Source organism: Amphiura filiformis, chromosome 16 (genome assembly GCF_039555335.1).
Source record: "Amphiura filiformis chromosome 16, Afil_fr2py, whole genome shotgun sequence".
Taxonomy (NCBI): Eukaryota; Metazoa; Echinodermata; class Ophiuroidea; order Amphilepidida; family Amphiuridae; genus Amphiura; species Amphiura filiformis.
Window position 1 is genome coordinate 2,589,586 of NC_092643.1, and position 60,948 is coordinate 2,650,533.

Sequence of the window (60,948 nt, forward strand, 5' to 3'; positions counted from 1 at the left end):
ATAATAATTAAATGAATATAAAAATGTCAGGAAACAACCCAAAAGTTCGATAAACGAAAGTCCTTTCGTTAGGGAGGGAGGGGGTCAAAAAGTCCGATTACGTTTGTAAAGAAGTAGTTAAAATATCAGTCAAAGTTGATCTTTTTTTAAGGATTTTAAATATATAATTGTAAATTTGGTATTGGTATTTTACAGTGATTGCTTCAAAATTATTTCAAATAAATATAGAGTGCAGCACTGACAATCTGCAACTTGTAAGTTCATTTTTAAAGCAGCTGTACCGTACTTTGATTCTTTTTTATTTGAAAATCGAGCAAGTCCTAATTGTTTATGTAGAAAAATATTTTTAAATAAAATAGAATGATTATTTCTTAAACGTGATCAAATATGCTAGCAATGTCGCACCCCTCCACAACCCATCGACCGTAGCGACGACCCTGTGTCCAATGAATACGGGTTGGAATTTTCGATATTTGACACTTACGTTAGAGGGGCGGGGGAGGGGGTTAGCCTTCTAACGAAAGGACTTTCGTTTATAGGGCTTCATCGAACTTTTGGGTTGTTCCCTAAAACTGAATTGTGTGATAGTAGGCTACGATGGGAGTTCATAACAAAAAATGAGCTTCTTCATATCCCTGTTTATACTTTCCTGCATGGTCAAGAAAGTCCAAAATTTCACTTTTTCAAAATCACCCTCCCCCCCGCAAAAAAAAATCATTTCTACACCACTGAAGAGGTTGCATGTTTTCTGTAATAATTTAACTTTCCTGATACAAATATTAGTTCTTCCGCTTGTTTTTGAGATTTTTTATTTAGCCAAGCCTATATGGTTACGAGAGGGGGAGGTGATATCATCATCATCATCATCGTCATCGTCATTGTCATCATCATCATCATCATCATCATCATCTTCATCATCGTGATGATACAAGTGCTATAGAAGTATAAACAAAAATGTTAGCATTGCGACATAATCAAGAATCCAGACATACAATAATTAGACACTTTTTCTCAATTTCTTTCAATTCCTTGACCAGGGACCCAGCTCCAAACCACCCCCCCCCCCACACACACACACACACCCGCCGATACACCCCAGCTTGTGTGAACCATAAATCTTTAAATCTATGAGCGAACACTTTATATTTATTTTAAAAAAATGCGTCTTGTCATCCTGTTTTTTTAATTATTGCATCAAATTTAAATCAAAGTCTGGGCCTATATGAAGCTGCAAACGTTTTGCTCCCTCTCCGATATACTCAGTGCACGGTTTGGTTTTGTCTCGGTCCCAGCCGGTTTGTGCTCCTTCGTCACTAAACATCATCGTCAGAAGAAAATCTTCTGATTGAGAATTGCTGTCAATCAGTGCCGGGCTTCAATGCATGCAACGGTTGAGTGACAGCTATGCGGTTACATAAATCCAGATAACGTACTTGAGTACGCGTTGTGAGTCGCTGACATGAAAGGCGATATCAGACGATTGGCGCCTCAGTGGCCAATGAGCACGTATATTTTGCATTTGCGGTATCTACAAACAGTGAGGGGCCTACGCTGCTTAGTGTCACTTACACAAGTAACGTCCTATAGCCAATTGAAAACAGTTTTATTTGGAAATATTTGGAAGTTCATTTACCAATCAGCGGCCAGTCTTAAAGTTTATGGACATCTCACACCATTAATGGTGCATCACTGTAGCATGTAGGGGCTTTATCCGTCTTCCATAGGCTGAGATACAGCTACTTTTCCGTAATTTTAAACATTTTTTTTTTCAAATTTGACGTTTTGACCTCCTTAATGACCTTTGACCCCAATACAAAAAAAACCCCATATACACCGCGAAAATGCATTGTTACAGTTTAAATAAAAAAATCTACTATGCTTAGTTATGGAGATAAAATTCTTGAAGTTATTTAGCTTAAAACCGGAAATGACGTCTAAATGACCTTTGACCAAAAAATAAAAATACCGTGCATACATCGGGTAACACTAATGCATATAAGAAGTTTATGTCACTCTGGTCTGGTTACGTTTTGAGATTTAAAAAAAATGAACATATTTTATGATTTTTGGTTTTTGACCGGAAGCGACCCCTTAATGACCTTTGACCCCACAACTGTAGACACCCCAAAGACCCTGGTTGGTAGCAATGGATGTGTGCTAATGACAACACTCTGCAATGTAATTTGTTAAAACAGTGATTTTTTGAATATTTTGAGCTTTCAGACCGGAAATGACCCCCTTAATGACCTTTGATCCCTTATCTGTGAACACCCTATAGACACCGACCAAAGTCAAGTCACATGACCTAAGCATGTCACCATCACATGTTATTTGTGGAAGAAGATGCATTTTAGAGTAAAATCGCATTTTGCCATTGTGAGCAGGTCAAAGGTCAAATGGAGTTCAATGTCATGTCACATGTGGGGACATGGTCAGTGGTGTTCGTGACCAAGTATGGTCAAAATCGGTCAAAGCATAACAGAGCTAGGGCGAAACGTGGCAAGTCACGCATGTGTTGCCAGAAAGAAGCAGAAGAAAGATCCGATAGCATCACAAGACCTAGCCGGTGTCCCGGCTAGGTAAGAAGAAGAACTAGATCTGGTTACAGATCTGGACCTAGCCAGGGCCGGAAATGCCAGTCTTAAAGTTTATGGACATCTCACACCATTAATGGTGCATCGCTGTAGCATGTAGGGGCTTTATCCGTCTTCCATAGGCTGAGATACAGCTACTTTTCCGTAATTTTAAACATTTTTTTTTGCAAATTTGACGTTTTGACCTCCTTAGTGACCTTTGACCCCAATATAAAAAAACCCTCATATACACCACGAAAATGCATTGTTACAGTTTAAATTAAAAAAATCTACTATGCTTAGTTATGGAGATAAAAATTCTTGAAGTTATTTAGCTTAAAACCGGAAATGACGTCTAAATGACCTTTGACCAAAAAATAAAAATACCGTGCATACATCGGGTAACACTAATGCATATATGAAGTTTATATCACTCTGGTCTGGTTATGTTTTGAGATAAAAAAAAATGAACATATTTGATGATTTTTGGTTTTTGACCGGAAGCGACCCCTTAATGACCTTTGACCCCGAAACTGTACACACCCCAAAGACCCTGGTTGGTAGCAATGCATGTGTGCTAATGACAACACTCTGCTATGTAATTTGTAAAAACAGTGATTTTTTGAATATTTTTAGCTTTTAGACCGGAAATGACCCCCTTTATGACCGTTGACCCAAATTCTGTGAATAATTTATAGGCACTGGATATAGCCGATGCATATGTGTAAGTGACATCAACGTACTATGTAATTTGTGGCAGAAGAAGCATTTTGAAGATATTTGGTTTTATACCGGAAATGACCCCTTAATGACCTTTGACCCCAAATTTGTGAATATCCTATAGACACTGGATATAGCCGATGCATATGTGCAAGTGACGTCATTGTAGGATGTAACATGTAGGAGAAGAAGCATTTTGAAATTTGTTGCCAGAAGAAAGAAGAAAGAACTAGATCTGGTTACAGATCTGGACCTAGCTGGGCCGGAAATGCCAGTCTTAACTTAAAGTTTGACCTTTGACCGGCTATTATGAACATCTCACACCATTAATGGTGCTTCACTGTAGCATGTAGGGGCTTTATCCGTCTTCCATAAGCTGAGATACAGCTACTGTTCCGTAATATTAAACTTTTGTTTTGCAAATTTGACGTTTTGACCTCATTAATGACCTTTGACCCCAATATAAAAAAAACCTCATACACACCGCGAAAATGCATTGTTACAGTTTAAATAAAAAAAATCTACTATGCTTAGTTATGGAGATACAAATTCTTGAAGTTATTTAGCTTAAAACCGGAAATGACGTCTAAATGACCTTTGACCAAAAAAAATAAAAATACCGTGCATACATTGGGTAACACTAATGCATATATGAAGTTTATGTTACTCTGGTCTGTTTACATTTTGAGATAAAACATTTTTGAACATTTTTGATAATTTTGGTTTTTGCCCGGAAGTAACCCCTTAATGACCTTTGACCCCAAAACTGTAGGCATCCTACAGACATTGGCTAGTAGCAATGCATGTGTGCTAATGGCGACTCTCTGCTATGTAATTTGTAAAGACAGTGATTTTTTGAATATTTTTACAAATTTTTCAGACTTTAACCGGAAATGACCCCTTAATGACCTTTGACCTCAATTTTTTTAAATAGGTTTTAAGCACTGGCACATGTTGATTCATATGCATGAGTCACATGATCATTGCATGTAATTTGTGGAAGGAGTAGCATTTTTTGTGAAATCAACATTTTTGGCCACAAGGTCAAGGTCAAAGGTCACAGTCAGGTCAAAGTTAAATGTAAGGTTTGGCCTAGTCCAGTGGTCATTTGGCTCAAGTATGGTTGAAATCTGTCAAAGCATAAGAGAGCTAGGGCGAAACGTGGCAAGTCACGCACGTGTTGCCAGAAGAAAGAAGAAGAAAGATCCGATAGCATCACAAGACCTAGCCGGTGTCCCGGCTAGGTAAGAAAGATCCGATAGCATCACAAGACCTAGCCGGTGTCCCGGCTAGGTAAAGATCCGATAGCATCACAAGACCTAGCCGGTGTCCCGGCTAGGTAAAAACAAAACCGTGCAGACACTTGCCCACTTGCCCATCACCATCTCCGAGAAAAATAGGTAGAGAAGCGACACTCTGTACAAACTGCCTACCATGCTATACCGCAGTTGAAGACATCTAATACAGCAGAGTGAGCAGACAGTACATGTACAATGTGATTCTCTCATTTATAATTAGGATTACGTCATTGCCAGAGCTTTGTTTTGTGAGCGGTACAAAGCGTATAAGTCCGCCCACCACTGTCAATCATTCTAATGAACAAATAAACAAGCTCTGGCAATGACGTAATCCTAATTATAAATGAGAAAATCACATTGTACATGTACTGTCTGCTGTACTAGAAGCTACTACTAGATGTCTTCCAACAAGTGCCGGAGTGTCGCGGTCCTGACCATCTGCCCTGCTCCTTGCTGCCTCTTGCTGCCAGGGCCTGCTTGCTGCCAAACTTTATAAATGTCGCCCTCGCCTTTTTGCTCTGTCTCTGTCTCGATCTCACGGTCATTTGTTTACTCGGAGCTCGGAGCTCAGCTGCGTGCAAAATCAGGCTTGCTGTGCAGTGTGAGTGACTGTATGTACTGACCCGGTCAAGTTCAAGTTTACTTAAAACCGAAGACTTGTCTCATCCTTTGTGATCATCGGTAAGTTGACCAGCAGCATAATAATGTAGTGTTGATAATTGAATACATCCTATGTATCACGCCAGCACGGAATGTACTGCTTCTTGACACTGATGTCTGGATGTGATGCATGGCATGGCTGTTGAATTTTGCTCATCATGTATTAAAAATTCCACATAATTAAAACTATAGAACCAGGACTGGGGGTATTTGTGTTTTGCTGAAATACATCCGAAACCAGTTACTTGGCAAAACTTGCGCACTAGACATGCTCATGTGCTCAGCTCATGGCACGACGTATCGACTGCGTATACTAGACTAGTAAAAGCGAGTGACGCAATGCGTTATTTACAATATCAAATATATGTGATTGTTTTTCATTTCCGTGTACTTACCTGTACTGTAGTCCTAGGCAAGGACCCGAATACCCCAATTTTTGCCCATAACTGTCAGACCGCGCTATTGCACGTGGTGGTATGGGGTTCGAGTCATGGTTCTCTGATTTTAATTCTGTGGTACTGCCAGCTTTGACTTTGACTGCATGGATACTGGCCAACGTTCCCTGCAGGAATCACACGGTCTGGAAGTGTGCGCCTGATGATATGCTTAGTTAGCCAGCTGTAGACATGTCCCAGGGGGGCCACTGGTCATTGACCAGGGGGTATCATGCGTGGCCAAAGATTCAAGTAAAAAGGGTCTTTTTTCATGATCAGGCACTGTACTTAAGTATCGTGAATAGGGTATCTAAAACAAGGAAATTTGAGAAAAAGGGTATACCTTGTACAATAAATCAGTGTTTAGGGTACTTTGAGAAAAATGTAGTATTGTAATAAAGGTTAAAAGTTATGAATTTTTGAATTTGTATTTTCCCAGTTATCATAAAGGGTTTTAGAGTCAAAATATGACTGATTTACTTGCTTCTAATGGGGGCAAAAATAATGTCAATACTTATTTAGGGTATGAAATTGCACTTGTCATACTTGTTTAGGGGTGCATTTTCAGACCTCATAAATACTTGTTTAGGGTGCTATTTGAAACTTTGTGGCCACGCATGATACCCCCTTGTCAATGACCAGTGGCCCCCCCGGGAGACATGTATACCGTAATCTGAGACAGAATTTTGTTTGACCTGTGACCTGATTCACAGCCTCATCCTCTTTCCAATTTTAACCCTAAATAAAGAAGCTGCTGCCTTCAGGAGATTTTTCATACTGCAGGCTTTATAAAGTCTAACGCCGGGTCGGTGTCACGTTGGGCGTAAAACTGGGGTGTGAAAATATCATGTGCCAGTCCAAAGGAATGTGAAAAGGAATCGTACACGAGAAGAAAACACAGGATGAAATAGTTTGAGCGAGATTGAGAAAGAGGATTTATTTCAGCATATATTTGTAAAATTAATAAACATTTTTCAAGAATGAAGGAAAAAGCACAAAATCCCAAAAGTACCTAAGAGCTCAAAAAAACATGACCCTTTACTCCAATTTTATATGCATTTGATACACTCTTCACATACCCGGTACCCTTTTTATGTGAATCTTTGGAAGCGCCTGACACCCCCCCCTTGCCATTATAGTGCCCCCCGGGCAATGTATTAATTGGCCTGCTAATTGCGCTAATTATTCCTGAAAATGTTCTCATATTTTTACATGCATTCATATTAGGTGACAATGTTATCCTTTTTTGAGGATTCAGGAGGGCTAATTCTTTGGCATTTTGTACATTATTACAATAGCTCCTGTGTCACATCAACATTTAGATTCATTTAAATCTTTAATCACAACAAAGGAAAGTATTTTCTCCACCTATTTTAAATTTTTGCCATTTTTGATTTTTTTAGCTCACAAGGAAGATGCTAGCTGTTCAATAGAAGTAGGTATGTCACAGTGGCTGCACAATAATTCTGCTACACTGTGCATGCAAGCATAACAGTGAATTGAAAAGGGCGCGCTTCAAATTTGGCCAATTTTAGAAAACATCCATGTCGATAAATGAATTTCTTCATATGCTTCATTTATCCAAATTGTTTGAATTTTTAATATATGGTGTGTGAAGCCTTCCCGAGGCTACCATCGGGTCCCCCCAAATTAAAAATTGTTTTGTTTAAGAACTACTGCCTGTTTTTATGGATTTTTGAAGATCGCTCATAAATCAATAAATATAGGCCTATTGAAGTAAAGGGACCTACCGCCATTTAGCTGAAATACTAATCTTTCTTAGCATGTAAATTATTTCCGTAGACAACGAATGAAGCACTTCCCTAAAACTAGTTGAAGCAAAACATTAATCAATGATATTTTTAGGGAGTAATTTTCCAAACCACAATAGCTCTAAGCCATTGTGTGTGTCCAAGGCCATACTAATTTTGTATAAGCGGTACAGTAAAATAGCTGTTCCATTTACCGATTGTCCTCCCATGTTAATCGTGATGACAAAATGTTAATTTAAGGTCTCATTGCAACTGAATTTTTATTTTTACTTTTCGGACTTGGCTTTGAGTAATGGTAACACATATCATGTTTACAGTAAAAATGAAAATTATATTCCAGACACCGTCAAAATGTCAAACTTTTATTTTTTGTATTGTTTTTAAATAATTAACCGCAGTTCATTTATTCAACCTCATAAAGGATCATTCTTAAAAAATTTATGATGAATGAACAGACGTTCATTAAATATTGAAAAAAAAACACCAAAATTACTCATGCCTAATTTGCATAATAATACATAATTAACTGTAATTACCTAATTTGCATAATTAATTACTTTTTGTGTATTTTTTGTTATCAATTGAAAGAACTTTGTATACGGTACATATGTGTGCAAAAAAAACCGCACCTTTATATCATGTACGGTTTTCTATTGGCATCAATTTTGCATATTAATTAGCTGAACTTAGTCATTTTTTGAGAGTTAATTTGTCTGCAGATTAGCCGAAATTGCTAAAATAGTATATTTGGTTAATTTATTATAATTATTCAATGATAGATTTTTTAAATTTTGTTTTCTATAACGAAGTCAGGAAAGATAGGCATTTAACATGTGATATTTAAATTAACGCTGCTTTTTCAAGCAAGCGTCCAAATAAACCTTCAAAATCTCGAAATGTGCCGATTTTGTCATTACAGCCATTTGTGGCAGGATTTCATTCCATCTATGAGCATCTTTAAATTGACACTACATCACAATGCATTGACCGATTTCAATTCTGTTTTTGATTTTGATGCTTTAATAAAGCTCAATAATGTAGGAACATTCAATAACGTGTTTCTGCTGCGATTATTTTTGAGGTGATATACCTAATAGAAGCAAAAGTAATTAAAACGTACAACTTTATCCAACTTTGAAAAAAAAAAAAAAAATCTGACCCGGGTAGGCCAAGGACGGGCTCGGGCAGGAACTTTGTTCCCTGAAATTGGTGGGTGCCTTACTAGAAAAATCAAGAAAATACAAAAAGTATAATTTTAAAAAGTAACACAAAGTTTAAAAAAATGAGCTTGATATATTAGCAGCAAAATAAACCTAAAACTTTTTTTTATACAACTGCTATTCAGGTTTGGCATGATATTTAAATCACGATTTAAATCAAATGATTTAAATCAAATTTTTAGGGGTACTACACCCTTCGATGAATTTATGTCTATTTTGCATTTTTCAAAACTAATAACACAGTGGTAACAAAAGTTATGTGTATTATAGGGGCAAGGAATCCAATTACTACATTGTACACTGGAATTTCACTGACCCAAGACAAGCGGTTTGTTATTTATGATAAGAAATAGGTACCGCTAGGATGTACCTCGTTTCCTATCATATATACTGAACCGCTTGTCTTGAGTCACTGAAAATTCAGTGTAGTAATTGGATTCCTTGCCCCAATAATATAGGCCTACATAACTTTTATTACCAGTGTGTTATTACATGTATGTTTTGAGAAAAATGCAAAAATAGTCACAAATTTACCACAGGGGTGTAGTACCCCCTTAAGTTAATTTCTTTCTTGAATTGACTGTTTTACTTCATTTGTAATACTTCTACACCTTTTGGATACAGTTAAATATCTTGATGATGTCATTTTATCTATTGCTAAGAAATCATTTTCAAGGGGCAGAATCCAACAGGTTTCTTCCCATGATGTTACTTTTCCTTTGAAATTTACACATCTGAAAACGCATTTTGATTTTTTTTGTAAATACCTGATAGGATTGTGCATACATGTAGCATTCCACTGGTCTCTTTTGACTTTATCATGGGGTATAGTAGTTCTTGGAATAAAAAAAATCAATTTAAATAATAAAAAAATCCGATTTAAATCAAATAAATCAATTTTTTCAAATGATTTTTTTTTTAAATCGCCAACCCTGCCGCTATTTATTATTATAGGAGAGAAAACTAAACTAAAACAAAAGTTCGCAAAATGACAAAAACCCGTGTCTATTCATTGGGATTTTGAACTGACATAAAAGTGTGTACCGGTAAGTCAAAAGCGTCTTTTTTGGAAAAAATTAAATTTAAACTTGGTAAGTAAGGTTTTCTCAAACACATGCAATGCATTAAAATATGTGTGACATTCACATTGTAGTTGATAAAGCCATGTTAGCTCTGTCTTATCACTAATATGAGTATACAATTTACAGCAAAATTCTTTTTCGGTCGAATCTGATATACATTGTAGGATGATTAATTTATGTCTTATTTTGGTGAAGAAGGTTTTTATAACAGCAGATTCAGGAATCAGATTCCTTCAATAATTTCTTTTAAATACTTCCTTTAAATACATGAAAAAGTCATAAGGATAATCTCTCCTGTCACTCTTGTGGATTTTGACTTATTTGACTTACATTAAATGAGGCACTTGTCTGCTCCTATGTGTCTCTTTATACATATAAAAACATCTCCAACTCCAAGTCACATGTTAGTTTAGGAATGTCCTCTCATTGTTGCAGGATGTGACAAACAGCTAGCCAACAATCATACTGAATTCTATAGTGTATTGTCCCTTCAACAATAGGAGTTTTGGTTGAATGGTTGAATAAAAATCTGTGTGACCATCATTACAAAAGAGTAGAATTTACTACTTATCATAGACATGATAGAACTGGCTAGTCTCCTTTAGAGCCGATTATATCTGTTGGTCGTAACACTTGTCGTTCGTAACAGACTATGCAGTCTGAGCCCGAAACTACGAATTGGATTGCGATGAGAAAGTCTAAACTCCGATGCAGAAAGTCCACATTAGACCCCAAAGTTTATTTCTGAAAATAAAAGATCAGATTACCATAAAAACGAAACAGTAATCTTTGGCGAGGTCTAATGTAATTTTTACATAGAATTTTCATCATCTTTTCAGCCTTCATTTTCACTAAATTGAAAAAAAAGGCCTATATAATTAAAATAAAATACTTCTAAAGCAGAAAAGTTGTACCGCGATTGAGTATTACAAATCGTTATATGATGTGTATAGTTATATTCATATTCTTTTATACATAGGATGCTTCAGTTTTTTTTTACACAAAAAATATTTTATTGAAACCCTTCCACTCCGCTATTTCAAAAAGGTAACCATGCTTCCTTAGCATGTGCAATAAATTAGCATTAAAATTAATCTTATTCTAAAGGCATTTTAGAAACACTTGGATTTGGGCGGATGCTGCTGTGCTGAGACACCAAATCTAAATAAAGTGAGGTCAAAAAAAAAAATATGTTTGCTTCCTGTAGCAGGTCAAAAAGTCAAATGAGAAATGCATTTTTTCATTTTTATTTTTTAAATCCATGTGAAAATGTTTACTCCAGTAGTGTTTTGTATTATATTTTGTCATTTTTCCAGTTAGGTTTATTTTTCTTTGCAAAGTGAACAAAAAAATTTTCTAAGGTGCAAAATAAGTTGTCAAAAACGTAATGCTCGCGCTAAAGGAAACAAGCTTGTTTTTTTTTTTGGCCTGATAGATGGAGAATATTGTTCTGTGTACTTTGATACCTCATTAGGCATGATGAGAGTTCATACTGATATTTTGCTAGATACATATTTGAATAACAAAAGGTAGTTTCAAAAGTGACAAATTTGGATATTTCATCCTTGGAGGTGATTTCCGCTGCCTATTGTTACAGGTTTAATCCTGTGTGACAGATGAACGCTCACTCCACTGTGTTCACTATCTATGCGCTTCCAGGGAAAAGTTAATATAAATTTTTGCCACTTTTGAAAAGCTCTCTTCAAATTGCTATTTATTTGGTGAAATAATATATTATGCAGAACAAAATTTACTTTATTTTGTAATTTAGCTTGTTTTTTGTATGTTTTTTTATCCTTGAGCACTGGAAAATGAAAGCCCCTCCATAGATAAATAAAAGGTAATAATTCCATGATCTGAAAGCTACTTAATATTATTACATGTATTATGTAGGCCTACATTGTTGGCCCATACTTGTGAAGATTATTTCAAAGAATGAATAGGCCAAAAATATCGCAATTATATCAAGGCTGCTACTATTAGTATTATATATGATGTCCAGGTGTCCTTCCCTATAATCAGCCTTCAAGGTTTCAAAAATAAACCATTGTACTGTGAACACTAGTGAAAGTAATCCTTAATGATTTTCTCTTATTTAGTCCATTGGTTTCAGACATATCACGCTCCAGTGCAGATCATGGATAAACTCATGGATAGGTAGGGGTGTGCTACCGAGAATTTGAAAATGGACCCATCAATATACTATCTTTCAAGAAATTTGGACCCATTGATATACCAAAAGTCAATTTTACATTTTCAGACCAATTTTACAGAAAATTGTCTTAGTTTTTACAAATTTCCCCCTCAATTTTGGCCAGAAATGCTACCCATGTTTGCGGCACCCCGGGACCCAAGTCACCATCACTTAACCAATTTTCCATGGAAAGCCGCAAAGTTTAAACAAATTGGCACAGTTTTTACCAAATTTAAATTGGGTATAATTATAAAGTGGCAAAATGTGGCTATTTGGCTGGAAATTTTGTAAAATAATTCATCAGTATACAAAATTGACCTAGAAAAGGGGTCATCGATAAACCAAATGTTTCTCGGTATGGTCATTTGTAAGGAGCACCTCAATGGGGAGGCAAAACTATATAGTGCAGACTGCAAAGTGACAAAAATAAATGTGACACGATCAAGGGAAATGAGTCGGATGTCGCTAATATTGATTTTGAGATATTGGCAAAGAAAGTGTTAATTTTTAAAAAAATTGTTTTCAGCTATTTATATTTTGATGTAACTTTGCAAAGAAAGATCTTATCAACATGGGGTTTTCAGCTTCTGAAAGCTCTAAATGTCCTCTTAAGAACCGTATGTAAAACGCATTTTCGACCAGGGTCGACATGCGACTCATTCCCCTTGATCATGTCACAAATGCATTACCCCGATCCATTGACGTAGTACGCCCTTGCCCGAACAGGTTTGCCAAATAAGTTGAACTTGAAATCTACCAAGTCCCATAGAAAACTGTAATACAAATGTTCTGATTTATTTGCTTTAATGGATTCACAACAACTGGAATCTCGTTTGTCAGGGAATGGAATGGAATCTAATGCAAAAAACATTTTTTGACAGAACTTTTGTCCATGAAAATTGATTCTCCTCACTAAGGGGGTACTACACCCCTGACCAATTATTTGCCTATTTTTGCATTTTTATTTTTCTCAAAAATTATTGCGCATTGGTGACAAGTAAGATATGTATATTATAGCGGCAAGAACTACAACTACTGCACTGAAAATTCAGCAACTCAAGGCAAGTAGTTATTGATTTATTGATCAAATATTGGGTTTCCCTCATTTTTGACTGTAACTCCACAACTGTTGTCTGTGCTGAAATAAAATTTCCAGTGCAGTAGTTGTAGTGCTTGCCCCTATAATATACATATCTTACTTGAAACCAATGCACTATAATTTGTGAGTCAAATGCAAAAATAGGCACAAAATTGGCCAGGGGTGTAGTACCCCCTTAAGGTTATACCAGGTAATGTTGGTCGAAGCAGCCAAAAAAATATAGATTTCATTATCTGAATCAATATATTATTGAAAATTAACACTTTGGTGTTTTTCAAAAGTTCATTCTACAAACCATATACTTTGAAAACTTACTTAATTTATTGTTGTTAATGAGTTATGTACGTTTTACAAAAGTGTTGTTGTTTCAACCCTCTTTACAACATAACTCAAGAACTACAGGACCTACAAAAGTATATCTGTGATATTTGAATTCTTCTACATGCTCGCTATGAATTGAGCAATGCAATTTTTGGTAAAGCTCACTACCATTTGCAAGATGCTGTGAACTGCTTTTTTTTCTGCTGCTTCGACCAACAATACATCGTATACCCTTAATGGCACACTTTATTTACATTTAGCTCAGATATTTTGACAATACTGCTAAGTCCCATAGAAAATTAATGAAAATGTTTTAGATTTTTTTTTGCTTCATTGCATTCACATTACAGTTGGAATCTTGTCTGGCACATTTTTTTTACATAATTTTTAGCTAACCATTTAGACAACCTTTGCATTATCGTTTGCAAGGTCACGTCACATGATTGCAAGGAATCACAATCCATACATTTTCATGGTCGCATTAATTTAGAGTGCCAAGTTTTACATTTTCTAAAGTAAAAGGTAAAATTCTGTTTTCTCAAAAATCGCTAAAATTTCCAATTTTAGGGAATTTTGACAACTCCCTAGAAACATTGTGCCAAGAAGTAAACAAACATAATGGAAGCACTGCTCAATACAACAATTTGTACACCAAACAAGGTAATGGATATATATTGAGTCCTACTGTTTCCCTTTTAAAGGGAAATTTTCATACCATATCCCTCTATTGAATAGAATTGGGTAAATGAACCATGAAAGTAGTCAGTCCTTTGGAGGGGATTTTAAGGTATCAGTCTTATAGAGCCAAATCTATCTCATAATATTTACTGTGCCCTAGGCTGTTCCAATCCATACAGGTTGTGTGTGTGTGTGTGTGTTCAAGGGGATCTCTTCACAAGATTATCATTGCTATTTGGTTACCATCTGATGAAGCAGTAAATCAAATAAATATTATTGGTGATTGTAACAATTGTGACAAATTTTTGTTCATCATTGGTGGCACAAAATAACCATTTTAATTTAAAAGTATCAGCTTATCTCATAGCTATAAGCTTTATCACCTATTTGTTTATTAAAGCCGTACTTGAAGGACATGTACATTACATCAACAAACAAAAAGAACTGTAGATTAGTTTCCTTTTCATTGCATTGCATGTCTAAAATACTTTTCTTTTCAAATGGCTTGAAACCATCGACCTCCACTGCTCAATAGAATGAATAATTCTCTTTTCAATAAGACCTCCAAATTTGCATGGTCTAATGGTTACCTAAGAGATTTTGTGGGTCATTAAAGGCTGGGACTTGAATACAAAGGACCTCCATTTTATTGATGTGTTGACAATAGTTCTCCATCTAAGTCAATTGAACGGCCATACAATAGGTATAACTGCACTTTATTCCCTCACAGGAAAGACTTAAAGCTGTGGTTGTGTGTGTGCGCAAAAGCTAGACTTTATTGACTCACTGGGAAGTTTCTATCCTGCAGGCCTGATAAAAATTTTAATCCTCTTTTTTGGTAAATACCCAACACAGGCTCTGGAATTGTTTGTTTTTGAAAAGTTCACAGTTGTGAAACATAGGATGTATTTTTGATCATTTTATGTGTGTAAGTTATGTAATTAAATATTGGGACAACTAAGAAATTGGACATAATGTAGAGATTCCTTCTCTTTTAAATTTTAATAACATTGTATTTTATATTTCAATTCACTATCAGAAAACTAAAAAATAGTTGAAACTGTTAAGCCTGCATGCAGTTGATAATCTAGAAACACTGCAGTACAAAGAGTTTCTATATGAAGTATTTATTGTGCATTATTGACCAACCATTGATTTTTGTGTGTGCTTTGTATTGATGAATGGCTTAATGAACCATGGTAGCTCATGGTGCTGCCAAGGAAAGGTATTGATTGGACCATGCAGAACTGGTTGAAAATATTGAATTGTTTTTGGCTAAAATCTTTGTACATAGATCAAAAAAGATGTTGTGTTTTCAAAACATCTTATGATGAGTAAAATTATATCAGCACCTATCAGCATAATAAGCATTAGGACATCTCTGCACAGTATTTTACAAGTCTGTGGCATTAAAAAAAAACTGAACAGGGATTAGTAGTTTTGTGTGGAGTGAGGTGACTCATAATGTGGATTATATAACAGTACTGAAGGACAAAAGCTGGAGTGGCAGCTTATTGAAAATGTGCTAAGCAACGAATCAATACTAGATGGGAGAGAAATAAAGCAAATAACCTCAATGCCCCTCCAGCTAGCTAGCTAGCATGCATGGAGTAGAATTGTCAAGGACCTCCATTTATTAAAATGCATGGCCTAGGTTGATGGCTTTCTAGTTGGCCTGTGTGTGTGTGCTCGGCCGCCTGCAGAGATATTTATTACTCACAGCACTTTAATCCGGGCAACGGGCACACTGGCTGTGCTGTATTTCTGGCTGCTTGGCTGAGCTCATTATATGCACTAGTGCACTGCATACTAGTATAGGATTATCAATATTGTGCAGGGTATACTGTATGCATGGTGTGTTTACCAAGGGAGTCAAAATCAAAAGCGTTTTTACATGGTATGCCATTTTATGTGGAGAAACCTGTTATTCGGTGACTGTGAGTAAATATTTTCTGATATTAAGCATAGATTGTAATGATCTACTAATGTTTAATTAATTGATATCATTTTTGAATATCCAATATACAATGAATTGAAACATACTAATCCTGAGTTTGAAGTTGAATAGAATTTCTAGCATGTTTTATATAGAACAGACTACCATTTTATATTGTTAGTGTTTTTAAATAACCCGGTTATATCATACTTTGTAATTTAAGTACTGTTTTACATGATTTTATTTTTTCACATCTCTGAACGGAGCATATTTTATTATGTGTTTGAAGTTGAATAGAATGGATAGCATTATTGTATTGATTGGAACATACTTCTGTGTGTATTGTCTTTTTCTTTTGTGTGTATATACTTTATTTAACTACAATGTATATCTATGTCCTTTTGTGTACATACTTTCAAGTTAGCATGATTTAGTACTGATCATCAATGTTTAAAGGCGGTTGTGCATGTTGAACAAAAGTTTCACTTCCTAAACTTGGAAGTAATATTATATAGGCCATTTGTGATAAATTGTTCAAAAAAAGTTGTAAATATATAGGTACATTTGTAAAGGAAGCAAAAATATGACCACATTTGGTCAAATTATGATCAATTTTCCTGCAAATGTGGATCATTCAATTTGAAACCTTCAAACATACTGCTTATTATTTAATGTAGGTCTACTTTTCAATGCTGGTTTAGGTTTTATAGTTAAAATTTTTGCCGGAAATTTTTGTTTGAATGAATGCCCATGTGTGCATATTTATGAAGTGAATCTAACTCACTCAGTATTTTCATTTTAAAAGATGGCTTTTTCTTCGGAAAGGAGGCGGGGTCCCAAATATATGGGGGGGGGTCATAAATGTTTGGAAAGAAAAATAGGGGGGTAATAAAATTTGTGATGACCAAAATGTAGGGAGTCACAAGATGATCGCATAGTGTGTTTATTTTATTCAAAAAGACTGATTTCAATTCAATACAACAATTTTAGCCTGTTTAGGGGGTAAGGTGTATCGCCGATGGTGGTGGTGGGGGGTCATAAATTTTTGTTGCCGAAAAGGGGGGGGGGGCGCAATTTTATTGATGCCGACTTTTTGTAAATTTGGGCCCCCTTCTAAAGAAAATGATAGCCTCCTTATCAGCTAGTGTCATGCACAGAATTACTTGAAAATGATATAGGATTTGTGTGTATTGATAAGAAATCCTTACCTGCCAAGTTTTAATGTTGGCATTTTTGATTTAAGGGCTCAGATAGCGATGTTGGCATAGTATTTTTGTGGGACTGAGAGAACATCAGACTCACCAAATTGCATTGAATACGAGGAATATCCTTCTGATATCAAATAATTTTGACTTTTTGAAATTTGCGATATAATACAAATTTTATGTGCAAAGGTGGGTGACTGACCCCTTATTCAAAACATGATGTTTTCTCTCAAAATCCCATTGAATTATTACAGGGAAGGGTATTTGGCACATTGCCAATTTGTTCAAAATAGCCAAACTTTTGAAAACAAATATTTTATTAAAACTTATTAAAAATACTTATAATGCATTAATTGAAAAATAAAATAATAAAATAAAGTCTGCAGTTTTATAGCATACACATCTTTAATCTAGCCCAATTGTATGAAATAATTCATCATATTACATGTATTAATATCCAATTTTATGAAATAATTCATATAATTTAATAGCCAGCTTATTTTATTGTAAAAACTCTACAGTCAACACGGTGAATATAATTATAAAAGAAATGCTTGATTGAACACAAGGTATCCAAAATCCCTGGCACAAAAATGATTTGAGCCTGCAGGAAAAGGGGGGGGGAAGCAATTTTGGCATTCCGGGGGGCAATCTATTTTGACACACATTCATGGGGCACCTTTTAAATAATACCCTCTAAACAGTTCAGAACTACTTTGCTGTGCTCACTATACATGTAGACCATTTTTGGTTTGCAAATTGGGATCTCAAAAATATGGCATGTGCAAGGGGGGGGGCAAAGTTTTATTGGTAGACCGAGGGGGGATTTTTGGCAGGCCGAAAGGGGTGAGGAGCGATTTTTGACACCATTTAGAAATTTTATTGGGGGGGGGTGGGTGGCTCATATTTATTGTACAGCCTGAAATAACTTAAAATTAAAATGTTGGTCATCAATTTTATGCAAAAGATCAACCCCAAACAAAAGATCGGCCCCATACATGGATCAAATTGTGCTAAAAAGCATCTAAAACCCCAGCACAGCTGTGAGGACTTTGGGTTGATCCTTCATGTAATTACAGTATTTTGTGTAAGCTAATCCAAACCCTAACCCTGAGCCTAATCTTAATCCTAACCCTAATCCTAACCCTAATCCTTAACTCTAAACTAATCCTAATCCTAACCTTAACCCTTATTTCATGTAAAATTACATGGAGTAACCAGACTTTGCTGTTTGCACTGTGCTTGTGATGTCACATTTGCGCACATTTTCACAGAAAATGTTCAGTACTACTCAAGTGCTCAGGAAGGCTGAATGTTTTCTGGAGGCCTGTCATCTAGGCTGTCAAACATACAGTACTTACTATTTAAAAGTAAGGCCTATAAATCGTAGATATCTCCCGGGAGATATCTACACTATAAGTTTTTAAAGGGAAATAGTTTAAAATATTTCTAATCAATCCGCATGTTCATGACATTTGGAAAAGTAGTCTGAATAGTCAAATTTCTTATCATGATACGGAAACATTTTTTGAAGTGCAACAAATGGGGAAAATAAATTTCTCATTGTGACTCTCTGAATTAAAAGTATCGTAACCTGACAGTGTTTCTATTCTGTTTTACAGCCTGTAGGATTAGCCAAGCTGCTGTCTAGCTAGCAAGCATAGTAAGCAGGCGTTTAACTATCCAGCAGTGTTGTGCCGAATGACAAAGGGTGTGCATAGGAATTAAGTCTTGTGTAGAGTGAAGACACTTCAGGGCATGACTGTATGGCTTTGGAACAGAGTTATATATCGGTGAGTGCATGCATGTGTCTGTATTTTGAAATATATTGTTGTGGGTCTATAGATTGTACGCTTATTGAGGCTGGCAAGAAAGAACCTGTGCATAATAAACAATGTTGTTGTTGTTTTCTTGCATCAACTTCAAGTAGAATTTTTTTTAAACTACCGTAAAACCTCGTCTATAAGCATATAGAGTGTTTTTGATGAAAGCTAAATTAACACGAAACAACTGTATATATGCTAATACAATAGATTGGTCTTACAATAGTACTTGTTTGTATGTGTGTGTATCGGTTTTGTATTTGCTCAAACTCCATAATTTTATAATTTTGTCGATGGATGGTGCCTGGATTAGGCCTACATGTAATTTAGCTTTAATCAAAAGCACTCTATATGCTTGTAGACAAGGTTTTACGGTATGGCAAGATAATAATTATAATCAACTAAATTGAAGATTTGATTTGCAATTTAAGTAAAAATTTCTATTGCCCAAGTGAGAGGAGAGAATTTTTAAAAAAAGGTCATTTTAGTGTTGCTCAGAACAATAAAATGCAAAGGACGACTTTGCTTGATCACATCACATCATATTTTTTTTTTAAAGCCCAGGGCAAAGGAAGACCAGTGACGAGTATTTACAATGTAGGGATGAGATTCTTCCTCAGATTAGAGGAATTCCTCCTTTTTGAGTTTTTCTTTCTGTACAAAAGTATAGGAAATTTTCCTCCCTTTGGTGCTTTTCTTCTTCTTTGATTGAACCTCTGATTTGTCGCAACAACATGTTCGCAACTTTGCAATCATGCAATTGCAATTTGTAACAGTAAACTTTTGATGAATCTTTGTTTTTATCAACCTGGACACTTCAATTCAAATAATTAGATTATTAGTATGGGAATCTGTGGGTAGTTGGTTCATACAGGCTAACATTTGATCCACTAGTTTTCTGTCTCGCATACCAATTTTTTTCCATTTTTATCTGTACTTGGGCCCGGTGGAAGGGAAAAAAAGAACATACAGACATGGCCCACTAGACCCCATCTTAATTACGGTAACCAAGATAGATACAAAATTACAATCAGATTATGAGTAACAATGAGATTTAAATAATACTGCCCCACCACGACAACAGGACCCAACCAATACCTCTGTTATTTTTGAACTTCCATCAAATGTTGTAGTCTAATTAACAAGCTAGAATTGTGACAAGATGCCAACAACTCCATTGAAATCAAACTTTTGCGGTTTACTGAATATTTTCACGTTGAACAACAATTGAAAAGAAGTGTGCATTTTCTTTTTGATTTGATCTCAAAATAGATTTGATTGACAAAAGGACTTACCTGTAATGACCACATTGTTTAGTAAGATTCTCAGTAGCAGTATGTCTGTGAACATGGTGAATGCAGATTTGTTTTTCAACATGCAGCTTCTCAAAATGAATGTGACCGTACGTGCATAAAACTTGCTCAATTCCAAAAGAACTGGTACGCAAAAAAAATTATTTTGGCCTACATGATTATACTCTGCAGAGAGACTGGAACAGTTACCGTTCCATAAAGATTTGCCTAATGGCGCAAATGGGCTCCTTTGTCATAGGGTAAATTTCATGTATAAATAGAGAGCTCCATCCTCTGAAAATCCAAACAAGAATTAAGGGTCCGTGCCTACATCAAATAAATCTGCTTCTAATATATATGGTAATGTCACTAATACTCACAAACTTGCTGATGGAATTTTTTGATTTTCACATATGTTGAGGTCGTTGACTCATTGTTTGCATATTTTGAAATTCTAAATTAAAAAAAATATATATAATTATCAGACTACTTAGGGGCTGTGCAATAATTATGAGCCCCCGGGGGGTAACATTTACAAATGGCTCGCCAAAAATTGCTTGCCCCCCCTTACACATGCCATATTTTTGGGATCCGAATTTACAAACCTTAAATGGTCTTGATACATGTTGCGAGTGTATCAAGCAGGAAATTTGCATATTTAAGCGTTTGCGTACCGTTTTCCTAAGCCTTTTTAGCGCATTTTATTTAAAAGGCGCCCCATGAATGTGTGCCAAAAATTGCTTGCCCCCCCCCATTTGGCTTGCCAAAAAATTTCTTGCCCCCCCCCCCAATTTTACCCTACCCCAGGGCTCATAATTATTGCACAACAATAACTATGCAAAATCAATAAATTTTATGTTCTTCCTCCTCCCCCTATTGCATTTTGCTTATTACCGTATTATCATGATTACTATAGATGCAGTCGGACACAGTAGGATAATGATAAAATTGTGTGCATGATGACTTGTGGGTTGTTGCTGGTTACCGGTGCATGCATGTTGCAGTCAAATTCAAGAGGCATCACGGCTGTGCAGCGTTTATTTTTACCCACAAACTTGTAAGATCCCTTAGCGAGTAGCGACCGAATCGCACTTCAGCTACATTACCTTATACCTGTCTTTCATGAATTTAAAAAAAAGTCTGCTAGGCACGTTTTGGGTTTTGTTGGGGTTGGTCATGCATAGAATTGGAGTCCTGATCTAGAATAGATCTACAATACATAGCAAACTCTATGCTTCAGTTAATAAATCATTCAGGGTTAGCAATTGAAAGCAGAGTTAATTAATCACAGGTATATTGTGCCCGTTTTGGTGTACTCTTTTTGTCCGAGATCTGCTCTACTTATTGTGTTTATTCATATGGACCGTGGAGGAAGTCATTATCCTATGCTGTATTGATTTGTGGATAAAAAATTAATGAAAAGCTTATAAAATGAAATAATTGATCCATATATTCAACATTAATTTTGTCTTTTCAAGGGGAAAAATCTGATGTCAAATAAAGTTTTTTTGGGCCTATATGTTACGGGCATAATTAAATTTATACATGTATTGTATTGAACAACATACCCTATTTGACCTGTTACATAAATAAATCGATTGGATTATTTTACTATATTATTTATTTAATTATTTATGATCTTCATCTATGGCGTTTGTCTTTTTATGCCTCCACCGCGAGGCATACTGTTTTTGCAATGTCCATCCGTCCGTGCTTCCGTCCGGATGCTGTATCTTAGGCATGGAGCATGGATGGACGGATTGACTTCAGATTTTCAGGATAAGGGATATGGGTCATGGTCAGAAACTCTGGCTACTATTTTTGGGGTGGGGTTATACCGAGGTCAAAGGTCATTTGAGGTCAACCTGTAAATTTGGTCTCATTAACAGTTCAAATCCTATTGCAACCATTATTATGTTTTGATGAATCCAAGTGTGTGAAAATATTGGATCCAACACATAATAACACTTGATAAAATTGGATGCTTTACGCCCAATATTTATTGGTCTCGCTATGAGTTTTAAAATATTGGACTCGACTATGTCTCGTCCAATATTTTAAAACTCATAGGTCGACCAATAAATATGGGCTCAATCAATCCAACTTTATGTCAAACTTGGGTCATAGATGCACCATGGGAACCCTCATCTATTGGTGGTGATTAAAGGTCACATACTGAGGTCAAAGGTCATTTGAGGTCAACTTGTAAAATACCATTATTTTGAGACTTGGTTAAAATTTGGGCTCATGAACAGTTTAAATCCTAATGCAACCATTATTATTTTTTGATGGATCCAAGTGTGTGGAAATATTGTGTCATAGCTGCACTATGGGAACCCTCATCAATTGATGGTGTTCAAGGTCATATGATGAGGTCAAAGGTCATTTGATGGTCGGCTTGTAACATACCATTATTAAAGATTTGGTCAAAACACTTTGGTAAACTGTTCTTTCTTTCTTATATTAATTATATTCAGTTTCCTCCTGTAGCGAGCAATCATTCCCCATTGTATTTAATATATATGTTCTTGTGCAGGATGCGTAGCCCCATTACTTACTTTATTTGTATTATGCTGGGGAAACGATTAAGCATCAGTAAGACCTACTAAAAATTAAATTAAAAAAAAAAAGTTTTTAGAAAAGTTTATATGCACACACTGAAATTTCAACTCAATTTTACATTTGACTGTAGCCAAAACCGGTATATGACTCGAGTCTCATACTTCACAAATACTGACCAACATACCGGTAATTTAGCAGCTAGGCTTGTATTACTATACACATATTGCTCACATTAGACCCAGTTTTAACCACCGTTTATCAGTGGGAGCTGGTAGCCTAATGGATAGAGGGTCCGTCTTGAGATTGGAAGGTTATGGGTTCGATTCCCATGCCGGCACATTCCCTTGCTTTTTTTTTCAAGTTGGGTTGTGTGCCGGTTAGGATTTGTGTTTATTTGTTTAAGGGCTGGGGTATGAACGTTTGGACAGTATTTATTTTGGGACATTAGAGCACATCAGACATATCGAATTGCATTTTGAATACGAAGAATGTCATTCTGATATCAAATAATTTTGATTTTTGAAATTAGCAATTTAATACACATTTTATGGCAAATCATTAAAATTGATATTTTTGATATTTAACAGTACTTGAAGTAAACTTTATAAATCTGATGATTTATACTTAAAGTGTATGTAGGTGGGATGAAAAGCCGACGATCAATTGAAAATTTTGACCTTTAAGTTATTGAAAATATGGATTTTTTTTCCCAAAACACCCCAAAAAATTAGGTCTTTTGGGAAAAAATCCATATCTTCAATATGAAAGGTCAAAATTTTCAATTGACCGTCGGCTTTTCCCCCCTGCTACATACACTTTAAGAATATATCATTAGATTTATATAATTTACTTTGAGGACTGTTATATATCAAAATTTAGAAAAATATCAAATGTTTATACTTTGTCATAAAATTTGTATCATATTGTGATTTTCAAAAATGAAAATTATTTGATATCAGAAAGACATGCTTCAGTATTCAGAATGCAATTCGATAGGTCTGAGGTGCTCTCATGTCCCACAAAAAATACTGTCGAAACGCAATAAACGCTCATTTTAGATCCCTTAATTGTAACACTTTGGGTAAATTTTTCTTTCTTTCGTATTAATTATATTCAGTTTCCTCTTGTAGAAAGCAATCGTTCCCTGTTGTGTTAATATGTTCTTGTGCAGGATGCGTAGCCCCATTACCTACCTACTTTATTTGTTAACCTATACCAAGATGAGAATAATAGATCTATTCTCATCTTCTCTGCCTATACTCAAGAGTTTGAATGATTAGACTTGTGCCAAGTCTTCGAATTGTATAACTACAATAATGTAAGAAAACATGCAAAATTGAATGTTTCTGACCCATCTTCCCTCAAATTGCAAAAATATTTCAATTTGACTTTTATTGCCAGTAAGTACCAAATGAAGGATTAGGAATTAGCTATGTTTCATTTGGCAAAACAAGATAATATATTTTTATTTCCTAAAAATTAGAGCTGTATTTTCTGGAATCAGGAGTAATAAGAAACTAAAAGGGAAACTGCAACTGAATTCTTCCAAGTTTTCGTTTGTAACAAAAGATCGAGATAAAGCTATCAATAACAACATCCACCAAGAGCTTAGCTTTGTACATGGGTAACCAAAACCAAAACCAAAACCAGGAACTTGAAAAGGCCAATTATATTTGACCATTGTGTAAATATGTTTTTTGTCTGCAGGTGTAGGAGTGTATGTATGCTCATTTGAATTATGTGGAGAAGTATCAAGCAGTAATCTGTGGACACTCGGAGCAGGTGAGTTTGTTGATCCTCAGGATTTTTTGCGAGTTGTACTGTATTATCGGGATAGTTTAGCGGCATGAATTTTTAAAATTTAAATGTTCTGACTACTGTAAAACACTTGAATTTCACGGCAGCTTAAATTAGCGAATTGGCATGTCATCTTTTTGTGGCAATTTAAATTCCATTAAAATTGAACTATTTAGTGGCAATTTGATTTAGCGATCGAAGGCGTTTAAAGCGAAATTAAATTGCTAGCGAAATGAAGTAGTTTTACAGTAGCTCTGGAGTTTCTTTAATTCACGATTTCAAACAGATATAATATTCTCCATTGAAGCTTTAGAAGGGTTAAAAGCTATTTTTGTGAGCTTTGCTGTTCTTAAAATAAATTTGACAAAAAAAAGTGCATCAACAGATTAAGAAACACCTTGCAAACATTTCATTTTGTGTGATATGAAGGACTTATTCATTGATATGTTTACTAGAAATAGAATTAAAATTGCTTTCTTTTGTGTAAGCTTTAAAAAAGAATTGTGCAATAGACATTCAGTAAGTGATGGTTCATATTTTTTCCTAATGATTTTGGGGAATTTTGAAAAACACCCTTTCTTAGACCTTATTTTACCTAAAACTAAAGACCCATTGCTGTATCTGAATATATATGCTATCCACTTCAGCTATAGTCCGTATATCTTCCTCGAGTCCGTAAAGTAAAATCAATTTTCAAGATTTTCCAATTTTCAAGATTTTCCAATTTTCAAGATTTTCTCAAAAACTTAATTTTTTCAGGAATCTGTTATTCTAGTTGGATTCATTGCATCATTTCCTTTCTGAAAATGTAAACTTCTCATCACAATAAAAACAATATAGCAGCATGGATACTGATATTGGACTCTGTCATGTTTGACATTTGCTTAAAAAGTTACCACCATCTACAATGATCTGTTGACACTTGACCACCCATCGGGTGGTCATGTGACCGGAGGATTGTAAACAATACATCACTACGCTGAATAAAGATGCGTGATGGTGTCACAAGCTACGTCGCTGCTCAATGACGACTCTGAAAAAGGTAACTTTTTAAGCAAAAAAAAGCAATATCTAAATTAATGACTCGAGAAAGGTATACAGACTATACAGATCAGTAGAACTCATCTTTCCATGAACAATTATTATAGTTTCACCTGATTTGAGAGATGTGGATGTTAAGATTGGCGTGTACTTAAATAAAAATTTGTTTTGGTAAGTACATGTATGTGCTATGCAGATTTCAAACCGGCAGGGTCTGGAAAAGATAGGGAGGTCTTAATATGGGGTCTTGTGCTGCCTATTGGTGAAAATTTCACAGATATAAGAATGTGGAGCTCAAATGTGATGCTAATGTTAGGGCAAAGTTAATCCCTGAGTTTGTGTCCACACAACTCAATTGAAGCCTGGAATCCTCAAATTTCGCAATTCCTGATGACCACAGCTCTGGATTTTCAACCGGAAGCTGTGACCCATCCACTAGCACGCCGAATTAAGCCAATTAAATATAATGAAACCAAGGTCATAGGTTAAGGTCAGCACTCCGGAATTGCAAAATGTATTGTTCACACAGCGTAGCACTCCGGGGGCACTTCAATTTGAAATGGATATAGGTGTAGGGCTGACACTTTCGCACCCAGGGGCATTCGGTGAGAGCAAAATGTAAAAAATATGGGGTCATTGGGTGAGAGCATGATTTTTGGCATTCGGTGAGAACAAAATGTTAAAAATATGGGGTCATTGGGTGAGAACATGACCTTTTTTAAAATGGAATCTTTGGATGAGAGCCGAAAAAGCTCTACAGAAACCTCGAAAATCAATTTCTAGTTCTAAATGGCTTCAAATTTCTTTGTTTTTTCAAAATAAGTAACAAAATCAGTGATAAATGAAAGTTGCTGTTCAAATTGAACTTGTAAGGGTCTTTGGGTGACAGATCAAATGGAAAAATAAGGGGTCTTTGGGTGACAGAGCATGTGTTAAAAAAAAATATGGGGTCTTTGGGTGACAGCGATGCTGAAAAAGGGTCTTAACAGCCCTACATACGCGTCACCTCCAAAGTTGGAGTGCCCCGGGCGTAGCACTCTAGGATCAATTGTGAAATTCCCTCATTTTCTTGGGGATAAATTTTGGGGCAAACTTAGGGATTGGAATCCTCAAGACAGTTCATGCGGCGGATTTCCCTAAGTTTTTGCTCGGAACATAGGGTTGCTTAATCCAAAACCCTCTGTACTGTGTGGATGTGTCTAATGGTGTTTATCCTTAGGGCATCGTATGTCCATTGTAATCATAGTCAGTCGCCTATTTACATTTATTGATGAGAAGGAGTAGTATTCTCAGTGAGGCATAATCGTTTCAAAATATTGTTAACAGGAACATAAATCACATAAATACAGATTAGTGTTTAGCTTAAGGGGTACTACACCCTGTGGTAAATTGTGAATATTTTTGCATTTTTCTCAAAAATAATAACACACTGGTAACAAAAGTTATGTATATTATTGGGGCAAGGAATCCAATTACTACACTGAAATTTCAGTGACTCAAGACAAGTGGTTCCGTATATATGATAGGAAATGAGGAACATCCTAGCGGTACCTTATTTCATATCATAAATAACAAACCGCTTGCCTTGGGTCACTGAAATTCCAGTGTAGTAATTGGATTCCTTGCCCCAATAATATACATAACTTTTGTTACCAGTGTGTGATTAGTTTGAGAGAAAAATGCAAAAATTGACACAAATTTATCGAGGGGTGTAGTACCCCCTTAATGACCACAAATGATATGAGGCAGGGTCTTAGCTAGAAATTGAGGTTTGCCCTTCATTTGAATAAAATTGCCTGTCCTAATTTGACCTTTAAAACATTTACCAGACATATATAGCCCATTGGGGGTTCAAAGAGTTCAAATATGTGCTGATATGGCCTTGTTCTACAAATTGGGTCTACTAAAAGGGTCAATTAGCTTCTCAAAACATACAATTTATAATATAGCATCTGTCAAAGGCATTAATTTTGCCCATCCCAGTGATGGCTAGCTAAGACTCTGATATGAGGTGATATTTTTCCCAGTTTTGAGATTTTAAGGTTATGTCAAATACTATCAGTCATGTGGATGAAAGCCATAATGTACACTCTAAAATGAATTGGGTGAAAAAATTTCAAACCTGATTTTTTTGCATATTTATAATGTTTTCTTTCATGTGTCTCAACTTAAACAAAATAAAAAATTGATCGAAGGTGTATACATGTAGGAGAGAGATTGGTGGATGATCAGTCACTGTTAGCAGCAATGCATAAATATGTTACGTCACTGTTCAATTAGCTAATAAAATAACTGAATAACTGTCCCAAAAAGCGAACCAAAATGACATTACTTTATTTAAACCTAACGGTAAGCAACCTTGGAGTGACAGAGAGGAAACCTCCAAGCCCTTACTCCCGATACTGAAATTTCTCATTTAAATACCACATATATTTTAAGTTTCTTTTGGGTTTCTTCTTTCTCCTCTTCCAGGGTATCTCAAAAAAGCCAGCAAACATGTTCATCTGAAGAAAGGCAGACAGACAGACAGACAGACAGGAGTGGCTAAGGTATGCAATTATTGATTTGTGTTGATTGAAAGTTATCCCTTACAGACCAACCGTAAGGTTAATGTATTGAAAGTGAAAAACAAACATGAATTGAGCAGTTTGGAATAGACTTACATAATCAAAGTTAACTCTCTCCACGCGGGGGTCAACTGCAGACGACAAGTTTCAAATTTTGTTTCAAATTTTCAAAAATTTCAGAATTGTAAATTTTCATGACCATATTTGGAATCAGCATGACAAATAGATTGAAATGAGTACAAACAAGCCTTGTATTGGTTCAGTGGTTCTTAAGATAGCTCTTGATATTTTGAGAAAATATCTCAAAACTTGAACTTTTTATGTTGAAGCCTATGGCTACATGTAGCATGCAGAGCATTAAACTTGCAGTAAAGCCATAACAAAGAATTATGTGAACAATATTGTTTAATGCGTAGGTATACTGGATACAGCTCAGTTGAGATGAACAAAAGTAAAATAATGTTTTATTGGCAAGGCCGGTAGAATGTACATTGGTTGAACGAGACCAAACAAAGACTGGAGTAGCATAATAGGTAATAATAATGATGTTTCCCATGATTTATGTTTGTCAGTTTGATCAGAGATCTTAATAGTTTGATGTATTTACTTTTTACGGATAACAAAAGAAGTTGGCTTAATCGTGCTTATCAGTTTGATCAGAAATAGTTTTTTCCATTAACCACCCAGGGCGCTTTTATCTGTTATTTTGGAGAATTTTTGTTAAATGTTTGCCACGGTCAAAAAATGGATTTCCTTTAAACTTTCATATTTGACGGACCTTGACCTGAAACAAACACACATGAAATAAATTTGGGAAAAAAATATCCCCGTTGCCATGGTAACAGCCAAATTTTCATTTTAGGCCTATTTTCACAATTTTTGCATTTTTCAGCAGTCAATTTGTCAAGTTTTGAAGCCAGCGTTACTAATATACACAATATATATATACTGTTTTCTTTGTAAGGTATGAATAGGTCGAACCTTAGATGCCGCATTGAAAGTATAAAAATAATCACCAGATGTCAGGGTGGGTTATACCATTTATTTGAAATAGGGGTGTTTTTCATTTTTTCAAAGTATGAAAATATACCAACTTTGTATAGCTCATAAACCATATGGTAGTGCTCCGATTTCAACATCGACCACAGCATGTTGAGATGATACATTGGTCTTATGAAAAAGTTACATTTGAGCTTGGGGAAAACACATCTGTATATACAGTGTTGCCAGACATTTTCCTATTTTTCAAATTCAACACAAATCTCACCTTAAGTTAAATGATGTGAAAATGAAACATCATCCTTTCAAGGAACATTTATTAGAAAGAGAGTTTTTATTCATATCAAATTTGATCAGTTATAATGGTCAGTGTTGTTCTAAACCACATGGGTGTTGCCATAATTGGGGTTTTATTGTGATTTGTGGATATTTTCAACTTTTTAAAAGTTATAAAAATACCAAAATGCATTTCTATAATAAAGAAAGAAACATCGACCTCGTCATGTTGAGATGATACATTGGCCTTATGAAAAAGTTATTTTGATCGGGGGGGGGGGTAAAACATCAGTTTATACAGTGTTGCCAGATATTTTCCTATTTTTTCAAAATTCAACACAAGTCTCGCCGTAAGTTAAAAGATATGAAAATGAAACTTCACCTTCATATGGAACATATCTTTTTAGAAAGAAAGTTAATTTCATATTCAATTTGATCATCTGGGATGGTCAGTGTTATTCTAAGCCATATTGGTGTTGCCATAGCTGGCGTTTAATATGACAATATTTAGATATTTCCAGCTTTTTACAAGTCTTAAAAATAGTACACACCTTTAAAATTATTGTGGAATGAACGCAATATTAAGGTTAAAAATTAACCTAAGAACACTTAGTATGTGAATTTAAATTTTAAATTTGAGTTCGGAAAATATTTCCTTCTATACAGTATTGCCAGATATTATCACATAATTCAAAATTCAACATATGTTGAGCTTTTTTCAGCTTTTTTTCAGCTTTTTCAGCTATTTTTCAGTCTTAAAAATGCCAAAATACAATGGCATACATTCCTAAAATAAAGATGTGAAAATGAAACATCGACCTCATCATGCTGAGATGATACATCGGTCTTATGAAAATTTTTTTTCAAAATTCAGCACTAGTTTCACCTTAGGTTGAAAATGAAAGTTTATTAGAAAGAAATTTACTTTCATATTAAATTTGATCAGTTGTATAAATGGTCAGTGTTGTTCCAAACCACATGGGTGTTGCCATAATTAGGGTTGAAAAGCGAGATGTGGTTATTTTGAACTTTTTACTAGTTTTAAAAATACCAAAATACCATGGTATGCATTCCTTAAAAAATATGTGGAAGTGAAACATCAACTTCACCATGTTGAAATGATACATATTTGGTCTTATAAAACATTTACACTTAAGCTTGGGGAAAACATATGTTTATACAGTGTTGCCAGATATTTTCCTATTTTTTCTTTTTTTAACACTAGTTCACCTTAAGTTAAATGATGCGAAAATGAAACTTCACCTTCACAAGGAAAGTTTATTAAAATGAAATTTACTTTCATATTAAATTTGATCAGTTGTATAAATGGCCAGTGTTGTTCCAATCCACATGGGTATTGCCATAATTAGGGTTTAATAGTGAGATGTCGATATTTTTATAAGTCATAAGGGTTCAAATAGCGACGTTTTCACATATTTTTTGTGGACCTGAGAGCACATCAGACATATATTGAAATTTGCGATATAATACAAATTTTATGGCAAATGATTAAAAATTGATATTTTTGAAATTTAACAGATCTCAAAAGTAAATTGTATAAATCTAGTGATATGTACTTAAAGTGTATGTAGCTGGAATGAAAAGCCGTCCATATGAAAATTTGACCTTTCGTATTGAAGATATAGATTTTTTCACCGAAACACCTAAGGTCTTTTGGGGGAAAATCTATATCTTCACTATGAAAGGTCAAATTTTTCAATTAACATTAATTAATTGATTAGTGGTCGGCTTTTCATCCCATCTACATACACATCATTAGATTTATTAAATTAACTGTAATAAAACAAAAAAAAAAAAAATTCAATATGCATAATTTACCCTAAAATTTTTATTGTATCGCTAATTTAAAAAATCAAAATTATTTTATATCAGAAGGACATTCCTCGTATTCAAAATGCAATTTGGTATGTCTGATGTGCTCTCAGGTCCGACAAAAATACTGTGCAAAGGTGGGTGACCAACCCTTAAAATACAACACAGAAAACATCAAACATGTATACTTTAAAATATACATAAAAGCCATAATGTTTTTACCAATATACACATACTAGCAAGGCTAAAATAAATTAAAATAACATAAGATTGTTACATTGCAAAAAGATGCATACAAGAGTAAGATAATGTTTAAATTACGCCTACCCCATATTATTAAAGCACACATCCCAACTATACTTGCAAAAAAGATATGGGGAAGAAATGGGCAAAAAACTATATAGATCCAGCAAATGTCTCGAAAGATATGAGAATACATGTAGTCAAAGACAATAACGCACAGAACCTTTTCACAGCCAGACAAATTAATGTCCAGTTACCTTTCCCGAGAGGAGCTCGCAGGAGAGTCGAAAGTATGAAGAAGAAATGACCATTGAAATGTTGCACGATATTGTTGTTAATTCTCTGTCATTCAAGCATCCCCTGCTCATTGATGACATGAATTTGTATGAGCTTGTAAAAAGGAAGCAACTAAAATTAAGCTTTCAAGACTGAAGGAGATTTATATGAACACTTTTGCAGATACTTGCAGGGTTAAAGCAAAATAAAAATCACCAAATGTTGATAAAAAGTTGTCTGAGGAAATATCCGTTTCAAGTAGAAAAAGAGGTCTACTGGGCACAGTATACCTATGACATGACGCCGGAGGGGTTCTCCTGGTTAAAGGTATACGGGATGTGCCACGGTTTTGGGGGTACCTTAGCAATTTTGGTATGTCGATTGGTGGGTTTGCAGTGGAGACAATACACCAAATTGGGTGCATTAAGGCAAACGTGCCCATAAGAGCGCCAAATTAGGACAAATTTGTGTGCTTTTTGGGTGTTTTTTGTGAAAAATTGGAATACTATAGCTGTAACTTTAATAAGGTGTCATTTTAAAATTGAATATGTATCCACATTTCACTATTAACTCCATTTATAGTGGCATCATCTATGTGGTTTATTCATGGCAGCGATTTAAACAATATAAATCCTAAAGTGAGACATACAATGAATTTTGAACATATGTGATAATAACTGGCAATACTGTATAGAAGGAAATATTTTCCGAACTCAAATTTAAATTCACATACTAAGTGTTCTTAGGGTAATTTTTAACCTTAATATTATGCGTTCATTCCACAATAATTTTAAGGATGTGTACTATTTTTAAGACTTGCAAAAAGCTGGAAATATCTAAATTGTCATATTAAATGCCAGCTATGGCAACACCCATATGGCTTAGAAATAACACTGACCATCCCAGATGATCAAATTGAATATGAAATTAACTTTCTTTCTAAAAAGATATGTTCATTATGAAGTTTCATTTTCATATCTTTTAACTTAGGGCGAGACTTGTGTTGAATTTTGAAAAAATAGGAAAATATCTGGCAACACTGTATAAACGGATGTTTTACCCCCACCCCCAAATCAAAATAACTTTTTCATAAGGCCAATGTATTATCTCAACATGACGAGGTCGGTGTTTCTTTCTTTATTATAGAAATGCAAGTTGGTATTTTTATGACTTGTAAAAAGTTGAAAATATCCACACCTCACAATTAAACCCCAATTATGGCAACACCCATGTGGTTTATCTGGCAACACTGTATAAACTGATGTCTTAACCCGCCTCCCAGATCAAAATAACTTTTTCATAAGCCCAATATATCATCTCAACATGACGAGGTCGATGTTTCTTTCTTTATTATAGAAATGCATTTTGGTATTTTTATGACTTGTAAAAAGTTGAAAATATCCACAAATCACAATTAAACCCCAATTATGGCAACACCCATGTGGTTTAGAACAACACTGACCATTATAACTGATCAAATTTGATATGAATAAAAACTCTCTTTCTAATAAATGCTCCTTGAAAGGATGATGTTTCATTTTCACATCATTTAACTTAAGGTGAGATTTATGTTGAATTTCGAAAAATAGGAAAATGTCTGGCAACACTGTATATACAGATGTGTTTTCCCCAAGCTCAAATGTAACTTTTTCATAAGACCAATGTATCATCTCAACATGCTGTGGTCGATGTTGAAATCGAACACTACCATATGGTTTATGAGCTATACAAAGTTGGTATATTTTCATACTTTGAAAAAATTGAAAAACACCCTATTTCAAATAAATGGTATAACCCACCCTGACATCTGGTGATTATTTTTATACTTTCATTGCGGCATCTAAGGTTTGACCTATTCATACCTTATAAAGAAAAAATCATATTTATAATGTGTATATTAGTAACACTGGCTTCAAAACTTGACAATTTGACTGCTGAAAAATGCAAAAATTGTGAAAATAGGCCTAAAATTGAAATTTGCCTGTTACCATGGCAACGGGATATTTTTCCTAAATTTATCCCATGTGTGTTAGTTTGAGGTCAAGGTCCATCAAATATGAAAGTATAAAGAAAATCTATTTTTGACCGTGGCAATTATATTCTCAAAAATAACAGATAGTTCCTTTTAACAAAGTCATTTTGAGTGGGTGTTTTTTTTTATATTGTTTACATAATTACATATCGTCAGTCTGCTACGCTTTTTGCCCAAGTCTTTTTTTGTAATTTTGAGAACAAAGTACAAAATATGGTTCAAGCATGCATTTAAACATATTTTTTCACCAATCTTTGCACAAGAACAAATGATAATGATACAAATGAAAGGGAATAATCAGAAATGATTATGGTGATTACGTAACTGATGCATGCGTGAATCACATTTTGTTCTTTGTTCTCAAAATTACAAAAAATGACTTGGGCAATTAGCGTGTGTTGATGGCTCTGTGTTTGATACACAAGTAGTTGCATGCATGGATCCTGCACATAATGATAGAGGATCATGTGTAGTAAAGTCGCTGGGTGGGCACTTATAGGGGTATGGGCGGTTAATGGAACGAATACAGTATTAACTTTTTACAGATAATAATGCCAGAAGTTGACATGATTGTGTTGATCAGAATGATCAGAAATAGTTTTGATGTATTTATTTCTTACAGATAACAATGTGAGAAGTCGGCTTAATCATGTTTATCGGTTTGATCAGAAATAGTTTTTATTTTTTATGTATTCACTTTTTACAGATAATAATGCCAGAAGTTGACTTGATTGTGTTGATCAGTTGATCAGGGTTGCCAAACCCGCAATTTGGTAGCCCAATTGGGTGACTTTTGAAGATTTTCCTCGCGACTTTTGACAATTTCCTGTCCCATAGAAACCAATGGTTAAGAAAAAAAATTAGGCGACTTTTCGATTATTTGACCCGCGATTCGGGTTGAAATTTTTGGCAACCCTGAGTTTGATCAGAGATCTTTTAAACTATTAAAATTGTTTTGATGTGTTCTCTTTTTACAGATAAAAATGCGAGAATCTACACAGTTAGGAACCATACATGTTCGGATGGGTCTCATTGGCAACTGATTAATACCAGCGTAGAAGGGAGAAATAAACTAGCCTGGTGGCTAACATTACATATCTGTCGTAATACTAGTGAGAAGGGAATGGATCGTTCCAGTTCAAAGTGTATAGATGTTTTAAGGTAACACTCTTCAGAACACAGGCTTTGAGAGCAAAAAAAAATCAGAATGGCATCGACAGAGCATTCAGAAATGGAGGATGGCAGTTGCGGCGTCAGCTTTGGTCGTGAATGCACCATGGAAAGTCATTTTTCATGCAGTTTTTGCCAAGCAAGGTTCCACGGTACAGAGAAACTTCTTAGCCACATAATGTCACACACTGGTGACAATGAAGACAAAGAAATTTCAGAATCATCCAAAGAAACAACGGACGAGGGATCCATGATAAATGATTCGGGAAATGATACTAGTGCTAAGATGCCTAAGGTATATCCTGTGGTTCCCGCTCTTAGTGTTGCATTGTCATCAGCAATAAATGTGCATCCTAACAACAGGAAAAGAACCGCTGATGACATTTTATCAGACGGAAGGGAAGTCACTGAATCCGTATCAATGCAAAGTCTTGCAGATGCTCCAAAGTATTACTACAACGGCACCCAAGTACTTATATCAGAAGAAACGCTTGGGATGTTAACGCATAAACACAGACACCACCAGAAAAAAAAGACTGAAACTTTCAGAAACTAGTACTGCTACACAAGAGGAGATCAACTCTACATGTATGAACCTGGTTGAAGACGGAGAAAATAATAATGTATCAGAAATGACGGAAGAAGATGGAAACCGAACCGATGGGAAAATGGACGTTGAGGAAGTAGATCTTAAAATACATCGGTGTACAAATGATCCAGATAACTGTCATTATAAAACGGATGTGTTGACCAATTACAAACAGCACGTCATGGTGCACCACCGAAGCAAGGTTGACAGACGTATAGCTACTATGTATCACTACACGTCTGATCAGATAGAGGAGCACATTGAGTTTGAAAAGAATCCGATTACATCCGTACTGCAGTGTGTGTACTGCGTAGCAAATTTCAACGACCAACTGGAAGGTGCGGATCATTTGGAAGAACACCGCGGAGAGAAGGAATTCTTTTCATGCCGACTGCATTCGTGTAAATTTGGAAGCAGCCAATTAGCCGATATCGTGATGCACGTCGTCGAACATCTAGGTATTGTAAATTATGAACCAGTCGCAGACGACGCGGTAGTAGCCAGCCTATCGGAGTATGCACAGACCTCAAAGGACAATCTTTCAAAACAGTCTTCCACGTCGACACTTCCCGTATCGATGAATGAACAGGAGCCACACAAAACAGATGCCAAAGAAAGCCAAATTGAAGTTGATAGCAAGGAAAGATCAAGAGGAGACGGGTCTGGAAACGTCACAGTCATTGGTGCCATGGAGGAAGAGAAGAGTGGTGATACCCCGATTACTGCATTGCCATCATCCCAACAATCGGAACAGGTGGATGTACAGAATACATCTCAATCACAGGACACTGGAGGAAATGATGCAGAGAAGCGGTTAGAGAATCTGTCCTGTAATACCGAAACTAGAAGGGAAGAAGTTGCTACTATAGATGAAGAAGTGGTTGATATAGGTGTGCAAAATGACTCATCAAAGGAAATGGAATTACAAGAGGGAATGAAGACGGGAGATGAAGTGGTTGAGACAGTTGTACAAAATGACTCAAAGGATGTAGAATTAGATGAGGAACAGAAGACAGAAGATCTTGGCAATAAACAGATTAGTGAAAAGAGAATAGTTGAAGTAGGTGAGAATGAAAAAGATGCAATAAAGGATTTTGAAGGGAGTGATGGAAAAGAACAGGACTCATTATTAGATACTGAGAAGAGAGATAGCAAGGCAATGCAGATTCCTATTGTTGCAAATATTGAAGGAGAGAATTCTACGTTAACTGTTGCAGTCTTCAAGAATGTTGATTTCATCGTCAATGAGAAAGTAGTTGCAATGGAGCGGCCATTGATAGAGGAGCTTGAAGAAAGGAAAGATCTTGCATGCAACAAGTGTTCGGCAAAGTTCTCCAAGGTAGTTCATGCCATCGAGCACAGGCGATTGCATCACGGGGTGAAACCGTTTACATGTTCGTACTGCGCTTTCCAAGCAGCTCAAGAGTCCGTGGTGAGAACTCACGTCTTCAGAAAGCACCAACTGATACTTCGAGGGACGTCTACAAATAAACTGATACACGATTCGGCAACAAATACATTCAGTTGCCCATTCTGTCCGTCACCAAAAGTCAAATTCTTACTGTTGAAAGATGCAGAAGAGCATTTGAAGAGCCAGCATGTGTTTCTTGAGGATCAGCAGTATGTGTGCTATGTGTGTGGCCTTGAAAGTACTGTAAGAAAGGATATAGTCAATCATGCACTGTACAGCAGATGTAAACATAAAAATCAAGAAGCTTCAACAGATAAAATTGTTAAGAAGGTAGCCCAAGACATAGTTGAGTTGTCTCATAAATATACACCTGCTGAAGAATGGCATGAAATGCTCCACCCTGATGTCGTCATTGATTCGCAGGATTTAGGTGATAAAAACATTAGCAATAAAAGCCAAGACAAGGAGAACCAAAGCAATAGTGCGCAAAATGATACCAGATGCAAGATAGTAGATCTGGATGCTGCTGAAGACACTGAAAAAATGCACTTCAAGTGCACCTTGTGTGATTTCACGAGCGTGCAAAGACGCAAGGTGTATTACCACATTATAGATAGTCACAAAAGATGCCAGAGGGACTGTTATGATACATACACATACGTCATCGGTGAGGTCGAACAGAACATTAGTTTATCAAGGAATCCCATCACAGGACTTTACCACTGTCCGTTTTGTGATGAAGTATCCAAGAGGCAATCCACTGGAGTGATTGTTCACATCCGCGCCATCCATTCCAAGGAGAGACCGTACAAGTGCAAATACTGTAGCTACGACTCGGTCAGTTGGAGCGAAATCTTCAGTCATGGAAAAGCGTGGCATGACGTGGAGATACACTCCATGATCAAACAGATTCCATTCTTTGAATATGTGTCATCATTGGATGAGAAGTCCATCGCAAATGATGGTATGGAGGTGGAAGGCTCTAGCCAAACTGAGAGTGAGACCAAGAGCAAAACTGTCGAACAAAAGGAAATGAGCCGGGATAAGTCGTGGGTAGTAGAAGAAAGTTGGACGGCAGGATTTGGTACGTCTTTTACAATAAAGAAGAAAGGATTGGGTTCTGGAAGCAGTCCTGGAACTAGTAACAGTGAGGAAGCAGTGAAAAACAATGCTGGTACTAGTAACAATGAGAAAACAATGGAAACCAATACTGCTGCTAAACCGGACACCAAGATCACCAATGTTGCTAGACGTGAAATTGATGATACCAAATCAGCTGAAGTGGACCATAATATCAGAGAAATTTTCCAAAAAGCTAATTTGAATGTCGACTATATCATAAACATCAGCGACATTGAAAAGTTAGCCGTTTCCGATGCACAACTATGTCGCCTGCATTTTTGCGATAAGTGCGACATTGTTATCCAAGGTATGGGACCCGACATGATTTTCTACAGTGGTCACGGCTGCAAAGAAGATGACCTTGTGTGGTTTTGTAGCCATTGTATATGTGGTTTTAAGAACAAAGCGGAATTAGTAGACCACCTGAAGGCGAAACACAGTATTGATCATAAGTCATCGGGTGTAACTTTGCAGTTGAACCAAGCATTACTTCACCACTTGGTTAGACACATACGAGTGGTGCATTTACAAGCTTGCCCTCCATTTGTCTGTATGATTTGTGATTTTAGATCCATGTCTGGGGAACATTTGAACTTCCATCTTAATCTATGCCATGCAAAGATTGCCACAGAACTACCAAGGAAACGAGGTGATGTACTGAAACACAGGGAGGAGGAACAGGAAAATCAACGGTGGTGTAAGGAAAATGGGATTGATGCAAAAACATTGAAAGACAAATATATGGCATATGAGCCGGTGGAGCTTCCAAAATCCATGCGTAAACTCAAATGTCCTGTGATGGATGAGTATGCCTGCGCCTTCTGCAGATCCACGTTCAAAGTGTGGTGCAGTCTCAAACATCATGTGAGATGTCATATGAACGATAAGCCATTTAAATGCTTGAAGTGTCAACATACGATGGCATCGAAATCGGAAATGATCAACCATATCATTTGCTCCAAATGCAGATCTAATGATGTGCAAGGAATGGAATGTGATGACAATGGATCCAAGTCAAAAGCAGGAGACGAAACTTCAGACACTACCGCCAATACTCTTAACCCACAACCAGCTATCCAAGATTCCATGTCGGACGTAGCCCCTGAGGCTCCCAGCAAGATTCCCGAAGTCATGGAAAACTTGGAAAAGGGTAAACATTATATAGACAAAGTTTTCCAGATGGCAGCGACTCCCATATTGTATGACACACTGTCAGGGGATAAAACCTCTGAACCAAGGACAGAGTCCCCAGCTGATGAAGGTATCCAAGAAGCAAAATCAGATGTTGCATCTTCAGCAACACCAATGGCAGCTGGTGCGATTGTGGAAGAAAATAAAGAAGTTAAATCGTCCAAGACAGACTCAACATCACCATCCATAACTGCTTCGTCTCCAGTTGATTCACCAGCTGCACCATCTGATACACCAGTTGATGAAGCAGCATCCACTACACCAACAGTTCCACCAGTGTTGACAGAAACAGGAGCTATGTCTACCTCAGCTGATGAAAAGACCAAGGATAAGGAAGCAGGAGCTATGCACACAGGTGATGTGGAAATGGACCAATCTGGCATAGATTCAGCAAATGCAACTACTGATTTAGATGCCAGTGATGGAGAAGACATTGATGATGTGGTTCTAATAGATGATGACTCTGGTGATAGGACGGAGGATGGTACTGATGGAGCCAGTGGATACCTGTCGTCAAGTAGTAATTCTCCGACTCACAATCAGCGGGCAAGACGGCGGCTACCACATGAGATGCCAATGGGACCACAACTTGGTATTGATTATACTTGCAGGTATGAGCCATATAATGTTGACATGAAGGGTTCCATGAGTCACCAGTGTTCCTATTGTGGGCGGGATTTTGCGTCGGCTGAATAATTTAAATATTCACATTAGGACACACACGGGAGAGAAGCCTTACCGCTGTCTTCACTGCGGCTTCGAGAGCGGATACGACACGTCGATACGTAGACATTTCCGACTGAATCGGTGCCACGTCCTGAGAGCAAAAAGAATGGTGATGTCGAATTCTGCATCTATATCTGTATCTGCATCTGCATCTTGTGCAAATAAGCTGATTGTCAGTGCAGAAAAGGCAAAAGAAGAAGCAGAGAATTTTCTGCAGACTATCAAAGAAGAACGTGCCAAAACGTACAAAAACAGTCCAGACGAGTTACAGATTGTAAGAGAGAAAAGTGCTGATAAAGCAGCCATTATGGATACAACTACAAATAAGCAGACTGCTTCACCAGATCTTGTTAAAGTCAAAGGATTGGAAGGATCGAGAAATGAAGATGCCCACGAAGCCAAAGAGAATGTGACAAAGCAACTAGATACGGAGATTGAACAGAATCCTATGAAGAAGCTACACAAGATGTCTTCGGAGCTTGGTTACCAGATAGCAGCTGTAGTTGGGTACCAGGCAACGAGTCCAGTCATCCCAGTTGCAGGCATTCACTATACGTTCACCCCAAGTCATATAGAACAATCCGCGGTCGCGACGCTACGCTCGTCACAATTCTTTGACTGTATGGTTTTGCGAGAAGAGGTCGAATACTTTATACGATGCCATTACTCATTTGAGAGGCCATACAGGTGATAAGCCGTTTCAATGCTGTTTTTGTAATTATATCACCGCACACGAGCTGGCAATTAAAAACCATTTCCAGTTAAAGCACGCAAGTCATGAATTGCCAAATGACAAGGACAATGAAGAGCAAACTAGTGATAAATATGATGAAACTATTAATCCTCCTCTAGCCGGGCCTCCAGCTCCCCCATCTCACTCATCTGAAAGTGACGATGTACCACCTACCAGTAGTGGAAATGAAGACACGACCGAGAAGGATCCCTTGCAGCCAGAATGGCCCGCATTCTTTGCCAATCGGCGATATATCGACTTTGATTTCTGTATCAGCGAAAAGGAGAGCGAGGCAGTTTCCACGTTTCTGAAATCGGGCTCCTATAGATGTGAAGTGTGCAACATTAAGCTTAGTAATCGTTTTGGGGTCACTAGCCATATTCGCAAGCACTTTAATGACAAGCCGTATGTGTGCATTCATTGTAAATGCACGTTTGATTCTGCCAACGCATGCGTTACGCATCTTGATCAGTATCATAAACTGGGAAAACTGCCACCTATGTATGATCCTGCTATGCATGTTCTTGTTGGTGTACCAACCTCTCCACCTTCTTCCGGTGTTAAGGCAGAAACATTCAGCCCGGAGACACACCAAGTCAGTGGGATTGCTGAAGAAAAGATGCAGTTGGAGCCACAATGGCCCATCCATTTTGCCGCAAAAAGAGATATCGACTTCACATTTACTATGAGTGTATTTGAAAAAGCAGCTCTGAGAAAATTCTTCCACGCAGGTGTGTATTTATGCGACACGTGTAGTTTCAAGTGCGCGACCAGGATCGATGTCACGGCTCACGTAAGACGTCATAATAAAGAAAAACCGTATCAATGTTTGCATTGCTCCGCTGGCTTTGATTCGGCAATGCCTATGATGGCTCATTGTGATATGCATCAGAAGGAAGACAGCGGTCAAACAGAAGTAGAAGAGAACAAATCCACTCCTCAGCAATCTCCAATGCCAGAATCGACCATCAACGAAAGCTCAGATCAAGATGAAGACAAAAAGTCAGCAGTTATGAACAGCTTAGGCTTATACGGTATGGACTCCATAAAGCAGGAAGTTAAGAACACGGAAGTTTACCAGTTTCCGGTGAGAGGCAAAGATTATACTGTCAAAGAATCTGTATATCTGTTGAAGTTGCGAGCTCATCTTAGCACGCTCTCCAAGTTTGCTTGCGAATTTTGTCATACAGAGTCCCCAACTGTAGATGAAGCTATAGACCATATGGCGCAAACACATGCTCTTCCAGGAGGATTCCGACGCGAGTTCCACTGCGTCATGTGCACAGAGAAATTCAGCGATGAGAAATTCATGCGAAATCACATAGTCGTCCATCATACGAGAAGCGCCAACATGGCTGAAAAACTTGTGATATCAAAGAGTACGACACGTCAAACTGGAGAGGAGTACCTGTGCCTTGTGTGTGGTAAAGTTACTAAAACTGAATGGGATAGTGAGCTTCATAAAAGACAATGCCCTGGAGCTCAGAATGAATTTTTCTGCACAATGTGTTCGTTTAAAAGTCCTTCTCTTGGAGCGATGTCCACACACTGCCACATGAAGCATACTACACATCTGCAGCTGGAAAGAGACCCGTTCACAGGAAACTATATATGTACATTTTGTAGCCTAGTATGGCCACAAGCTGACGAAGATGCAAAAGCGCATTCTTGCAAGATGAACGGTATCGGAACCTGGTACGTATGCAAAGACTGTAATTTTACAAGCGTGGAAAAATCAGTTGTGCTGTTGCATAAGTTGTTCTATCACAGCGATCGAGCCGAGGAATTTGTTTTACCGGGACAGTTGGTGAACATAGCCGCATCAAAAACAGAGACAGGAAGCCAGAAATATGAGATTGGCACTGCAGATCCTAGCAGTGACACCACCAACCAGGTGGCTTCTCACGTTGGAATGCAAGCTTCACCAACGAGCAGTATGGCATCTCCTGCAGGAGTCCAGGTGTCTCCGTCAACTCAGATGGTCTCCCCACATGCCCAGGAGTACCAACATCAAGCAGTGCTGAGTCAGATGGCTTATGTGAAAGCGGCTAAGAATTTTGTTGAACATTCACAGGTATGTACAGGTGTCACAAATCTTATTTTTAAAAGTGCATTTCGTGATCCACAGCCTCATCCCCCCACTTTTCTCAAAAAAAGTTGAGATTTTTATACCACTGGAATCCTCTGGCTGCATAATGTTTATGTACAAAAATTTCTTGCAGATTAATTTGTTTAGCATAAAAAAGTGGCCTATGAAGGAAGTGTTAATACACATAATCATGCATAACTCGCAAGTATACGCAAAATCAGAATCAACTGAAATTTTGGGAATAAGCTTTTTTAGTGGGTATCTACTGAAAAATGTCATAAAAAAGATGCTAGGATCACGAAATACTCCTTAAGTGTGAAGTGGGTTATATCCAATGAGGTTAAACCAAAGAGAACCATCTCCGCCATGTTTGTTAGTCGCCTGTGGAGGGTAAAATAGTGTACATTGTACCTCACTTCCATTTGATGTGAGTGGTTGCTTGCATTCTGTGTGTGGTGCCAAATATGTGTGATACACACTCAAGCTTAATGCGTCAAGTATTGTTGTTCCATTTTGGGCTTTAGTCAATAATTGCAGCAGGTACACAATTTATCGTCCATGAGCGTCAAACCAAAATGGTGGAATTTTGAGTCTGTACTTTTTGGGTCTAATCACTGATTATTTCAGATAAAAGTCTCCAATGTACTGTTTAGCATAGCCAAAATTTTGGGGTATAAAAAGTAGCAACTGGAAGTTAGCAGGTCAATGTAGTCTGCCTTCTGAAGTAATATGGACTGTTCAGTGCCAGAAGCGAGTATGTTCAATAGAGCGGCCTTGTGAGCATTTAGCAATTTACACACAGTATATTGTACTCATCTACACATGACAGTTACACATGGCTATTGCACTTACCAACTTCTGGCACTGAGTAGTCAATATGCAGTATTTGCAAATAACTTATATATCAGATACTACTTTTGACTTTCCACATTTCAACTGCTCAGTGCCAGAAGGGGGTAAGTGCAGAAGTTGCCATGTGTAGCCGAGTACAATAATACTGTGTGTAAATTGCCAAATGTTGACAGGGCAACTATTGCACTTACCCACTTCTGGCACTGAGCAATCAGTTTGCTCATTTGTTTACATCCATATCAAAAAGGATGTACTTGTTAGCTGTTATGTGTTTCTTTTTACACATACCTATAAGAATAAATACCAGACTCATCTCAAGCGAATGTCATTTCAAATCGTCCAATATTCCTACCTATTATATCAAATTGAGAAACATTTAGCAGCCGACAAGAGCGTCTGTTCGATATTTTTATTTTTGCGATAGCTACATTGAGTGTGAAAAGTACCTTGCTCTCATGTTCTGAACAGGATTGCAAATATTGTTCTTTTGTGCTGTTTTAGTTGAAATCCATACACCCCCTGCATGGAAGACATGACCTTAATCTTTCACACAGGGAGTGTAAATTTCAAATGGGTTTACCTGAATGGGTGACTTCATTTGATATCTACACCCCTATGTAGGAGATTAAAGCATGTCTTTTATAGTAATGTATAGATATAGATTGCAACTGGAATAGCACTTTGTCGGATTTCTTAAGACGATTATATTTGCTGGATCAAGCTTTGAATCATGAAATTGTGTTCTTGTACTCAGATAACTTATGTAAAAAAGTAAAACAATTATCTGATTTATGTTACAGGCAAATATCAAACCACCCAAGGCTCCTGCTAAACCAATCACAGCCTATATACGCTACAGCAAAGACAAGTACAAAGAAGTGAAATCCAAGTACCCAGATCTAGGGGTGGGCAGTATTGGCAGAATTATTGGTGCTCAGTGGCATGCCTTGACAGCAGAGGAGAAATCCAAGTATACCGAGGAGTATATGAAAGACAAGGTAAGGTTTACTGACACTACAAAATGTCTGTTGCGGGTACCTTCACAGGTACACCATCGCCAAGGTACCTGACTGGTACACACAGAGTACCAACACAGTACCAATGCTGCTACTGCACAGAGTCCACCAGCAGTGGTTTTGCATTGGTACTACACTGGTACTACACTTGTACTGCACAGTACCAGTCAAGTGCCTTGGCGACAGTGTACCATACCTGTGATATTATTACTGAACTTCGCCAGCGTATTGTATTCAATCTATATTTGCTATATCGGAAACACAAGGCACCACAACGCAAGTGCAGCGTAGTATATGAACGGACCTTTAGGATATTGAAAAGGTGCGCCAAGCATATGCCAAGAATGACAACCATGATTTTGTGAAACAAAGCAATCAATCATGATATTAATATTGTTTTTAATTCTTTTTGTTCTTTTCTCTTCAGGAAAGATACCAGCAAGAAATGATGAAATATCATGAATCTGCAGAATATAAGGCTTATGCGAAAGCAAGAGCTTCTGGTAAGGAAACTGCCGTTATAAATTCTGTGTTATTAGTCTGTTTTTGTTTCACCAGAACTATGTTCAGGTGAAACAAAAAGGAGGATTTTATTTGTCTATCTATCATTGTGTACGTCTTTCTGTCTGTTGGGGTGTTCTCACAAGGCTTTTCTTGTGTGTCTTTTTGTGTACAAAACATGCTTGTGTGTCTAGCAACAGAAGCAGGGTCTTTCGCAAGCGAAAAAAGAAAAGATGTCAGTCATATGTCCGTTACGCATCTGTCATGTCAAAAAGACACGCAAGAAAGTCTCACAGACGCACAAGTATATGCTGACAAAGTGACGTAGCAATCGATAAATATAATTTTGACTATATCTCCCCGCACTACAACGTTCATTCGGTACCGATGCATTGAATGATAGATGTCAAAGAAATGCTAATCACTTGCACCTGTAAGATTAGTCTCTTTCAAAAGAGCGGTATTGTATTCAATCTATTATATGATTGAAGACAGGTGATGAGTGCAGCCTGCTGTAGTGCAGAGTGATCTATTCAAAAATTGTATTCATCTATTGCTATCCGATTATGACGTCACTTCGCCAGCGTATACCTACCTAAGTAGGGAGGTAATGTCTGTCTGTTGTGATGTTATAATACTTGTGGACTAGATATCTTGCGATCCGTAAAGTATATGGTAACTAAACCTGGTGGAGGGAAGTCTATTTGTCTTACTGATTAGATTTTTGTTGCAGATCATGCACACTAAAATATGTAATTTCCATAATTATATGCATAATTTGTTGCATAATGTTCCAAAAAAGCTTGTGGATGAGATCTTCTAAGACATGTTTGTGGTTGCTAAACCTGGTGGAAGGAAGTATATGGTTACCTAATTAAATTTTCAGTGCAAAATATGCATATTAAGTTGGTAATTTGCTCAAGTTTGTTTGGCTTATAATTGGCAAAATTTGTTGGGTTTTTGTAACTGCTCACATCAATAAAGTCCCAACTTATGCTTGTGTAAATTCACATAAGCATGCATTAGTCACATATTAGGCAACAAACGTAAGTGCTGCGCTCAAATGCGTGCATGCCATTCTATATCAGTACACAAAGTTATGAGTCTCATTTTTTTTTTGCCAATTGTAAGCTGAACAAACATTAACTGGAACTCTCTGTGTTACTAACCAGGATCAGGGGAGACTACATGGTTCCTAAATCTGCCATGGAGACCAAAATGGTTTACGTCCGGTATTTATTGGAGAAGCCTGAAAAAAGATGTCATTAAGCTTGAGCATTAGAAAGGTTTGCTCGATGGATAGTCCTTGTTGCTTGTTATTTGCACAATGCATTAAGATCCGGCAAGCAAACATAATGTGCACTTGTTTCAGAATTTTTAAAATCTGATGCCAAAAACTGAATCACACTATTCTGCTTTCAATTTGGGCAATATGGACACGCTAACTTTATATCTTATGTTACATATTTTCCCCCTGCATCTCTTTCAAACTGGTATTAGTCTCAGCTTTTAAATATGTTTATCTAGTAGCAAAGCAGCTTGAAAAGGACAGGCAAAAATTGAAGAATATGGCGCCCACTACCTCCGCAGAGTACCCACTGAGAGTACCTCAACCTGCTTGGCTTGGTTTCCAGGGTTACAACAATCCTTCTTTGCCTACTAATCAAACTTCTTCTTCTTCTGGGATGCAAAGCCGTAAGATGCTTGATATGGCATGGCATGTTCTGTCAAATTCAGTCATAAATGGATGAAATTTAGGTCAGAGGTCAGATGGCTTAAATCATGTTTAAGAGATGCATATTAATAGTATGTTTAGCCTTCTGAATTGACATTCTTCTTTTGTGAATTTTTTGATCAAATTTTAATGTCCAATTTGTACTAAATTTGACAGAATAAATCATGCTTAAAACTGCATGCAATCTTAACACAAAGCTAGCATATCGTAAACCTCATCTACAAGCATATACAGTGTTTTTGATGAAAGCTAGATTAATATGATACATGCGTAAATATGCCAATACAATAAATTGGTCTTACAATAATTCTTGTTTGTATATGCTTGGATCTGTAATTTATTAGCTCAAATTCTATGATGGCGCCTGGATTAATTTAGCTTTCATCAGAAGCACTCTATATGCTTGTAGACGAGGTTTTATGGTATTCAAAACTACAGTTGTATTCTTTTTACTCAAAAATATTTGAGATGTTTTTTAGTTGTAGCACAATCGCACTTAAAGACAAGAATGAAATATGCATCCTGATATTTTTGTGAACATGTTTTTATGTATTAATCAATAACTACACTAACTTGCTGGCAGAGAAGAACGGCAGTTGTTTACATTTCGAGAGCGTGCACAGCGTAAACATGGAAGTGGGGTTTTGATTGGCTAATTCAATCATCCGACAAACAAAACAATGACCAATAATCTGACAAAGAAGGGATAGTCGCAGAACGGCACACATGTTAATATGGTGTATGTCGCAAGACACTGCCAATCTTCTCTGGAAGCGATTGTATGGCATAACTTGGTGTCAAAATTTCAAAACTGTCAAACTGCTTTACAAAATAGTTTGTATAGCCATTTTCAAATTTCTATAGCATTTATCATCACATGTTTTAGCGATGTTTATGAAGCCTTTTATATTCCACCTTTCTTACAATATCGAAGGTTCAACGGTTAGTTTGGTCAAGAAATTTCATCAGGACCACCTCATGATCCAAGAGCCCAAGTGATTGTAAGGGTCTGATTGGCAAAAGAAAACCATCTCTATGTCACAAAAAGTATTTTTTGAAATTTCAGAATTTATATGAGCATAATTTATGTGTTTTGCTGTTCCAAAGTGCGCTTTCTTGGACTTTTTGCCTTTTTTTTATCTTTGGACTTCTCTGACTTGACAGTGCATCACTATTCATTATACATACAAATTTGCATCATAAATGATGCAATGAGATGAGATGCGATATCGGCTCTATTATGCTCCAAAGGTGAAAGAGTTTTCACCAAGATTTTAAAGGATTGTTAGATGTAGTTCCAATTCTGTGTAAGGTTGATTTAAATGTTCCTAACATAAGCCAAATATTGAATCGAAATTTATATAATAAAGAACCATTTTGCACAATAAAACAGGATTATTATCATGTCTAAATTTTGAGAGAATTTTTAGCATATTATAATATTGCATGCTCTTTTGCTTTTTGCATTTTTGTGGGTTGAGAACCAGAAAGCCATAACTCGCAGTGAAAAACCATTGTGAGTTAAGGCTTTCTGGTTCTCAACCCTTGATTTATTTTGTGAGAACAATACTTGGAATAAGTTTTCACCAATACTGATATTCTTTTCATTCCTCAGCAGCTTTGAGCGTATTGCCACACCCACTGACCAAGAATTTATTATCGTCACCGCCTACACCACCCTCACAGATTAGTGACCAAGATGTGATGCTTATTAGTCCAGGACACCCATCAACAGGTTAGTTATTCGCCCTTTGCTTATATCCGCCATCTTGCTACCAAAACGAGGTTCTCCCTGCAAATGCATGTGCAAAAGGGCATTTTTATTTATCACGCTTTCTAGCAATGTGCCAGAAGGTTTTTGCAAAGTGTACACGGTAATTAAAACACATGTTTGACAGGCGTACGCACACAACATGCACTTTGCGGGTAGAACCTCCTTTTGAAATGACAGTGCGAAGGGTCAGTACAGGTTATCCTAAATCTAACCTTTAAATTAGGGTCTTCTGTGCTGAATCTAGAGCCTTAAGGGGTGGGGTATGAACCTTTGGACAGTATTTATTGTGGGATATTAAGCACATCAGACATATCGAATTGCATTCTGTATCTGAAGAATGTCCTTCTGATATCAAATAATTTTCATTTTTTTTAATTAGCAATGTAATACACATTTTATGGCAAATCATTAAAATTGATATTTTTGATATTTAACAGTACTTGAAGTAAACTCTATAAATCGGATAATATGTACTTAAAGTGTATGTAGGTGGGATGAAAAGCCGACGATCAATTGAAAATTTTGACCTTTCGTATTGAAGATATGGACTTTTTTCCCCAAACACCAAAAAAATCATGTCTTTTTGGGAAAAAAATCCATATCTTAAATATGAAAGGTCAAAATTTTCAATTGATTGTCGGCTTTTTCTCCCAGCTACATACAATTTAAGAATATATCATTAGATTTATAAAATTTACTTCGAGGACGTTATATATCAAAAATGTGAAAAATATCAAATTTTGATAATTTGTCATAAAATTTGTATTATATCGTGAATTTCAAAAATAAAAATAATTTGATATCAGAAAGACATTCTTCGTATTCAGAATGTAATTCAATATGCCTGATGTGCTCTCATGTCCCACAAAAAATACTGTCGAAACGCTCATTCCAGATCCCTTAAAATGTTAACAATTTGGGAAAAGTGAAAAATAGAGCTTCAGAAAGGTAGCTAGATGAAAACAGGAGTCTTAGGAGTGGTAGAGGAGCCTGAAAAAATTGGGAGGTCTACAATAATGCATTATAAGATGCTTACTTAGTAATTTCAAAATTGTTACTTGCAGATATAGCAGACCGAATAATGGAAAAATCCTATAGATGTAACAGTAAGTATTGCCATAAAGAGCTTTTTTTTCGTACAACTATGTATTTGTACTCAAGTCAGTCCAGTAAATTTGGTAGAATGCATTTATGCATTGTTTAACATAAATGACAGATCCAGAAGAGGATAGGTACATCATTCAGGAAGTGTTCACAATTTTTTTGTCTATGTCATTGGTATATTAATTCAAAATGTTACCTGGTTTGCACAGTACTTTTGTGCGTGTGTGCCAGCCAAAGAGTTTAGAATCAAGGACTACCAACTCTGTCATGTTTACTCTTTGGGTCTAATCTCTTTGGTGCCAGCACATAATTTATTACATGGCGGTGGCTCACTGAATTTTATTACTTGTTGTGTCAATTTCTTGTGTCAAACACACATTGATGTTTTACCAGGGGTGTCTTATGTATTGTGGATGTTTAATGTAGCAGTACGTCACATGAAGCACATCCTATTGTTCAATAATATTAATGCACAATGATATTGTGTTTGCTCAGACTAGTAGTCCACATACTGGAACCCATGCATACTCATGCCTGGGCCCTTTGCCCGTACTAATGATGGGTCCCAATCTGTGTTTGTTCGTCTTCATATGACAAAAGGCCATGGTAGACTGGGCAGCATGAACATTGTCATAATATTATTAGTGTAATTCCTCTGTTGTAGACTTAAAGAAATATTTGTGAGCACTCCCGCAAAATCATTGAGTTCATGGGGAAGGGGAATGCATTTTTTAATTTTTTTTGTATTGCTTGGAAGTTCACTCTAGGGAGTTCACTGTGAACGAAGCATCAACTGTATCAAAATGATTGGTACCCACCAGTTTCGAGTGATATGGACATGACTGCCACATCAAAATGCAACATAGGATTCACATACTTTGTTGTTGATTGTCATAAACAGTCATATAACAATATATTGTGATCATTTCAAGCAGACTCTGTGCTGCATTTGGAAGAAGCAGACTTTTCAATAACCATCAAAACTGATGGTACCAATCATTTTGATACAGCCTGTATGTTCTTTGGGTATACTATAGTACTATTGAGCACTAACAGATTTGCTTTTGAAGGGTTCATCATTGAAGTAGATAGGTTTTCTCCATGGGAATTTATTGCAAGTTATAGTATTTCTATGAGTACACCAGCGGTTATCGCAATACAGGTGCAGGTGATCCCTGTGTGCGTGGTAGAGCTTTCAGATATGTCTCTGTCGAGCTTTTGTCAGATGTGTCTCCGACTTCTCCGGTGAAGTCAAGAGTTACAACAAAAGCCTGACCACTCACAAAGTGACGAGCTGCATCGCTACTGTGATAACCAATGGTGTACTTGTGGAAATACTATAATTTATTGGTTCATCATTGCTTAATGTTCAGGGATGATTTGTTTGTGTACTCACTGTATTGCCTATATGCTGTATTATTTGTTTGAGATAATATTCATATCACAAAAATGTTTTGGGGCAACTTTAGAATTGCAGCCACCATGTGATCACCAATCCTAAATACTAATATCAACATTATCTTAACCCCTGCCCTAAAATCTCCTGCATATGAAAGAGGACCAAAGAGTACTGATTCCACCATGTTTTGCATGTTGCTCACGGAGGACAAATAGTGTACCTAATGAATAATTTTGCTATGCATCCCGTCAAACTTAGATTCAAAGTGTGTTGTTGTTTGCCTATAATGCTTTGTGCTAAAAACGTGGCCTGAGTGTGCAAACATTTGTAGCACTCAAGCTTAAAGATTATTGTTCAATTTGGGTTCTTGCTGAAAATCGCAGAAGGTGCACTATTTGGCCCCCATGACTGAGTGACAATCCAATATGGCGGATTTACCATAGTGTTACACACGGGGCAATTTTGAGTGGGTAAAATCTCTCTGGGCATACAGAGTACACAAACAGATATTACAAAAATGTTGGTTGTTTTTCTTCACCCAATTTGTAACCACTTTCTCATTCACATTACCGTTTAACGGGTTATTTTCGCGGGGTTAATTTTTGTGTGCTTCCCTGCACAGTTTGGTGGTGTCTTCTATTTGTGGTTTGAAACAATAGCATGTTGAAGCCTATCAGTTAAAAATATTAAGGCAGGGTTTTGAATTTGCGGATGCTTGTTAAAGCGAAAATGAATCCCCCGCGAAAATTCCCCGTTATACAATATTCAGTGTACCTGTGTGTCTGTCTCTCTATTGCATAGAGTGTGGTTGTAGGTTCAAGCTCCAGTCGGAACATAAGTATCATATGACCCACTATCATTCAACGCAAAGCGGATATGAAGTGGGAGGAACAACTGCAGCAAATGGCGTCCGCCACAATCACGCTGAGTCTTTTCAAGACCAACGACGGCAAATGATAGCTGCACATTCATGTGAGTCTTGCAACGGCCCTGTGTCAATCAAGTCGGACGTTTTTGTGTGCATTTTCTGTTGCGAAAACTGCCATGCTGTGTTTTTTTTTCTTTGCTCACAATTTTTGGTTTTCAACAAATTTTTGGTTTTTCAACAAATTTTCCGTTGAGAAGATAAGCTTGTTCCTATTGTCTCAAAATGTGAAAAATGTGAAACTTGGCTATTATCTGTTCCAGCTTCAATGACACCTGTCACTTTTGAATAGGTATTAGAGTGATTAGATGAGACAGGTGCCCTGTTCAATTCTTAGCAAATAAAAGCTGTATTGATTGCAGATTTATTTGCTCCATTGCATTCACACATACACAAACCTCCTCTGACAGTGAATGGAATTTGTCCAGCGAGATGTCACAAGGTGTCACTGTGGCAGGAATTTAAAATAGTTATTGTGTGCATGCACATACAGAGCCTGAAAACGAATTTGAACACGCATGTGGGGTGTCATTGGGTTGCGGGGGTTATGTGCGCCCCTTAATGCATCACCGAATTTTCTTAATCCAAAAATTGGTAACAAGTTTGTTGCAATGGAAAAATGCATGCAAACGTCAAACTATATGCTGGCTTTGAGGCAAATGGTGACAGTCAACAGATTTATGAAGGTAGAGATGGTGCACATATGTGTACATCCATATCAAGACGATGCACTTGTCGGCTGCTACATGTGTCTCATTTTACATAATAACTAGGAATAAATACCAGACACATCACAAGTGGAGGTCACTTCCAATTATCACCAAGTCACATGGTTAAAGAATGTTCTCTTTATTCCTAAAACATTTGATTTGAAGTGACCTCCACTTGAGATAAGTCTGGTATTTATTTGTGAAATGAGACACATGTAGCAGCTGACAAATGCATCCTTTTGATATGGATGTACACATATGAACAAAGTGTCAACCTTTCCAAGAATGAGGGCCAGTCATTCCATTGCATGCACAATGACATGACCTTAACCTCTCACACAGGGAGTGTAGATTTCAAATGGAGTCGCCCATTCATGTAACCCCATTTGAAATTCACACACCCTGTGTGAAAGATTAAAGTCATATCTTCCATACAGGGTGTGTATGGATTTCAACTGAAATTGCCCATTTAAGGCCCAACTCTACCTTAATTAATCTCTGATAAGTCCAAAAGAAAAAGTATTTCTCAAAGCTTCCGAACATCTTAACTTCCAATTTGGAATGTGTCTTCCCCCTCTTTTTCTTTAATGAAATATTTTTGATAATTAAAGTGTTTAATCACACAATTCTTCCAACAAAGGGAAAAGAAATTAATATGGACCATTTTCTCTGAGACAAATGTGTACCTTAAATGGAATGTGTACGGCAGCTTTGAGACATGCAATTTTGCCTAATAACATTATATTCCATACTATATACCACATAGAATTGATAACACAGTGTTATGTCAATTGCACCATGAGGGGAAACAGTACTAGTGAACTAACACTCCACTGCTTTTGTGTGTTGCTATCATGTCACTATCTTCTTTGGTGGTAGAATGGATTCTGTGGGTGATGGTGTTGCACTAAAACAGTGTATGTTGCTTTAATTTTCTGTCCTACTTGATTTACTAATTTAAATTTCATTGCTATTCGCTGTAGAAGTGATGTAATTAATCAGATTAACTACCATAGCAATAGAGGAATACAATGTTGAATATATCGTCCTGCACTATAACGTTCACGTAGTACCTATGCCTTGAACCATTGAATCAAAGAACAGGTATAAAGACCTGGATCATATCGCACCTGTAAGATTACTATCTTTGAAAAGAGCGTATTGTATTCAATCCATGACACACACAGGTGGTGTGTACAACCTGCTTGTAGTGCAGGGTGATATATTCAAAAATTGCATTAATCTATTGCTATGGTAGTTAATTGATTATTACATCGCTTCTACGGCGAATTGAATAGTGTCTTAATTCTGGACAAGAGAATCAAGTAAAATTACTTCATAGTGATCAGTTATGCTTTGGATAAAGTCGAAGTACCCATACTGATCTATATTAAGTTGGCATACAACTGATAGCTCCAGAAGAAGGCTACATGTATATTTATGAGGCCGGTTTAATTGTTCATTTTGGGGAAGTGAAGGCATGGATTTTGTGGTCATCCATGTGTGGACACAATGCAATATAGGACAGTATTTATTTATGACTTGTCTAGGTTCCTTCCTAGACATTAATGAATGCCAAATACGTGCCAAATTAACATGTCATAGATTGGGTTATTCCTTTTGAAATTCACACTCCCCATGTGGAAGAGTTAGCTACAGTCTTCCACAAAGGGAGTATGTGTTTCAAATGGAATTGGTTTGGGTTAATTATTTTGGAACCCATACTCCCTCTGTATTTTTGCTTAAAGGGGAATATTGGAATGTCATCTTTCTCTGGGTAAGATCTGACACCAGGCCAGCCCATGGCCAGAGGGTAACATGAGTAGGTTTGTTTCACCTTGAAGGCAATGATAGTCTTGCAAATATGGTCTAACTTTCCCCTAAGCCATCCAATATGCCATGAATTAGTAGGGCTACAACTGGTATCTACTGGTCAGTTTATACTCCTATTTCCACATCTGTTATTTTAATGTGCGCCTTTAACCTATATCTCCCACAACTGGAGCAAGTATAGTTACCGAATTGTTTATTACATTTGAAACACTTACACTCTCTATGGAAGACAATAACTAAATCTTCCACAAGGGAGTGTGGATTTTAAATGGATTAGCACTTAAGATCTATTTAGGGTTGTTGTTAGGGTTAGCAGACATTTTTAATTGCTCGTTTGTAATATACAATATGCATATTGTATTTTGGGAAGGGATTTTATTCAAAATGACTTGCAGTCGGGATCCATGTATAATTTTAGTGCATTTTTTGAAAAGCTAAAATCTAAAACAGATGACACAATGTGTAAACTGACCTACTTTGTCCATTTATTAGAAGAAAGGAAAGAAATAGTAGTTAGAATTTGCAAATTTGATAATCTTGTTTGTTTTTGCTTTCTAATGTTAGATCCAGCTCCGTCTTATTCAACTAATAATTTGATGGCTCAGCCGCCAAGTTCTTATAGTCAGCAACCAATGCCAGTGCCTACAGGTAAGTGCTCCTCTCAGCTAGGATTATTTCAATCATTACAGAGATAGGGGATCGGTAGTAACGTTTGCATGGTATTTTTGTGAGACATGAGAGCACAACATCATATACATCAACTTGCATTCTGAATATGAGGAATGTAATTCTGATATCAAATTATTTTTTTATTTTTTGAAATTTGCAAATTATTAAAAATTATCAAATTATTAAATATAAATTTGTTAATAATTTTCCATAAATTTGTATTATATCGCAAATTTCAAAAAATTATTTGAAGGACATTACTCATATTCAGAATGTAATATAGCATGTCTGATGTCCTCTCGGGTCTCACAAAAACACTGTGCAAACATCGCTATCCGATTCCTTAAGTTTTGTAGCCACTTATCTTTGTATGTCCAGCTACAATATACTTAACATTCCACACTCAATTTTGCCGGTATTGAGATGAATACTATCATGTTACAGAAATCAATGAAAACTATTAATTATCCCCCAGTTTGTTCATGCATTTCGAAAAACATCATTGGTTTCAGGTTCTATCACCTGAGGCCATAGCTCTGGGCCATAGGCTGAATTAAAACCAGTGATATTTATACAATATTGGATAGCTTTGGGTGTGATATGAGAATATACTGCACAAGCCATGAAAATAGGTCCCTTTTCATGGCAAGTGGGGTATATTCTCATATCACAAAAAAAAAAAAGCCATCCAATATTATTATTATTATATAATATGTGTACATCCATATCAAAACGATGCACTTGTCGGCTACTACATGTGTCTCATTTCACATAATAGCTAGGAATAATATCAGACTCATCTTTGAAGTGGAGGTCACTTCAAATCATCCCAACTCACATGGTTTAGGAATACATTGATCATTCCTTATATAATTTGACTTGGGGATGATATGAAGTGACCTACACTTGATATGTGAGTCTGGTATTTATTCCTAGCTATTATGTGAAATGAGACACAAGTAGCAGCAGACAAGTGCATCGTTTTGATATGGATGTACACATGAAGTTTTTTCGATACTTTTTGAGTACCAAAGTATTAGAATAAACATGTTGGTGCCATTTGGAAAAGGGGTACTGTAAAGTGGGGTGACTTTGGACACGCATATAGGACAGGGTTGCTTGACATAAATCACAATTTTTTCCAAAAAATCATTTATTTAAATTTAAATCAATGATTTTTTAGAAAAAATTATTTATTTAAATTGAGCAACCCTGTCCAATATGCGTGTCCAAAGTCACCCCACTGTCCAAAGTCACCCCACTTTACAGTAGTAAGAAATATAGGAGTTTTTTTTTTTATGCTAAAGTCTCAGTTTGGTGAGGAGCAGTCAGACACCTTTAATTTACACATATGTGTGAATGTGTCAGTGATACCATGATTAATGGCTGTTGTTTAATTTCAGAATTTGTTGTACACAGAGTTTAAGACAACTGCAGAGTGAGATTTCTGTTACTTTTGTCACATTATAGCTTGGAATTTGGGCACTGAATGGGAATTACATACATCACATGGTTGCCAATAATATTTCTAACATTCACAGTCAATAATAGTTCCTTTGAAAGACTAATTAGATAAAATTAGGCAGGCCATAAAAATAAATCTTCCTGCCTTACTGGGAACTAACAAGCAAATCTTTGCTAATGTCAGAATACTTCTTAAAGTTTGAACTATTCGATAAACAAAGCGGTATTTTAAGCTTGTATAGCTTCACAAAAGTGACCTATGGATGCACTTTTTAGTATATTAAACCAAAAACAATTAACAAATACAGTGTGACAATGATAAATTGCATTTTGCAGGTCATCCCCTTTTAGAATCTTATGATTTCTGGGAGCTGCTTTCCCATGTTGTTGTCCCTTTCTATGCCCTGCAAATTAGGAATTGAAGAAGAATAAACAAGTTGTACTACTGAATTATGCTTTGATGAACGATTCATGTTCATCTAAATAACAAGAAATCAGTGCTATGCTTTTTCAGGAAATAGACATAAAGACTTGACAAAAAGTAATGCAGCTGTTATAAATATGCCTATAGCTTCATAACTATTGATCGTATTCACAATATTTCAACATAGAAAGAACGATGGCTTAGTTACGCACATTTTGATACAACATTCATCCAATGTTGTTCAATATTAACAACAAAGTAGTGGTTTTAAAGAAAAATACCTGAATTTAAAAGTTACATTTTATAGCAATCGATGGTTATTAAGCAAGTACTGTGGTAGCATGTAAAATCTGCCATTCTCTTTACGCTGAATTCAAATCAGTACAAGATTGGGTATTTTTTTTGAAAAACACTGCTGTGTTGTTAATATTGGAGGAATGGGGTACCAAAATGAGCGTAAATAAACCATCTTTTCTATGGGGTTGCAGATGTTGTTATTAAAGTGAAAGGATTATGTTCGTCAGTGACAGTGGATTTACGCTACAAAACTATGGAACACTGAAATAACTGAAAACCTTTTGCAGTAGAAAGCAGCCGTGGCAAAAGGGTGATCTTGTAATTTTAAAAATCACTAACAATACTTCTTTTTGTCATTATGGTTGAGGTTAACTTTTCTATTTCACTTTCGCATGGAAAAGGGTTATATCACACAAAGTAAAACTATATTTTGCCCATTGGTTGATTAAGGGGGCTGTCATTCTCTTCAGAATGGGGGGGGGGGGTCATGAATATACTGGGGGTCATTCTTTACACTTAAAATTTAAACAAGTTTTTTGTGTGCGCAGCGCCTTAGTTCCGGCAAAGAATAATTTGTCTTGAATCTGTGTAGGCCAAAGGGAAATGAAATAGGGGTGAGGTGATAAAAAAAATTTAGCCTGCGATAGGGGGGGGTCATAAAAAAATTGACTCCGGTCACCGACATATTCATGACGTCCCCCTAACTTTATGACACATACTTTGGCAAAAGAATGCATCTTCCTCTTATTGCCTTTACAAGTTGCATCATTTTACCATTGAAAAGAAGTTGACTAAAGATATGGCAAAAGGAAGTACACCTGTTAGTGAAGTAAATATAAGATACACCCTTTTATCACATTAGGGCTGCGACTTGCATACTCTCTAAGAAAAATCATACTAGAGTTTCAAGACAGAAAACAGATGTAAAGGGGTGCTTAAAGTTAAAATCAATAAAAATTAAACTTGTGTAGACTGGCTGAACACTGCTAGTCATGACCGATCCAAATTTTAGCCAGAATCATGCAAATTTCTTCAATTCTGTCGCATAAGCGGCAATAATTGCACTTGACCAAATCTATTTGGTGGTGTGGAATCTTTGGTATTATACAATAGCCACTTGTAACAACACTAAAAAACACTATAATAATGATACACCTTCATATTGTTTTCATGTGCCGGTAATAATATAAAAAATTAAATTTTAATTAACCCCATGGGCACTACGGTCTTCCCATATAGTACTCGGCAGGCAGATCTAATGAGGCCCCCAATTCTTTTTTACCCATGTTGAAAATCTGACAAGATGGGGGAGGGGGAATATATAGCCCTCTTTGTAATCAATCCAAATAGTTCTTAGAGGCCAATAATTTGGCAGTATTTATTTGCAATCCCATGTTTGTGGTTGTTAATAAGAAATATTGGTTTTATATTATCATCTACATGTATATATCTATGCCTACAAAAAGTGATAAAGACGAAACACAATGCTTAAGAAACCTGCTTCCGGTCCATGAGGGCAAAGCTCTGGTGATGGTGACTTGGGAAAAAAATGGTGTGAATTCATTTTGCAACATCTACTAAAATAGCTTAAAATTACATACTTTTGCCCTGCCCATTGTTCATCTTCGACACATTACATATTTATACTGGATTTGTTGCTCTAAATTATTTACATAATGGGAGGTGTTCAACTGTCGTAAATTAGGCCTGGCATTACTCAGAAGATATCTTGCACTTCCCACAATGCATTTCTTGAGTTATTTCGTGTCACTATCGACCCATGTTGCACTGAATAGCAAATCAGTACAGGGAAGAAATGTATTGTGGGAATTGTACAGTATCTTCAGGGCATCACCTACATATCTAAAGCTGAAACTGTTCCGGTGAATGAAAACAAACTTGACAAAAATTGATCTTTGAACTAAATTAACATTTTTTATCATTCCAGGCATCTTTACCAGTCAGTTTTACGAGGAACAACTAGCCTCTTCTGCAGACTCAGCAGAGACTGACGATAATGATGTCCTTGAGGACATGACCTCCACCACAGACTCTACCATGGATGAGCGGTTAGACTCTGCTACTCCCATTACGTCATCTACTTCACTGCAAATGCCAGTCATTGCCAATGTCATCTCTCTTTCTGAATGACGTAAAGTATATCGAGCATTATGCATGCTCTGGAAGATGAATATGGCATTGACTCTAACATTTATGTGTGGCATCCAATATTTTAACCATATGATAACTACCTGCCTATTGGTCAAAAAGAAATTTTCAATATCAATTGGACCAATCAGCAACATTGTTAGAATAATTTCACCATGCAAAAATATTGGGGTGAATAATTTGCAAAGCTCCATTCTGATTGGTGATTAAAGTGAAGATATCACATAATTGACCAATCAGAGACAATGTTAGATCGGCAGGTAGTGCTCAGGAGGTTAAGGAATCGGTTAAAATCTTCCATTTGTTGATTGATTCAAAAAATAACTTTCAGTACCAAAAATTACACATGTGAAAATTACCACATTATTTTACAGTATTAAATTCATGTATACTCCTATAAATGCCACCAGGCTTTGCAGATCCTAAAGGGTGTATGCATGTATTAAAAGTACCGTTTTGATACAGTAACCACTCTCCAAATGCTGTATATACAGGGATGTAAGTTTTCAGGCTTTTGCCTGATTCAGGCTTTTTTGTAGTCCAGATTTATGCAATTTCTTTTATTTACTGCCCATTTTAGGCCATTCTGATCATTTTGACGCTGTTTTACAAGCTTATTTAGGCTTATTGTCAACGGTGGGCTTTCATTCCTGTATTTCTGTTTTGGACTCTTATTCTGGAGAGTGGCATCACAGGGTGATACAATTATGTGAAGGAAGATGATTACGAGTGATGGAGAACAATATCGCATGGAAATGGCCTTTTTGAAGTGCATTTTGATACAACATTATGGACTTCTTAACAAATATAAAGGAAACCTGAGGCCGTATAAAATTAATGTTTTGGTTCTCGTCCAGAGGATTTTCATGAATTGATGAGGGAGGGAGGTGTTTTTTTTTTTTTTTTTTTTTCAATGTAAAATTAGCATTGTCAGTAGTTTTCGGTCTTCTCCAACTGTGCTCGAGGAAACGATGAGGCCCTTTTTTTTTTTTTTTTTTTTTTCCAAATGTGAGATTCTGAGGGATAAACCCCCTAGAGTACCACAAAAAGACTTGGAAGTGATGCTTGTTCTCTAATAAACTTATTTATATGTATGAAGATTTCATAAATCG

At 36.4% G+C, this 60,948-nt stretch overlaps 2 protein-coding genes across 3 annotated transcripts; both read left to right on the forward strand.

Annotated features, from left to right (window-relative positions):
- Positions 1-5,163: 5,163 nt before the first annotated feature.
- On the forward strand, positions 5,164-40,113 carry LOC140135416 (uncharacterized). Of its 2 annotated transcripts, none has more exons than XM_072156906.1 (5): positions 5,164-5,272; positions 18,815-18,985; positions 24,577-24,651; positions 28,180-28,256; positions 34,911-40,113. In XM_072156906.1, exon 5 carries the CDS (start codon positions 35,694-35,696, stop codon positions 40,110-40,112), a length of 4,419 nt encoding a protein of 1,472 aa, XP_072013007.1. In that variant the 5' UTR covers positions 5,164-5,272; positions 18,815-18,985; positions 24,577-24,651; positions 28,180-28,256; positions 34,911-35,693; the 3' UTR covers position 40,113. The 2 variants fall into 2 exon arrangements, with proteins under 2 accessions (XP_072013007.1, XP_072013008.1); XM_072156907.1 differs by lacking the exon at positions 5,164-5,272 and adding an exon at positions 15,718-15,988.
- Positions 40,114-40,248: 135 nt separating this feature from the next.
- LOC140136443 (uncharacterized) lies at positions 40,249-60,654 on the forward strand. Its single transcript, XM_072158166.1, has 9 exons — positions 40,249-40,656; positions 40,718-42,949; positions 44,617-44,814; positions 45,260-45,335; positions 46,864-47,028; positions 48,684-48,803; positions 49,907-49,948; positions 55,378-55,461; positions 59,616-60,654. Exons 1-9 carry the CDS (start codon positions 40,249-40,251, stop codon positions 59,816-59,818), a joined length of 3,528 nt encoding a protein of 1,175 aa, XP_072014267.1. The 3' UTR covers positions 59,819-60,654.
- Positions 60,655-60,948: the final 294 nt, after the last annotated feature.

Excerpts from the sequence above, each read along its gene's own strand:
- LOC140135416 (XM_072156906.1), top strand. The coding sequence starts at position 35,694 with ATGAACCTGGTTGAAGACGGAGAAAATAATAATGTATCAGAAATGACG.
- LOC140136443 (XM_072158166.1), top strand. The coding sequence starts at position 40,249 with ATGGTGATGTCGAATTCTGCATCTATATCTGTATCTGCATCTGCATCT. Across the intron at positions 48,804-49,906 it reads TCCAGGACACCCATCAACAG|ATATAGCAGACCGAATAATG; the intron begins GTTAGTTATTCG and ends TGTTACTTGCAG. Across the intron at positions 49,949-55,377 it reads AAAATCCTATAGATGTAACA|ATCCAGCTCCGTCTTATTCA; the intron begins GTAAGTATTGCC and ends TTCTAATGTTAG.